Below are 72,089 nucleotides of genomic sequence, written 5' to 3' on the forward strand. Positions count from 1 at the left end.
GTCCGAGGTCACTCCGCGCTGTGATGTCGAGCTCAAGCTCGGCATAGCGGTATGGATAGTACACCTACTAATTCACAAATTACCCTAAACACAAACCAAAGACAACCTTATAACAAACTCACACTTGCTTTTATGACTGAGAGAAGATCCAAAGGACTTTGTTATTTCTGTGATGAACCATATAGCCCTACACATGCATTGACACATAAGAAACGTGAAATTCATGTTTTGGAAGTGAGTGATACTGAGGAGGAAATCATATATCAGCTTGATGACACTCAGAAAGATGGTAGTACTTCTTTGGACCCTCAAATATTAGTTAATGCACTGATTGGTATAAGAAATTGGGTTATCCTATAATACATACTTATTGACTATGGAAGTACCCATAATTTTTTTGATGAAGAGGTGGCTAAGAAATTGGGTTATCCTATAATAGATATTCTTACCTTAAGTATGGCACTAGCTGATGGAGCTTGAGTAAACATTACTGCTATTGCTAAGCAATTTCCTTGGACAATTCAAAACACAGGATTTACCTTAGATATGCTTCTTATACCATTGGGATGTTGTGATGTGGTGCTAGGAATTGAGTGGCTGGTTACTCTAGGGAACATTACCTGGAATTTTAATAGCTTGTCCATGCAATTTTATGTTTAAGGTAAGAAGCTGGTATTGAAAGGAGCAACAACTGAAAGGCTAAAGATTTCCAGAAAAAAACAATTACAAAAGACAATTACCTCTGGTGTGCATTTGTCTATGTTGCAATTGTGTGACAAGGATAATAGTTTCCTACTGCATTCACTAACTACACATGCAGACAATCAAGTTATTCTTGAATCTATAGATGAATTATTATTGCAATTTGAGGATATTTTCCAAGAACCTACCATACTGCCACCTAAGAGAAAAGGTCATGATCATAAAATTCTCTTGGTTGTAGGAGCTAATCCTATTAATAAGAGGCCTTATAGGTATGCTAAGCAACAAAAAGATGTTATTGACAAGTTGGTGCAAGATTCTCTTAAGTCTGGTATTATACAAAAAAGTAGCAGTCCTTTTGCAAGTCCTATTGTCCTAGTTGGCAAGAAAGATGGCTCTTGGAGATTCTGTGTTGATTACAGAGATCTTAATAAGCAAACAATTAAAGACATGTCCCCTATTCCTTTAATGGATGATCTTTTAGATGAGTTACACGGTTCTATGGTGTTTTCGAAAATTGATTTACGATCAAGTTATAACCAAGTGAGAATGGAGAACAGTGATATCCATAAGACTGTATTTAAGACACATAGAGGCCACTTTGAGTACTTGGTCATGCCATTTGGCCTAACTAATGCACCAACCACCTTCTAAGGTCTCATGAATGATGTCTTTAAAGAATATTTGAGATGGTTTCTTTTGGTGTTTTTGATGATATCTTAATATACAACAAGGATTTGCAACACCATCTCTCACATTTGCATTAGTATTGTTGACTATGAGAAGGAATTCTTTGTACGCTAAAAAATCTAAATGCTACTTTGGTGTAGAAATAGTTGAGTATTTAGGCCATTTTATACAAAGGATGGTGTATCGACTAACCCTACAAAAATCATGGCTGTCAAGAACTGGCCAATACCAACATCTTTGAAGCAGTTGAGGGGATTTTGGGACTTGCAGGGTACTATAGAAGGTTTGTTTGAGGGCATGGTGGTATTGCAAGGCCTTTAACTAACATGTTAAGAAAAATAATTTCCACTGGTCTAAAGAGGCAAAAGCCGCATTTTAGTCCCTCAAGGATAGTTTGATCCAATCACCAGTATTAGCATTACCTGACTTCTCTAAGGTGTTTGTGGTTGAGGTTGATGCTTCAGGTTATGGAATCAATGTTGTACTGATGCAAAGTCATCACCCAATTGCTTTTATTAGCAAGGTCCTTAATATGCAACAACAATCACTTTCCACATATGAAAAGGAATTGTTAGCAGTAGTCTTTGTAGTCCAAAAGTGGAGGCGTTATTTGTTGAATACTCACTTTATTATCAAAATAGACCACAAAAGCCTGCAATATATACTAAGTCAAAGATTGACTATAGTCTTTCAACAAAAATGGTTGGTGAAATTGATGGAATTTGATTTTACAATTGAATTCAAACAGGGAAGAGAAAATTTAGCGGTAGATGTTTTATCAAGATAGGAAGCAGTAGACTATTAGGCAATCACAACACTCATACTTGAAAGCAACATGTTGAATAGAATCATAGGCTCTTGGCAGGCTGATCTGGACATTCAAAAATTGATCCAAGATTTGCAAACAGGTGTTTCATCACATAAGCATCATACTTGGAATCATAATGAACTCAAAAGGAAGGGAAGATTGGTAGTTGGGAAAGATGTTACCTTACAGACTGATTTGTTACAATGGGTACATGCTGGTTCTACTAGTGGCCACTCGGGTAGAGAAGCTACATTGAAAAGGTTGAAATCAGTTGTGTATTGGAGAGGCATGACCAAGGATGTCAGAAGATTTGTGCTAACATGTGAAGTCTGCTAGAAATGTAAATATGACAAATTTGCGTATCCAAGTTTGCTACAACCCTTACCAATTCTAGAGAGGATATGACAACATATAACCATGGATTTTATTGAAGGACTGCCAAATTCCAAGGGAAAACTAGTGATCTATGTGGTAATGGATAGATTAAGAAAGACTGCCCACTCCATGTCCCTACACTGCTACTGAAGTTGCTCAATCTTTCTTGGACAATGTGTTCAAGTTACATGGTTTTCTAGACTCCATCCCCAAACTGATGGTCAATCCGAGGTTGTGAATAGATGTTTGGAGACATTCTTGAGTTGTATGTGTTTTTATGCTCCTCATGAGTGGTCTAAATGGCTTCCTCTAGTAGAATGGTGGTGCAATACCAACCATCATACTACCATACAGTGCTTTCCTTATGAGGTTATGTTTGGCCAACCTCCTCCAATTTACCTTCCTTATTTACCGAGGGAGTCAAAGGTGGAGGTAATTGATAAAAGTTTGCGGAAAAAAGAGGAGGCATTAAAGTTAGTAAAATTTCACAAGAAAAGGGCTCAAGAAAGAATGAAACAATTGGCAGATAAGAAGAGAAGTGATAGATCCTATGAAATTGGTGATTTTGTGTATGTCAAGCTCCATCCATACAAGCAGATTTCAGTAGCATTTAGACCTAATGCCAAACTAGCACCTAAATACTTTGAGCCATTTTTGATCAAAGATAAGATTGGAGTTGTAGCTTACAAGCTGAAGCTTCCACAGAATCCATGATGTTTTTCATGTTTCACATCTTAAAAGGCATGTTGGTGAGACACCGGTTTCAAGTTCCTTTCCTACATATTCAAATGATGTTATAGAAGACAAAGAACCTGAGAGAATTCTAGATAGAACAACTGTCAAGAGAGGCAACAAAGCTGTCACCAAGGTGTTAGTCAAGTGGAAGCACTAGTTAACAAAGGATGCGACTTGGGAGTTCTTCTTTAATTTAAAAAGTATCCAGATTTTCATCCTTGAGTATAAGAATTTTTGAAGGAAGAGGAATTGATGTAGGAAGTTAATAAGGAAGCCACGTGACTACCAATCAATTTAATTTTAATAATTCTTTTAGGATTTCCAATTTTTGTGTTTTTAATTGTTTTAGTTAGTTGGTGCAATACACCTCTATAAATAACTAACTCTAAATCAAGCTTGTCAAATTTTTGAAACTATATTCTTGTAATCATTTTCTCAATTCAATATACAATTCTTCATATTCATCTTTTGAAATTCTTAAATTCTGTAAGTTCTTTGAATAATTCCTAGTCCTAGAACTACCTTCATCATAAAAAAAACTAAATATTCTCTGTTTAATAGTATATTATTTTCTTAACATGTGTCGCGTTAAAAAAAAAAACCATAACCTTTGATTATTTTGTTCCTCGTTCCCACTTCCCACGCGACGATCACTCACGTGCTGAGAGTGTGATGTATGCTGTGGGTCGCCATTCGACATGTGGCACCTTTAGGATCATATGTTTCACGTTTAATTTTTTATTTATTTAATGTTTCATGTTTAATTAACTCTTCTAAAATAGAGAACTTACTTTAAAAATAAAGTCAAAAAGTTATATCAGTTATCAACTAAAATATTAAATTAAAATTTAAATTGTTACATAACTCATTACATAAAATAATAACTGCTATATATATATATATGATATTTATTTAATAATTATATTGTTCACTTTATTTTTCTTTAAAAGAAATAGCTTACTTTAAAGAAACAATATATCATTACCAAAGAAAATTCAATATGACACTGTATAATTTATATTTACTCTCTCTTATTTATTTATTTTTTTTACAGAAGTTTATATTTACTTTCCTATTCTTTATGCATTATCGAGTATTGTTTTTTAATTATTTTTGACAGGATTGAGTATTTTTTTATTTATAAAAACTAATATAAAATGTCACTTTTACTATTTATGAAAAAATATTTTTAATTAAATTATTTTTTTAATCTAATAAGTTAAGAATTTTATTAATATCAGGATAATTTTAATATATATATATATATATTAGATTAAGACGAATAAAATTATTTTAATATATTAAAATAATATATATATATATATTAAAATAATTTTATTCGTCTTAATCTTATTTATATATATATATATATATAATTAAGACAAGTTTTATCAATTAAATTAGCCAGTTTTCCTAATAATTTTGGTAATAAATTCTTATAAGAAAGACAGGAACAATAATTTCTATCTATATAAACATTTTATAAAATTTACTAATTAAAATTTATTTTACATATATTATTTAAATAATTATTATAAAAATCATCAACTCTATAATCTAATCTATCATTGGATATTACTATATTAGTGCAATTTATTTAATTTAACCCTTGTAATAAGTAATAACAATACATAAACTGCACGATTGGTGGATGAGTGGAGCAACACAACACAACGTTTCAACCATGGCCACGTTACAGTGCAATTCTCTTGCACTCAACAAGCCTTGTTACCCCATAAGAAGACCCTTCTCGCAACCCGTTTTCTCTTCCACCCCTTTTGTTCCAACCACTTCAATCTGCACAAGTTCCACTACCTCAAATTCAAGGTCAGTTTTTAATGATCAGTGTTCATGGTTTCGTTGTAGTTTAAGGTTTAAAATTGGAAGAATGGTCAATGAATGATGCAATTCATTTGCAGGCGGGGTTATGCTGTTTCTGCTGTCGTGTCCGAAGAGAACACAGTTGACTCCTCTTTCTCTGCAGCTGATGTCTTCAAACTCACCTATTTAGAGGTAACTTTTACCTGTTATGTAGAGATAACAGAAAAGGTAGAATAAGAAATGTTTGAAATTTTAATTAAGGAGAATATTTTGTGGTTATTTATGATAGCAAAGAATGAAAGCAGAAAACGTTTTCTCAAATTTAAACAAAATCTTGGCTTGTTTAAGTTTGGTTACTTTGCACTTTCCTTTGACAAGGTGAAGTGTTGGATTTAGGGAAACAGTTGGCTCTGGAATGTGGGTGGGACGAACATATTGGTTGATCCAATTTTGGTGGGAAACTTAGATTTTGGAATTCCTTGGCTATATGATGCTGCTAAGAAAGTGTTAAAGAAGTTCCAGGTATCTTTTCATGCATGCTAGCTACTTGTTGATTGTGATTACCTCTTTGTTATTGTTGTTTGTTGTCACGTTCTTTAACTTCACCTTGTGTAAATTCATGATCTTGCTATTACCTCTGTGCTTCTTCTATAGTGCAGCTCGATGATCTTCCAGAAATCAATTGTGTACTCATTACTCAAAGCCTTGATGATCACTGTCATTTGAAGACCTTAAGGCCCTTCTCTCAGAAATTCCCAAATATTAGAGTTATAGCAACTCCTAATGCCAAGGGCTTGTTGGATCCTCTTTTCAGAAATGTAAGTACACACACACACACACACACACACATATATATATATATATATATTCTACTACTCTCTTTTGGCTGGTGAAAACCAGTATATATATTTGAATTTGATCCTTTGGCTTAATTACTTCATCTTGATATATCTAATATAGTTTGATTGCACATAAATGTTGGTTTGAGGATTTTGAATGATTCAATTGTCTGCTGTGGATGAGTAAATTATCATATCATACTGAAGTGATTTAAATTGTTCTAAAGGGGAGCCACCTCTGCTATGTTCATCATTTGTTATGCTTTGAAGAAGCTGATATGAGAACTTCTGATACAGAAGCACTTGATTGGTTTTCATTGTTGGATACCAAGATAAAGTGATGAAACCTAAACCTTAGCTCATTTGAATGAAAATCTTACTGTTTCTGATCCTTAATTATTTCTTCATGACAAAGAAGGCATTCTTTGTTTGAATATTTAACAAACTTGGAAGGAAATGAGGCTCTTTTCACCCCCCCAACCTTCTGTCTCTTTTAATATCTCAAACTCACTAAAGAGCATGCTGCACTGAGATTCTTGATATGAGAAGAGCATGTAAAAAACTAATAGATCCAAAATGTTTTCAAAAGCATGTGAAAAATGAACTGAAAGACGAGAAATAATAATAATAAAAAAAAGCTCTTTATCATATTAAATATGAATGCAGGAGTACAAGTCTGATACTATATGGCTGGAAAACACTTTCCTCTGATTTAAAGTGGAGACACTTCTCTCTTATCAGTCTGGCTTTTAGGAGTGGCTCTGCTCTACATCCCATACAATAAGCATGTGGTTCTCTGATGTAGATCAGCAGTAGGAAACCAAGTAAATAATCTTAAGACTTAAATTTTTTATATCTAATAATCGATAATAAGCTTTTATCCCTATGCTATGATAGATAATATGCCATATATAGGTGACTCAATGCACCCTTAATCTAATAAGACAAGCAACACAAACTTAAGACCAAGTAATCCCAATTTAAAACAGGAAATAAAGTCATAATCCAACTAGGGATAAGATATTGCATGATCGTTATTCCAATTTGCAATTACATAATAAATGAATACTATTTCTTGTCCTAATTACTACAAATTAGATTTTTCTTTGATCCTAATTATAAGCAATAATCATTAGTTTTTAAAGTTACTCAAGGTTAAATATCTTGTATTCCCTTCATTTATTGTTAACTCTATTTTCTATGCATTCACTTATAACTAACATTAAATATAACAACCACTTAAAGTAAAGAGTGTATAAAATTAATTAAAAGTAATCATATTAATTACTTTTCTTAATCTTGATGATTTGTCATATGTTGCTTATAATTAGGACTAGAGGTAGTATAATACATAAAATTTATCTTCTTATCCAGCAATACTATGATAATTACATCATGTGCATGTTTTTGGAAGTAGTTTCTCATAGTTGTGGCCTTGTGAGTAGTTTCATATATATGTTTATACTATATAAGTGATATATTGACATCATTAAGTTGACAAATGTTAGCTCAAATGCCATTAAGTTTTTCAGTTCAAGTAGATATTCTCTAATTTATGAATGTTTTAGAGTTGAAGGAATAAAATAATAGATTTTGACAAAATTATCCAGCTGTCCTTGTTGATTCTTATAAGCACTATATAACTCTCAATTCAAAAATGAAAAGTCTACCTCCTGTATCCTTTCATTCCAATAACCTCCATCCACACATACCCATGTGACAAAGATAATAGTTTTTTGGGTGAATTTAGTGCTCCCTTGGAATGTTAGTTTCTCTAAAGAAGATGATTGATATGCTTGAATTGTATTGTGTTCTATTGATTCTTATACTGTGCACAACTACTTGTGTTTTTGTCCTCTTTCTCCACCATTTATATAATTATGCCTTCTTTTCCCCAATCCTTCATCTAGTTGTTGTTTACTTTCCAGTTGCCAGACCCCACTTTAAATCTGCGCATCATATCCTGTCTACATTTAGCATGGACCGAGTCATAATTGAATCTTTGGTTTTCCACTCAAGTTTTCACTTAGTCTCATTCATTTTCAGGTTACGTATTTAGAACCTGGACAGAGTTCTGATATTGAAACAAATTACGGTTCTAAGGTTAGTGTTAAGGCTACAGCAGGACCAGTTCTTGGACCTCCTTGGCAACGCCCTGAGAATGGGTAAATACTGTTGAAGCTTCTGTAGTATGCCTTTGTGTTTTAGGTTTTATATCCACCTTATTTGTTGATGAATTATCCTTTCATAGTTTCATTGAAATGCTATTTAACAGAATTTAATGGTTTTCTGCTGCATGTGTCATAGGTATCTTGTTAGATCCCCACAGGGCCAGTTGTCTCTCTACTACGAACCCCACTGTGTATATAATCAAAGTTTCGTTGAGAAGGAAAAGGCAGATATTGTGATAACACCAGTCATAAAGCAACTTTTGCCCAATTTTACCTTGGTTTCAGGACAAGAAGATGCAGTGAAACTTGCAAAGCTGCTTCAAGCCAAGTAAACTTTTGTATTTACGGGCAGCATCACAAAAAAAAAAAGAAAAGGAAAACGATGCTATTCAATTCAAATTTGTCATTCTAACAGACCCAAAACGATTCATTAATGGAAATGACTGAAATATGAAAATTTGTAACTTCTGATACTAGAACTAAAATTACTACATTTACTTAGAAATAAAAAACAAACAAGGTATTTGTATGAATAAGTTTTTGGGGCCCGAAGAAAGGAAATTTTATGTAAAAGGTATTTCCAATTTTGGGGCAATGAACCACTCAAGTAGTTGAATTCATCAATTAGTAGTTACTCCATCTGTTTCAAAACTTTAGTTCTTTTAGTTTTTTAGTTTTGTTTCAACACTTTGGTTCTTTTAGGATTCTAATATATCTTTATGTAATTTTTTTCAATTATACTTTTATATGTTGTTGAATAATTAAGAGTAGTTTAAGTGGAGCATTAATGTTACTTTTGAATGGAGAAGTAATAAATGAAGGTAATTTAGTCTAAATGTATATGATAAATGTTTCTTAATCTGTGTACAGAGCTACAAGAACCAAAGTTTTGAAACGGAGAGAGTACTCCTTAACTCCTCTTTGAATATCTTTTATTGGTTGAATGGTTGATTGTTCCTAATTTGGAAACAATTTCATGAAGTCTTTTTGGTGATTTTCCCAGTAATATTGGTTCCTTTGGAATAATACATTTGAACTTAAGCTCATTTTAGTGATTTTGACCTTTTTAAATTTCTTGTTTGAAGTGTAATTGTATTTAATGTTCTTAACATAGATGATGTTTCCTTGTTTGATAGGTTCATTGTGCCAATGAAAAATGGAGACCTAGATAGCAAAGGGCTTCTTGCAAGCTTAGTTAGGGGGGAAGGAACAGTTGAATCATTTAAGGTTAGATCCTTTTCAATTGTTGTTGATAAATTGCTATATATATCATTTCTGTTAAGTCCATTAAAAATGATAATTTTTTCACTCTAAGTAACAGTAACCTATTGGATCCTGGAAAGCAGAGGCATGTTGAGTGAATTATGATAGATAAATTGCTTGAACAGAGGGAATGTTCTGGCTTTGAGAACATAATGAATGTGTCACTTTCTTCGGTGCTTCCAGCATGAATCTGGGGTGGTTACTGCCAAAATTAGAAGCTTTATTGTGGGTAATGAATAATTATAGGTGGTTGTCCAATGTCTACAAGAGCCATTCGAAGAAAGCCTGTGACAATGAATTTGAGGACTCTTTCTCACATGATTTTTTAGCTTTCGTTCAATCTTCAACTTGTTTGATCAGCTTTACCTTCTTCCTTCCAGCTCACCTCCCCAAGTAGCAAGCTATTTTGTGGGTTATGTTTGGAGGTTGCTTGGTTCTCTCTTGAGTCCTCTGAAAGAAGCCCAAGGCAATGAATCTTATGATACTTTACACACTATGCTTTCTAGCTCTTATGTTCAATCTTCAAGTGGCGTATCAGTTTTAAGTTTTTTTTTTTTTTTTTTCAAGCTTGACCATTTCCCTAGAAACAGAAGCCTGAATGGTGGTAGCCATTGATAATCACCTGGTTCTATAGGAGTCTTTTGGAGAAACCTTGAGAAAACAAATAAGAGCATACTAATAAGGCCAAGCCTTGCACAGGGATATTCAAGATTACTACAACTTTAAAGTCGTCCATAACATAGAAAGCACATGCTTTCTTTTACTAATAATACAAGACAATGTATTTAGAGGTTAGGAATTTAAAGAGTAAAAGTGAACTTAGAGAATGAAACAACTTCTTATTCAGGAAAATGTAGTAATGTATAGGTTTTGCATATCATTCATATATATAATATATTAATAGGCATAGTGGAGACTATTTTCTAGGCTACTATTAATTAAGTGGAACTTCCTAGAAACTAGTACCCATGACCACTAAATATATAGAAACATGGATACATAAACATTATTTCCTAAGTACCTAAATATCATTATTTCCAACAGACAACAAGCCCATGCCCACCTTATAACTCATAACTATTTAATACCTCTGCAATAAGTCTTCTGCTTTCTATATATCAAGATAAGTGGTATCTGCTTTATAGTTACAACACTGAGACGTGGCAGAAACTTATGGGTCTGACAAACCACTTTCAATGATGCCAATAGTCCTAATGTTGATTGAGTCCTAATAGAACTGACATAGGATATATGAAGTAGTTTGAATGACTATTGGAGCATGACCATGTTTCTTGCCTTTATGGATGACTATGTTAAGTTGATTATTGTTTATTGGACCATACTCACCATAGTTTGGATGTTCCTTTTTTGAAACAAATAATATATGATGTTCTTTATAGTTGTTTTAGTGTACTTTTGGAGTTGTAATATTCAAGTACCATGTGGTAATATTTAAATACTTCCATATCAGTAGCAAATCATTTGAAATTGCCAGCGTGAATATTCAAATATTAAGATGTAGCACTCGAATTTTATGAAGTCAGTAGCCAGTCATTTTGTTCATGAGTATAATTTCATCAGAATTATAATTTGATATCATAGGCAGATATATACTGGGAAAGATATGTATTAAAAAAAAGAAAGTTTGCAGAGGCTCACCTAATAGATGAAAAATCGAAGGCAACATTGTAAGGCCTGATGTCTTAGTGTTAAATACTTGTGGTTGTCAAAGTATTTATTGAGCAAGAGATCTCAAAGAATGAGAGGAGGGTATTTTATTAAAGGCAGAGCTAATTGAACACTCCCAACGTACCTTACTGCATGTTACATGAATGCTTTTGTAAAGGGCTGAGATAAATTACAGTAATAAAGGATAGTGGAGACTAGTAGCTCCTAAGAAATTTGACAAAAAAATTCTTAATTTAAAAAAAAAAAGGAAATACAGGATGGAAATTAAAACAGAAACAAAATAACAATGAGGTCCTAGACACAAGGAACTCCCACTATCCAACCCTTTGACCTTTCCCTCTAGAGTCCAGACCACCCCTTAAAATCCATTTGATCTTTCTCTCTCCACACTAATTCTCAATCATTCCCTCTGATTCTTTCCATTTACAACCTCCCAGCATTCTTTTCGTATAACAGAATCTTCTTTTGTCAATCTAGAATCTCTAACACATGACTGAAGACATCTCTTGTTCGTAGGTTGTGGTGTACATTTGTCCTTTTTGAGACACTTGTGTGCTCCTTCTATTAATGAGTTTCATTTCTACATGTTAATGTAATCGTCTTTCTTTCTTTTACACCTTGTGTAAAGTGAGAAAGTAAAGATGTCTGTGTTGTTCAATTGAATTAAAGTGATTTGCAAACTTACTGAAATTACTAGTATGTGCACCCGTATTTTCTCAATTTACACACCTCACTCTAGAGGGGATTCAAATCCGTGGTGATTTTTATTCAGTTTTTTTTTTTTTTTTTTTTTTATCTTTTTAATCTTAACCTGCAAAAGATAGTGTTTCTCGTGTACAACTAACAATGAAATTATTATTACCGGAGGAAACACAGAAATTGACATAGGACATGTTGTGTAATCTTTTCCAAAATCGCTTTTAAGAGAAAAAAATAAAAAGGAAAAATGAAATAAACTTTTTTATAAACTAAAATTAGCTTATGCATAAAGCCATAAACTAATTTGTAAAAGTTCTTTTTATTATTTTCTCCAAAATCTTATTTTTAATTTATGTATAAGCTAGTTTTATCTTATAAAAAAGTTTATTTCAATTTTTCTTCCTATTTTTTTTTTCTTAAAAGTGTTTTTGAAGAAATTAATCTAAACATACTCTTAGTCTATTTAGAATGATTTGGTTGTGGCAGTGGGACGAAAACTAATATTTAAGTTTCTCTAAAGTTTTTACTTGCTTTCAAGTTGCATTATTTCTTATTGATGTATGCTAAATGGTTCCATCTTGAAACAATTATCAATGCAGGAACTTTTATCAAAAGAATTACCAGATGCAAAGGTTGTAGAACCTGCCCCAGGAGTACCAGTGGAAATTTCAGCAAATTAAGGCTGTAAATTTTAAAGATTGTAGAACAATAATTTATTCTTGTCCCCTTTGCCTACCCCTGTTTCCTTCATTTTCATTTTTCTTTGGGGGCCAAATGGGACAACAGTATCTTTCAGGGGAAGGATACATTATCTATGGTGAAAGACAGACACTTTTTGTAACATCCCAATGATTACTTCTTCCCCAATATATGTGTGCCTGTGCTGTGTGGTGGTTTATGTGCTATATGTGTGATAGTTTAGAGCTAAATTATCTTTAGCTGATTATGTAATATGTTGCAGATAGAGCTTCTTGATACAAGAAAGGTCAGCAAAACTCTCTTAACACTTATTTTTCAATTATTTCCTGTTATTGTTGACTGCTGTTTACAGAAAATTAAAATTTTTTGTACTTTTCATCGCTAAATCAGGAAAAATATTCATTAAATGAAAGTAAACATATTAAAATTTGTGATTTTTAATAAATTTCAGTCAATGATAAAAAAAATTGTTGTTAACATTTCTCTTGAAGGTATATCAAATTTCTCTGTTGGAATATTTGAACTGCTCCCTGTTAATATACCTTAGCAGTGGTATTATTATATGCATATAAAAAAATTAAAATGAAAAACAAAAGGAGAGACAATAATGCGTAGCAAAATCCACTGTCTAGGTTGGGTATGAAACATTGTTTGGCCATCACCAAAATCTTTTAAGTTATAATGAGAGAACAAATGAACACCAAAATTACTTTGGGAATCCAATAATAGATAAGGAATAAAATTGGGACAGCTTGAATGACTATTTAAGATATGTTTATACTACATCCTTTATTACCTTAACAAAGTGGTTAAGGATCAAGTACATATGAAACTCAAGAGGGGAGAAGGAAAAAAAAAGACTGCTAAATAGTAAAAAGGGAAAAGAGAAAGTTGTTGAGCTTAGGAAAGCTTGAAGCCTAAAGAAGTTTTGATGATCACAACACAAGTGTACAATAACAACTTACAACTTGGAAGCTCAAAAACAAAGTCAAAGAAAAGTCAAGAACATGCTATGTAATGGAGCAATGCAATAGAGTTTAGAAATTAAGTTGTTTTGAATGAGATTTTATATTGTGTGTGCTTAGTATGCTTTGTGCATAATCAAATCTATATCTAAACTAAGTAGAGAGTATATGATGATGAGTTAAAACATTGAAAAATTATTTTGAGACTTAAAATGAAGTTTTAAGTACTAACTCAAAATAATCGATTATTGTTAAATATAATCGATTATTCCAGCAATAGGCAAAATGGGATGCCTTGCTGCAATAATCGATTATTTGCCAAAATAATCGATTATCCCAGGAACAACTTTATGGAATAATCGATTATCCAGCAAAATAATCGATTATATTGTTCTTGGTTGGTTTCCAGAAAACTTGAAGAACAAAATAATCGATTATTCTTTAAAATAATCGATTATCTGCGTCTGAAACTTTTATAAATAGTTTGAACTTTGAGAAACTTCAGACAAGAGTTAGAACTGATAATCAATTTGTGAAAAACGTTTTGTGGAGTCTTTGTGACATCTTGGAGAGTTTTCTTTGTGAAATCCAAGAGTGAAAACGTTTGTGAAAAACATGTGAGAAGATAATCATCATCATATTCTTGAAAGGGGAAGATAAAGATTTGTTCAAGAATTCCAGGTGAATTCGTTCCTTTATTCTTTGTGAATCTTTGTAAAAAATCTTGAGAAGGGTTTCTCAAGTGGTAAGGTTTCTTGTAGTGGGTTCTTCAAGGGGTGCTTTCTTGAGGTCAAGAAAGTGGTTATCTTTTGTGTTGAAGTATATGCATGTGTGTGTGCTTGTAAACATTCTTGCTTAAGATAGTGGAACAAATCTTAATCAGGTGTTGATTAAGGACTGGATGTAGGTCACATGTGGAGTGGCTGAACCAGTATAAAAGACTTGTGCAATCTTCTTCTACCTTATCTTTTACTTTGAGTAATTGCTTGATTGAACATTAAAGAAGATAATTCTTGATTAACATGTGTATGTGAAAATTGTTGGTTTAAATCTGAATTAGAACATTGTATTTGAACCTCACAATTTTGTAATCAAGAAAGCATATTGCATTCATACTTTCATAACAAGTCTTTGAGAGAGCTTCATTTGAAAATTCAGTCTTAGAAAAGTTTAAAAGTGAAATAAAGATCCTACATACTCTGATAATTTTTAAAGAGTCATAGAATCCAATTCACCCCCCTCTTGGGTTGTGCCATTCTTTTCTATCAATTGGTATCTAGAACAAGGTTCTTGAGAGTTATTCAAGATTTCAAAAATGGCCAACAACAACTTACCCTATGGTGAGGGTGTGTCTATTCATAGACCTCCTGTTTTCAATGGTGAAAACTATGTCTATTAGAAAATTAGGATGAGAATTTTCATTGAAGCTATTGATATTGCTATATGGGATGCTATAGAAAATGGACCCTATATTCCTATGAAAAAAGATGATGATGGTGGGCTTAAGGAAAAACATTGGAGTGAATGGAGTGATGAGGAAAGGAAAAGAGCCCATCATGATAAGAGAGCTAAAAACATCATAACATCTGCATTGTCTATTGATGAATTTTTTAGAATTTCACAATGCATATCTGCTAAAGAAATGTGGGATACTTTGCAAGTCACTCATGAGGGAACAAGTGATGTAAAGAGATCAAGGAAGCATACTCTCATAAGAGAATATGAGCTGTTTAGAATGCAAAATGGTGAATCTATTTCTGATTTTCAAAAGAGATTTACACACTTGATAAATCACCTTGTTGACCTTGGCATGAAATTTGAGAAGGAAGAGCTGAATTTAAAAGTGATGCAATGCTTGGACAGAACATGGCAAGCAAAGGTGACAGCCATTGAAGAATCAAAGGATTTGACCTCCTTGACATTAGCCACTCTCTTTGGGAAGCTGAGAGAGCATGAGCAAAAGCTGCACATATTTGATGAACATGAGCAGCAAGATAAGAAAGGCAAAGGAGTGTCATTGAAAGCCTTGAAATCTGCCAAAGGTAAAGAGGTGTGTGAAGAAACAAGCTCCTAGATCATGGTATGACAGGTTGAGCAAATTTTTGATTGAGAATCACTATGAAAGAGGAAAGGTGGATAATACATTGTTTGTCAAGAAATTTAAAAATGATACAATGTATGTACAAATATATGTGGATGATATTGTGTTTGGATCCACAAATACCTCTCTTTGTAAAGAATTTGGTAAAACCATGCAAGGAGAATTTGAAATGTCAATGATGGGAGAGCTTACATTCTTTTTAGGATTGCAAATTAAACAAATGCATGATGGAATATTCATAAGTCAAAGCAAGTATTGCAATGAACTTCTGAAAAAGTTTGGTATGAAAGGGTGTAAGGAGGCTGCCACACCTATATCAAACAATTGCAATCTTGACTTAGATGAGAAAGGAATTGCTGTTGATAGTTCAAAGTATAGAGGCATTATTGGATCACTCTTGTACTTGACAGCAAGTAGGCCTGATATAATGTTTGCTGTGTGCCTATGTGCAAGATTCCAAGCTAATCCTAAAGAATCTCATATGAAGAGTGTGAAGAGAATCCTTAAGTATTTGAAAGGTACAACCAATGTGGGGTTGTGGTATCCAAAGGGAGTCTCACTAAGTCTGATAGGCTACTCAGATTCTGACTATGCTGGGTGTAGACTAGATAGAAAGAGAACAAGTGGAACTTGTCACTTACTATGGAGTGCACTTGTTTCATTGCATAGCAAAAAGCAAGCTTGTGTTGCTTTGAGTACAACTGAGGCTGAGTATATAGCTACTGGAAGTTGTTGTGCTCAAATTCTTTGGATGAAACAACAATTAAGAGATTATGGAGTTGAGTTGAATAAAATTCCTTTGAGGTGTGACAATACTAGTGTAATAAATCTGACCAAGAATCCAATTTTGCACTCTAGGACTAAACATATTGAGATAAGACATCACTTTTTGAGAGATCATGTTCAAAGGAATGATTGTGTTGTAGAGTTTGTGGAGACAAGTAAACAATTAGCTGATATTTTTACAAAACCTCTACCAAGGGAAAGATTCAACCATTTGAGAATTGAATTGGGAATAATCAATGAATCATGTTTGAATTGATTATGCTTTGAGAGTGATAGTTAGAGATGTTTGGAAGAGAATATTTAAGAGTGACAAATAAGACTTGGTGAAATTTGAGTAGTTAAAGTTTCTGAGAAGCAAAACTTCTCTGGAATAATCGATTATCTTGAGATATAATCGATTATCTTAAGTAAACCCATGGAAATAATCGATTATTTGTAGGGGTGGGTATATGGACTTGAGTCCGCGGACCGGTCCGTAAGTCCGCGGACTTCACGGATAACGGACCCATTTTTTTTTAATCCGTATAATCATACGGACTTTCTAGGCCCGACCCGTTTAGTCCGCGGATTTTGCGGATTTAATCCGCGAGGCCGCGGATTACCCGTTTAAATGTGGACTCAAATTTTATTATTGGAGATGGTTGATTATATTTGATAGATGTAATTGGACTTACAAATATTTTATGTTTGTTTTTAAGATATTAATTAAGACTTTATGTTTTAAGGTATTTAGACTTTGATGTACTGACTTTAATATTTGGTTAATAGTTGGTATGCTTGGACTTTAAATTTTAAAGGCATTGAGACTTAAATATTTCTATTAGAAATTTAGAATGTGTAAACTTTGTTATTTAAGACTTTGATTTATTATTTACAATGTTTGATGTTATTATTAGAAGTATATTTATATGATTTTATATTTTTTTTTCCTCATGTTTTCATAGGTTAAATAAAGGAAAAGAAATTCAAAATCTGAGTCAATATTCATTTAAACAATTTAGATTTAATTGAGCCCGCGGACTTATCCATTTATCCGCGGGCTTCACGGGCCGAATACGGACTTGAAGATTTAAGTCCATTTATTTCGCGGACCGGATTTATCAAAAATGCGAACTTCGCGGACCAGGCCTTAAACGGGCCGGACCGGTCCGCATACCCACCCCTAATTATTTGGGTAATAATCGATTATCTGGAACATGAAGAATTTCAAGAGTATCTGAAATAATCGATTATTTGGGTAATAATCGATTATTTGGTAAGAAGGAACTCAAGAGTCACTATAATAATCGATTATCTTGGGTAATAATCGATGAACTGAGTAGTGGAATCTGAAAGGCCACTGGAATAATCGATTATTCTGTAAATAATCGATTATCTGGGTTGTGTTAGGAGAAAATACCCTCTGTAATAATCGATTATCTTGAAAATAATCGATTATCCATATCAGATTTCATTTTTAAGAGATTTTACTGATGCAAATAATCGATTATTTGCATAAATAATTGATTATCTGGACTATTTTGAGAAGTTCCTGAAGCGTTTTTAAACAGTTATCTACGCGCCAACTCTTAAAACCACCCATTACTCTTATACCCAGAATGTGCTAGGGCATAAAACACTTCTCCCAACTTTTCTTCTCTCATTCTCTCATTTTCTCTCAAATCTCAAAACCCTAACTCCCTCAAATCCTCTCAAATCTCTCATTTCCTTCATCCTCTTCAATACCCACTCATGGCATCTTCTTCCAAAAGGCCAAAGAAGCTTGAAGTGAGGGGGCGCAAACGTCCTCTACCCTCTGGGAAACTTATTTCTAAATGGTTCCCTGATGAGAAGACTCAAGAGTACTATTTTGAGTGGTATGCTGGCCGGAGAATCATTCCTCCGAAGACTCTTAAACTGGAATGGTTTAAGAATGATGGCTTTAGTTTTCCAACCCTTTTGGAGCATCAAGGGCTGAAGAAATTTTTAGAGCTGGATGGTTCCTATTATCCTGAGTTGATTAGGCTTTTCCTCTGTTTTGCCACTAGCAACGATGGCATTATGCAATCGGTGGTAAAAGGGAAAATGATTCGGTTGGACAGACCGACATTGGCGGCTGCTGCGGGGCTGAGCGGCACTGGAGCAGAGAAACCCCAACCGTTCAACTTTGGGGATTTTGAAGAGCTAACAACATTCCGGGACTGTCAAAGGAACCCGGTGAACACAAATTATGAGAAATTCTTGGCGGGAGGTATGAAAAAGAACTCTTGTCTAATTTCATTTATTATTGCTTGGATGTTGAAACCCAGGTTGCACAACCATGCTCAGATGTCAAGAGATGACATTCTGTTGATGCATGTGATTAAGAAGAAAATAAAGATCGATTGGGTATCGGTCGTGAACGATTGTATGTGGAAGGCTAGAAGAAAGGAAGATGGTCCAATTCCTTATGCTCTTTTGTTGTCTAAGATTTTTGAAGGTGCCGGTATAGATTTATCTGGAGAAAGAAAAATAATTTTGCATGTTTCAAACATGATAGAAAAGTCTTCATTGCATCACATGGGGATGCTTAAGCAAGAAGACAAGTGGGTGTTTAAAGGCGATGTACCCCCAACTCCGGAGCAGGCAACCGATGAAGACGGTGTTCCGTCCCATGATGAAGATCAGCCACCACAGGTGGAAACTGAACCGAGCAGGGAGCCTGAAGCGGAACTGAAGCCGTTTTCACCCTTTGAGCAAATAATGATCAACAAGATGGATGCAGTGATGGAAATGTCGAGAAGACATGAGTCTTTGTTTTCCGGTATGCTTGACAGATTTGATGATCTGGACCATGAAGTGAGGCTGATCAAGGCTCAAATTGGGATACCGGAGGATAAAGATTGATCTTTGTTTTGTTTTGATTAGTTTTAATTAGGAGTTTAAATTCTGGTTTGGAACAATTAATTTCAATTTGGTTGTAAGGTTTTTAATTTCTGAACAATTTTAAGGTTTTGTTGTTGAACAATTTAAATTCTGATGAAATTGAAGTTTGGTTTACTGATGTGTTGACTTGATAGTGATTCCAAAGTCTGATTTGGAATGCTGGTGCTAAAATGCTCTGTTTTTGTGAGCATATGTGGTGATATTTTGGTTTTAATTTTGCTGGTTGATTTGCTCTAGTTTTGTCTATTTTGGCTTGACTTGGTCTGATTTGTGACTCATTGGTGCACAAATGACTTGAATTTGATGAATTTGGATTGCTGAACTTTTTATATTGTGATGCTCTGTACATGGCTTATAATTGTCAATCTTGGCTTACTTTGTTTTTGATAATGTCAAAGGGGGAGAAATGGTATGGTAGTGCGTGTATAGTTGCTATTTTTGTAGGTATTGTGCTTGTGTGTGTGTATAGTTGTTGTTTTTGCAGGTATTGTGCTTGTGTGTGTGTAGTGTGCAGGTTTTATATGTTGGAGTTAAAGGCACAATATGAAGATTGAAGCACAATAGCATTGGGTTGATAATCATGGGTTGTCATCATCAAAAAGGGGGAGATTGTTGAGCTTAGGAGAGCTTGAAGCCTAAAGAAGTTTTGATGATCACAACACAAGTGTACAACAACAACTTACAACTTGGAAGCTCAAAAACAAAGTCAAAGAAAAGTCAAGAACATGCTATGTAATGGAGCAATGTAATAGAGTTTAGAAATTAAGTTGTTTTGAATGAGATTTTATATTGTGTGTGCTTAGTATGCTTTGTGCATAATCAAATCTATATCTAAACTAAGTAGAGAGTATATGATGATGAGTTAAAACATTGAAAAATTATTTTGAGACTTAAAATGAAGTTTTAAGTACTAACTCAAAATAATCGATTATTGTTAAATATAATCGATTATTCCAGCAATAGGCAAAATGGGATGCCTTGCTGCAATAATCGATTATTTGCCAAAATAATCGATTATCCCAGGAACAACTTTATGGAATAATCGATTATCCAGCAAAATAATCGATTATATTGTTCTTGGTTGGTTTCCAGAAAACCTGAAGAACAAAATAATCGATTATTCTTTAAAATAATCAATTATCTGCGTCTGAAACTTTTATAAATAGTTTGAACTTTGAGAAACTTCAGACAAGAGTTAGAACTGATAATCAATTTGTGAAAAACGTTTTGTGGAGTCTTTGTGACATCTTGGAGAGTTTTCTTTGTGAAATCCAAGAGTGAAAACGTTTTTGAAAAGCTTGTGAGAAGATAATCATCATCATATTCTTGAAAGGGGAAGATAAAGATTTGTTCAAGAATTCCAGGTGAATTCGTTCCTTTATTCTTTGTGAATCTTTGTAAAAAATCTTGAGAAGGGTTTCTTAAGTGGTAAGGTTTCTTGTAGTGGGTTCTACAAGGGGTGCTTTCTTGGGGTCAAGAAAGTGGTTATCTTTTGTGTTGAAGTATATGCATGTGTGTGTGTTTGTAAACCTTCTTGCTTAAGATAGTGGAACAAATCTTAATCAGGTGTTGATTAAGGACTGGATGTAGGTCACATGTGGAGTGGCTGAACCAGTATAAAAGACTTGTGCAATCTTCTTCTACCTTATCTTTTACTTTGAGTAATTGCTTGATTGAACATTAAAGAAGATAATTCTTGATTAACATGTGTATGTGAAAATTGTTGGTTTAAATCTGAATTAGAACATTGTATTTGAACATCACAATTTTGTAATCAAGAAAGCATATTGCATTCATACTTTCATAACAAGTCTTTGAGAGAGCTTCATTTGAAAATTCAGTCTTAGAAAAGTTTAAAAGTGAAATAAAGATCTTACATACTCTGATAATTTTTAAAGAGTCATAGAATCCAATTCACCCCCCCTCCCTCTTGGGTTGTGCCATTCTTTTCGTGCAAGGAATTGTTTCTGGGTATGACCACTTCTTGGCCACTTTTGTTTTCTCTTTTTAGGATTAGGATTAGTTTAGTTATCTTTTCTTCTTTTAATCAAGTAGTCATATAACTTTATAATTGTAACTCATTAAGGTGATGTGAACATGATTTGTATTGCAAATATATGTATTGTTCATTCTGTTCATCTGAGTATTTATGTGCATGAAAATTATTACTTGTTAATTATTGATGAATATTTAGAAACAAGTAATTATTAATCTCTCTACTCCATGTTTTCTTATTCCTCAAAATTCAAAACGTAATATACCTAAATTGAAACGTTTGTCGTGCTAGTTCGAATAAAAAGAATCCATAAACAAATTCCACCGTAAACAAATTGGCACACCCGGTGGGACGCGTTTAATTGCAAACATAATTGATGCAAACATAATTGAACTATTTTTAGGTATGCATGTTGTATGAGACTCAGGAGTGGAAGAACCATGTCTACGTGTAATAGTAGGAGAGAAATGAACAATGATAATCAAGTGGATGTAGAACAAGGAAATCCCAACCTCGATAATGTGACTAATGTGACAAGGGGGGCAACATCTCCCCCTGTTGTACTCGAAAATGGGGCTAGGCAACCCAATGTGTCCCAAGAATTCGCGAATGCTACCAACGCCACTAGAGAATATCCGTGGGGTATGCCACAAAATTGGCGAAATACCCAACCAGTACATGTTGAGATGCCAATACCCTATTTAGGACCAAATTCACAAATGCATGTATCCCCACAGGGATATAATCCTGGCCCAAATGGTCTGGGTTTTGTTATGCAAGACCCATATCAACATGTAGGGACAAGTCACGAAGGGTCTATGGTTCGACAGAGTAGTTATATCCCCACAGGTATCAGTAATCAAGCCATGATGGCCCTTCGACAACAAATGGACCATAGTAATCATGACATGGTTAATCTGTTGTCAACTCAAATGCACAACATAATTACTCCCTTATATGAATTGATCAATAAAATAGGAGATAAATTGGGTGATGTTCCACCTTCGAGAGCCATGAGTGCAAATTTGAACGATATGGAAAATTTAGGTGGGAATGTAGTTTTTCCTCAAAACGTAGGTCGACCTCATAGGAACCCCGATGAAAATTTTGATCAAATTGTAGAAAGGGTATTAAACAGGCATGGTTTCGAGGTAGGTCGAAACGAGCGTCCCTATTTTGTATCAGCTTTTCCCGATTATATAACTCAGGTAGAACTGCCTAGGGGGGCGAAAGTCCCAAAATTTTCAAAATTTGCGGGAGAGTTAAATGAGTCTACAGTCGAACATTTAGCTAGATATTTAGTCGAATATGGGGATTTAACGAACAATGAATATTTAAAAATGAAGTATTTTTCGAGTTCACTGACTAAGCATGCTTTTACATGGTTCACAACATTGCCTCCTAATTTGATAAACACTTGGGCTCAATTAGAGGGTAACTTTCATGAACATTTCTTTCGAGGAGAAACAAAAGTCAGTATAGTTGATTTAATGAATGTTAAAAGAAAAAATCATGAAACATTAGACGACTATTTGAATAGGTTCAGGCAATTAAAATCTCGATGTTATACTAATATTCCTGAACATGAATTAGTTAAGATTGCTGCAACAGGATTAGACTTCTCGATTCGTAAGAAATTAGTCAATGAACAATTAAGAGATATGGCCCAATTGGCAGAAAAAGTAAGGAGGATTGAACAAATTAAGTTGGAAAAGGAAAGGTTGAAGAAATTTGATAGATTTGTTCGAAAAGAAAAAGTGGCTTATTTAGAGAACATAGAGATAGGTGAGGATGCTAATTGTGAGATCTCGAGTGAAGATTTTGAGGTTAACATAGCAGAATTACGTCCTGGTCCTACTTATCAATGTCAAATGCTAAAACCTGGAGATAATATGGAAGAGAGTTCGACTAGGAAATATAGTTTCGATGTGACTAAAGCAGATAAGATATTTGATATTTTATTAAAAGATAAGCAGATTGCACTCCTAGAAAACCATAAAATTCCATCATTCAAACAGAGAAAAGGGAAGAAATTTTGTAAATATCATAATATGTATGGTCATTGGACTATTAATTGTGTGCGTTTCAGGGATATGATCGAGAAAACGGTCACTGATGGTCGCTTGGCTTTCGAGGAAAAGGATATGAAAGTGGACACTGACCCATTTACAGCTCACACTGGATATGTAGAGCCAGTCTCGATGGGAATCAATATGGTCGAAGTTAGCGTCGAGGATGATGAAAATATTGAGCCTATTTCTGACGAAAAACTCGAGGAGTTGATGGATGACTTTGCTAAGGAAGAAGAACCTATCTATCCAAAAGAGGGAGATAGTCTGGTCGAGTTTTTGTCCAAGAAAAAGGAGACTGATAGAGAGGTTATGTTGTGTCCTTGATGCAGTGCTGTATTCGACAGAATTGTTGCTAAGGATTTCGAGGAGTCGGAGATTATGAAAAACTACAGAGCTGAAAAACTTTGAGAGAAGGTTAAACCTAACACTGGGTCAAACACTGGATTAACAATGAGGCAGGTACATATGTCTCAGTATAATGCCCCTATGGGTAAGATGGAGATGCACAACTCGTCGAAATTCGGCAATACCTTTGTGCCGAATGCTAACGTCCCAGTGGGAAAATGGAATGCCCCACCAAGACAAATGGTTAGAATGGGTCGAGGAAAACAAGTTATGAATTATGCTGGGCCTACATTCCAAGGAATTCCTGGAAAGTTTTCGAATGTATCTACAGGACCTGGAAAATTCTCAACTGGAAGTTATGGGCGTGGTTTTCGACAGCCCTTTAACAACTTGACCAAAACCCAGTGGAGAAGGCAACAAAGAATGAGGAAAGCTACCTTTGAAGGTTTTAGAGGAAATCTCTTTTCGATCCCGGTACCACAAAAGGGTGAGTCATCTCGAAAATTTATGGAGGATGATGAAGATCTGATTACTGACTGTTTCGAGAGTGGTTTCGATGACTCTCTAGAGGATATTTGTGGGATAGTGTCAATTTTGCCTTTTGAGTATGCTGGGGCCATGGAATCTGTTAATGAGCATGAGGATATCCATCGAGAGGATTTTTTTAATGATCCCAACTATGAGTCCAAGATTGTGTGGGTCAACCAAATTTCGAGGGTTATTCCCAAATTTAACTCAGTTGTGTTTGATTCTCCCATTGAAGAGATAAAGGGTCACCTTAAGCCTTTGTTGTTAACCTTGATGATCGAAGGGCATGAGGTAAATAAGGTTTTGGTTGATGGAGGAGCAACTATCAACATACTTCCAAGGACTATGCTGAAAAGGTTTGGAAAGTCCATGGTTGATTTAAAACCCCATAACATACTTATCTCAGATTATGCAGGAAATTCATCATACCCTGAGGGCATAATTTTGCTCGATGTTCAGATCGGAAGCGTGAAAAGAACTACTATGTTCATAGTAACTCCATCGAAGGCAAATTTCAATGTCTTGTTGGGGCGTGAATGGATTCATGGGGTAGGAGCCGTCCCTTCAACTGTTCACCAAAAGATTTTCTTTTGGAATGATGATGAAGGTTTGGAAGTGCCGATGCGGATCAGAAAGAATATGAGGTAGGTATGTACTTCGCAGATCAACAACTGACTGCATTTGCAAAAACAAGGCCTTTCGATGCCCACAATGCTGGTGTTATGGATGAAGAAGAAGGCGTTAAGAAAATGTTTTGCTGGGATGTAAAAAGAGGGTTTGTCATTCGAGCCGAGAAAGATTCGGCTCCAGTCGAAGAATGAAGGATCAGGATCCTTATTCGAGCTTTTTAGCTCGAATGACCGCCTACATGGTCGATCGAACGGCCGACATGGCTGAAGAATGTCAAGATAAGGAAGGGATGTCAAACAAATCGGGAAATGATGAAAGTAGTTCGGCCACATGGGCCGAAGAAAAAGAAAAACAAAAAATAGAGAAAGATCGAATGGACCGAGAGGTCAGAAAAGAAAAAGAAAAACAAAAAATAGAGAAAGATCGAATGGACCGAGAGGTCAGAAAAGAAAAAGAAAAACAAAAAAGTGAGAAATATCGAATGGACCAAGAAGTCGAGATTTCGAAAAATGACAAAAAGCAAGAGTCGGAACTAAAGTTAGATTGTATTTTTGACGATTCACCATTGGGATTCGAAAGGGCGGCCAATGAAGAACACAAGTTAGAATCTCAGGACCCACTCGAAGAAATCAATTTGGGGACTGTCAAAAATAAGAAGGTTACTTATATTAGTAAACTCTTGCAAGGAAAGCTGAGGGATGAATTAATTTGAGTATTGCATGAATATAAAGACTGCTTTGCATGAGATTACGATGAAATGTCGAGATTGGATCGAGGATTGATAGAGCATAGGTTACCCATGATTCCTGGAAAGAAACCTGTTAAGCAAAGCCCTCGAAGATTCACTCCTGAAGTAATCGAAAGGATAAAAGAAGAAATTGAGAGGTTATTGAAAGTAAAGTTCATTAGAACCTCGAGATATGCCGAATGGATATCGAACATTGTGCATGTTATCAAAAAGAATGGAAAACTCAGGGTATGCATTGATTTTCGAGATCTCAACACAGCTACCCCCAAGGATGAGTATCATATGCCTATTGCCGAGACTATGATAGATGCGGCTTCAGGTAATGAAATTATGAGTTTACTCGATGGTTATTCTGGATATAACCAAATTTATATTCCATGATTTAATTGGTAAGTTTGTACAAGTGTATATTGACGATATAATTGTTGGGTCAAAACAAAAAGAGGAACACTTATTCCATTTAAAATTATCTTTCGAGAGAATGAGGAAACATGGTCTAAAGATGAATCCACTAAAATGTGCTTTTGGTGTTACAGCAGGGGAGTTTCTGGGATTTGTCATTCACCAAAAAGGAATCGAAGTGGATAAAAACAAGACGAAAGCTATCATGGAAACTAGACCTCCTTCAAACAAGAAAGAACTTCAATCTCTCCTAGGTAAAGTAAACTTTTTAAGAAGATTCATATCGAATTTATCTGGCAAAACTAAAGTGTTTTCTCCTCTATTGCGTCTGAAAAAGGAGGAGGAATTTCGATGGGATCAAGAGCACTAGAAAGCGTTCGATGAAATCAAAGCCTATTTGGCTCATCCTCCAGTGCTTGCACCACCCTCTAAAGGAAAACAACTGAAGTTGTACATTTCGACTAGCGATTCGACTGTTGCGGGCATACTGATGCAAGATGATGATGATGGCATCGAAAGAGTCATTTATTACTTAAGTTGAATGTTAGTAGGAGTTGAGAATAGATATACTCCTTTAGAGGAATTATGTTTAAGTCTTTATATTGCTTGTACAAAGTTGAAGTATTATCTTAGGCCCTGTGATGTTGTAGTATTTTGTCGAAGTAATGTTATTAAGTATATGTTGTGTAAACCTGTCTTACATTCTCGAATTGGCAAATGGGCACTTGCGTTAACTGAATATTCATTAACTTTCGAGCCTTTAAAATCCACGAAGGGACAAGTAATTGCTGACTTTCTCGCAGATCACTCAAAAATAACTAAAGAAATCAATTATTTGACCAATAAACCTTGGGAATTATTTTTCGATGGCTCGAAACATGAACTAGGCACTGAAATAGGTTTGTTAATCATTTCCCTTGAAGGAATTCCAACTAAATTGTCATTGAAAACGGACAAAGGATACTCGAATAATGAAACTGAATATCAAGCACTCATCACTGGACTCGAGATCCTTAGAGAGTTAGGTGCTAGGAATGTGGTAATTCGAGGAGACTCACAACTCGTCATTAAACAATTGACTCAAGAGTACAAGTGTTTGAATGAAAAACTAATCGAACTCAAGACTCGAGCTACTCAACTACTAAATGCATTTGATGAGGTTGAATTACAACATGTTTCTCGACACGCAAAAACAATTGCGAATGAATTGGCTCAGGTGGCATCAGGGTATAAAATGAGTAAGGGATGTCTCGAATCTATGATTCATACAGAGAATGAATTGATATGTCATCTAGAAAGTCTAAGTGTCAGTTCATCGAGTCAGCAAGATTGGAGAAAAGAATTGGTCGAATATCTACAAAATCCAAATTTGAAAGTTGAAAGAAAAATCAAACTCCAATCCCTCAATTATGTTATGCTAAACGAGTTATACAAAAAGGGTTTCGATGGGATTTTGTTCAAATGCCTCGGAAATCATGAAAGTTACATAGTTATGGGAGAAGTACATGAAGGTATCTGTGGAGCACATCAAGCAGGTGAAAAGATGAAGTGGACCTTGTCGAGAAAAGGTTTTTATTGGCCAACCATGATTAAAGATTGCATCGAATTCACAAAGAGCTGCGAGGAATGTCAAAGACATGGACCAATACAAAGGGTACCAGCAAGCGAGTTACATTCGATTATTAAACCTTGGCAATTTCGAGGTTGGAAAATTGATATAATAGGGCAAATTCATCCAGCCTCCTCGAAAAATCATAAATATATTTTAGTTGCCATAGACTACTTCACGAAATGGGTTGAGGCAATTCCTTTGAGGGAAGTCGAGCAAAAAGATGTAATTGATTTTGTTGAAGATCACATTATAACAAGGTTTGGAATCCCTCAAACAATTACTACTGATCAGGGCACAATGTTTACGGGTCGAAAAGTTGCTCAATATGCCCAATCGAGAGGAATTAAGTTGGTGACTTCGACACCATACTATGCACAAGCAAATGGACAAGTAGAGGCCGCTAATAAACTCATTATCAGTTTAATTAAGAAGCATATCTCGGGTAAGCCTCGGAGATGGCACGAAACACTTGTTCAAATTTTATGGGCTTATAGAAATTCACCATGAGATGCCACAAGAACTACCCCATATAAACTAGTGTATGGGCACGAGGCTATTCTTCCTATAGATATCAATTTACAATCGATTCACATACAGAAACAGAATGATTTACCTGTTGAAGATTATTGGAATCTGATGTATGATGAGTTAGTATTTTTAGAAGAAGAAAGGTTGATAGCGTTGCAAAATATTATTCAACAAAAAGAAAGGATCGAGAAAACATACAATAAAAGAGTCAAAATGCGCAGTTTCCGAGTTGGAGATTTAGTGTTAAAAATAATTCTTCCTATGAATCAAAAATCTCGACACTAGGGAAAGTGGTCTTATAATTGGGAAGGTCCCTTTATAATCGATCAAGTCTACTCTAAAAATTCATACGTCATCAAGGAAATAAAATCGAAGGGAAGCAAAGTAATTAATGGCAAATACTTGAAATATTTCTATGACAGATCAGAGTTTTGAAACAAATATCCAGAAGAACATGAAATTTAAAAAGGGATGTTCAGAAATTTAATTATTACAAAACTTGGATTTAAAATCCCTATAAGCTTGATAAGCTTCGTCCAAACTCTGTTTTCGAGTAGCACACTGAGTCTCCAGGTGTTTCTTCTGCTCGAGGGTCTTTGCAAGCCTAGAAGAAATCATCTTGCCTTCTTCTTTGAGGTTCTTTTGGCGCTGAATAACCTCTTGGCTTTGAGCCTTTAGAGTAGTTTGTTTCGAACGGTGGTTATTCAACTCGTGTTGTAAGGCCTCGATTGACGTTGTGCAGTCTACCTCCTCTTGTTGTAATTTCTTTAGGGCAGGAATCATCTCCTCAGTAGATCTTTTGATGGAAATCAGTTCCTGCCGAAGATTCTCGAGTTTGGCACGGTCTCCCTCACTGTCGACTTCAACTTGAGCTACTTCTTGAAATGAAGTAGACCATTTAGCTCGAAGATCCCAAGCAAGGCTGAATGGCTTGATAAATTCTTGAAGCTCAAGGTGAATGTCAGGAGGAAGGTCGGAGTAAGCCAGCAAATCCTCCACCATCTGCTCGACTTCAATTTTAAATTCTGGGATGAGGAAGCCTGATCAAGGTCATCTACATAGGCCTTCGACCTGAAGGATTTGAGCAAAGGTTGGAAAGCTGGAGTTGTCTCAGAAACTTGTTCAACAATTTTTTCTTTTTCCGAGCCAGAAGGGCCACTTGTCCAATTGTCAAGAACATCGAAAATATTGTTGATTTCTTCATCCTCCTCATTGAAAAAACTGATTAAGTCTAAATCAGTTGAATGGATTGAAGAAAGTGTTGGTACTGAAGATTCGACACCACCTTGAGTCGAAGGAGAAGGAGTTGGAGTAAAAGGTTTGGGAGACTCAGTTGAATCTATAAAAAAAAGGAGGGTAAGAAATATAGTCCTTTTTGAATAATGATAGAAGTTCGAAGAAGAGACATACCTTTATTTGGACTAAAAGGGGGCTTAAGCTCGAAAGAAGGAGCTTCATCTTGCGAGGACTGGTGCGGAGGTTCCGTGTTCGCCAGAGGCTCTGTCAAAGGAATCTTCCCCTCATCAACTTGAGGAGGGATCTCTATTGAGGCTACTATTGAGGCTATCTCATCAACATTTAGTTGAGGAGTAGCCAACTACAAAAAGCGATAAGATTAGAAGAAGGAATTAAGGAAAGATATAGAAAAGTGAAAAGACGAGTAGAAGTCGAACCTATTGAGATCCCCCGATAACAGAAACGTCCCTAGACATTTCTCGAGAAGAATCGAGTTGGATTATCTCGACGTCCTATAACAGAGAAGTTTCTTAGAAAGATCGAAGGCACATAGAAAGCACATGAAAACTGGAAATCAAGTTTAAACTAAATTACCTTAGGGATAGACTTCATAGCATCTTTGAGAAGCTTCTCGATAGGAGGCTTTTGAGTCTTCTTGGGAAGAGGAATCACAAGTTTCCCCTTCCCTTTATCCAGCTTTTTCGTGGTCGAAACCTGAAAATAGAAGAACAATCCTTATGGTCGAGACTCGAAATAGAGAGTAAGAAAATATATTAAGGCAAAACGGTTTACTCACAGTCTTGGTGCTGGCTGAGTCCATTTTTTGTTTTTTCGAGGTTTCAAGGCTCTAAAAATAGAAGAATCAGAGAAGGTAATGTGAAGTAAATCCAGAAATTCGACTGAAAGGTTAGATCGAAAAGAGTTGTACCTTGGAGCGTAGGGAAACCTTGTCAGAAGCAGTCTTTCTTTTTCGACCCTTCAGTGATGACCCCTTACCATCATCCTCATCACTTTCCCAATTGGAAGTCTCCTCAACATGTTGAGGAACACATTGAGGAATAGCAGCTGTATAATGCATAACATAGAAAGAGGATGAGATAAGTACAAAATGGAATTCGAGAAACTTTCTTAGTTAGAGTCATTTTCCAGGAGGAGGATTGGTATTATCGACCCAACATAATGGCCACCATCTTCTTCGAGGAAAATCGTACACGAAACATCTCGCATAGGTAACTCGATCCTTTACGGGAACCTCTTTGCGATCAAGGTAAAATGGGTCGAGTGTTTTCACCCAAGGAGGGCGAGATAAATGTTTAACTAAACCAAAAAGAGCATTTGGAAGAAAAGGTATATTTTTAGGACAAAATTTTTCGAAATCAGTTTTTCCTCGAGGATTAATCACCTTTTTTGCGTGGATGTTCCTTTGTACCATTTTTGATAAAGAGACAGACACATCAAAGATGGTTCAACCAATGTTGTCAGGTCAATAACAAACTTTAAAAAATTGCTCGAATTGATAAATAATAATTTGGTTCTTGTAAGTACCAGATTGTTTCGGGCCCTGCGAAGAAAGGGGAGAATTAATCAGCTTCCTCAAAAAATCATCAAAGTCGAGAATTTTGTCAACATAGTACTCACACCACCAACGAAGAAAACATTTAGAAACTAAGAAAGAAGGAGAAAAAGAGCAAGGTGTGAGGTTGAGTTGTTTATCAGGACGCAAAATAAAATCCAAGACTTCTTCGTAATTTCCTTTCTCAACACAAATATCAGCATCTATGCTTTCTTTGCGTCGAAGGGGAAGAAGAGGTTTCATCTGACAAAGTCCAAATTGACGGGCAAAAAGTTGAGGCTGGTAGGGGTAAATCCTAACATCTTTTTGTCGCATGCCTGATATGATTACATCCTAGGATAAGAACCCAAACCACATCTCGAGGGAATCTGGTGTTATATTCCCAACTTGATTATTTTGTCGAAGCCAAGGAGGACCTATCAAGGAAGTACGTATGAAAGGGGCCAAGTCTTCATTGAACTGACCAAAACTAAGAATCGCGTCGATGTATTTCGCAAAGTTGTTGATTGAACGCTTTCGAGGAGTAAGCGTGGTTAGACGGGCTCCCTCGAGTTCACACACTGGAACAAAGGACGAAGTAAGTGAAAGCTTCTTTTCCAAAATGGCGTTGAGCCATAACTGTAATAGCCATAACGGTCCAGAGAGGTTTCGACGACCAGATTCTCGAAAAAGGCTTTCTGAAGCTTCATCGAGACAAGTGTATAGAGAAGCTAATAGAAGTTTACTCAAGTAAATTTTCTTTTTTAAGTGCAAGGCTTGAGCCAGAATGTAATAATATTTCAGAACCTGAAGAGAGGGAGTATAGAAGACGCAAGCAGATAACTAGTACATTAAAAATGCAATATGCTCGGAAGTCAAAACGGGGGTACCAGGTTTTCCTATATAAGAATTAATAAAAGCGAGATAAGTCTTCTTGTCCCAAGAGATGAAAGTTTCCTTGATCGAAATCTCCTCTTCGAAGGCGTCAGGGTAAAACCTATCTCCTATAGGAGCCAGGCCAGTAATCGTTGCGATATCCAACAGAGTGGGACATATGAAACCACAGGGGAACTCGAAAGCGCGGGTCTCTCTATTCCAGAAAAAAATGGCAGATAAGAGCATTTGGGGGTCGAAGAGATGTAGATCACATTTTGCGAGTTGGACAAAATCGAATATACCAGTTTCTACCCACGAAGAGCTCATGGTATTTTCTACGCGTGTCAACCATTGCAGATGCCTATCTTTAGTGGGGGAAAAGCCCTAAAAATCTTAGTGGTATCTCCGAATAAAGACAGGTCTATTTGTGAGGAATGAATGAAGGGTAATGTAGACGAGTCCTCAGGTAATAATGTATTCCCAAATTTTTTCTTATTCTGACCCATAAACGGGCCTAAAAAAGCATGAGTAGTACCGTCTGCAAGGGTGAAAGGAAGAAGTACCTGAGATTGAAAAATCTTAAGGCTTGCCTCCTCCATGCCTGGGATAGGGACAAAAGTGTCATCACCATCCTTCACGGTGCAGACCGTAGCATTGGTGGTAAGCAGAGGAAGAGCTTGCGTTGACGATGTAGTGGCCATTGTAGGAGATGATGCAGAGGCCATGGTGGGGGAAACTACTGATGCTACGGTAGCAGAGGTTGATGCAGCAGAGGAGGCCATGACAAACAGAGGCAAAGAGCTCGTGAATGAAGGAATGGAGGAATGCAAGATTGCCGGAGAAGAGAACCAAGAAATAGAGCAAGAAGATAAGGTAAGGAGACTTAGGCGCGAAGGAAGAAAGTGGTGAAAGTGATTTTCACCTTAGGGTAAAAAGGGTTTTTGACGGGCCTGAGGTGAAATGGGCCCATAAATTAAATTTAAACTTCAAGTCAAATGATAAAAACGGCCGCCAAAACGTCTTGAACAGGTAAGATTTGTGGGGAAACGCAAGCACGCGCCGTTAGAGCCATCAATGTCACATCAAAATGGTCATCACATTAAATAGGGGTCTGAAGTAGGTTTTGATTGAAGAAATCGAAGAAATATAAGTGAGCAAGCCGAATTCGAGAAAGAATCGAGAGAAATTCTCGATAGGAATTCAGTTTTTTTTCACTGGTGTGTTTGTCAAAACTGAATTCCTAGGGGGGCATTTGTTAGGGCTACTCGAAAACCATATGAGTCGGAGGCCACATTTACGAAGCTGCTCGAAAGAAAGATAAAAATCAACACCTATTGAGAACTTATCACGAGTCTTATTTGTTTGAGCTTGGTATATAGTCGAATAGAAATCGGTCGAATAGAGCTCGAAAAAACGGAAAAAGAAGTTACTGGAGGTTCCTAAAAGTTAAGGCGCACTAAGATGGTTATTAAGGGTCGAATCGAGAAAGTTGAAATGTGGGATGAACGGTTATGAAAAGTTACGATTTAAAGCCACATACTAAGCATAGTTGATAGCGATTATCCTATAATGGCTTACACGTACGAAACTAACCGCTCTTGATTAGCTCTATAAATACAAGAGTTATGTATCTTCACAAAGGTTAGAAAAATCATACTTGAACTCTCAAGCACTCACCGCCTGCGCATATGACTTTCGTGCAAGGAATTGTTTCTGGGTATGAATACTTCTCGGCCACTTTTCTTTTCTCTTTTTAGGATTAGGATTAGTTTAGTTATCTTTTCTTCGTTTAATCAAGTAGTCATATAACTTTATAATTGTAACTCTTTAAGGTGATGTGAACATGATTTGTATTGCAAATATATGTATTGTTTATTCTGTTCATCTGAGTATTTATGTGTATGAAAATTATTACTTATTAATTATTGATGAATATTTAGAAACAAGTAATTATTAATCTCTCTACTCCATGTTTTCTTGTTCGTCAAATTTCAAAATGTAATATACCTAAATTGAAACGTTTGTCGTGCTAGTTCGAATAAAAAGAATCCATAAATGAATTCCACCGTAAACACATGTATAAATAAATAAAATAAAATAAAAATAATAATGGGTCTATACATATCAATAGTATTGGGGTATAAGCTAAGTATACGAACGAACTAATAAATTAATTACACATTTATCCGGGTGATTAGGAAAACCGCAACTTCAATGGCTCATAAGGAAAGAAAGGTTCAGAAAGAGACGAGAGTTTGCATGATTCTCTTAAACCTGATGCTTAAAGTAGCACGTTTACGTGTCTTTTAACTCAGGGAAAAGCAAAGTTAAGGTTAGAAGAATATACCTTATCATTGCATTATGCTCCCATTATCATCGAGTGAAGCTTAATATAATCAGAAAGAATATATCCATCAAATAAACCTGAAGAAGATTTTCCTATCTATGCACCAATATTGTTTTGTCTGATTTATTGTAAATCAACGTTACAGATCTCATCGAAAGTACGAACTGACTAGATTACATCCATGTTTTTGACTTTACGGTTCATAGTGAACCCATAATTTTTATTTAATTAATTATTTTAATTTTATATTTTTAAAATTCATATAATAATATTGTTTATAATTTCCTTTTAAGGGCAGACTATAAATGTATTTTATATATCTAATCTAACTCTAAATGAGGGGTTGATAAACTACTATAAAGTGATCCATATTGGAAAATTACTAGTTGATACTAAGGACATGTTAGCTGAATCTTGTGATCTTTGAATCGTTATACATGTCCTAAATAATAAAAACAACTCGTCAGATGATCTACAAGAATTTGAAGAAAAAAAAAGAACTTTTTTGGTAAGCAAAAATTAATAACCCAATTAATGTAATAAAATATATGATTATTTATCCTATCTTTAAGGAATCATAAAGGTCATCACCTGACCCTATATTCACTCAAGGGACAGATTTAGCATGACTTTTTCTCCAATTCAATCCCAAAATGAGAATCCCTTAGGACAAGTCCATGTTCAAAGGATCCAAGTAATGTCCTTTATTATAAATACCACCATGAGTTTCTGTAGCCACAACATGCATGTGACTCAATTAATTATTAAAATAATATCATTCACTCTCTTGAAATGATTGAGAACAGAAGCATATGATCTATATAACTATATGTAGTCAAAACCAGACAAGATTTTGTTGTACCAACCATTTTAACACACATTCATATATATATATATATATATATATATATATATATATATATATATATATATATATATATATATATATATATATATATATATGTGGTGAGAAAACACTTTTATCAAATGGAATGAACAAAATAAATTAGTACAGCATAAATTATCAAGTCATTAAAATGTTTTCGCTTCATCATTTGTTTTTTTCTCCACAACATGTTTATAATATTTAATTTTTAATTTTGATCCTTAATTTATAAATTTATAATTTTAACTCATCAATTTTTGTAAAATTCACAATTTTAATCTAGTTGTTAAATATTTATTAGATAATCATTAAAATTATAATAATATTTTTAAGAATGAGAATAAGTCAAGATTTAAATAGGAACTTATGACCTAATATATTTAAAATTTGGTCTGATTTGATTTATTCAATAAAAAAAATCAAGTTTAGACTTTAAAAAAACTTATTTTTTTTAAAAGGATTGGAATTAAATTTATTAAAAAAAATGTATTAGACTTAATAAGTCAAGCTATTTAATTATATAATTATATAATAAAAATTGTTAAATCGAAAGACGATCTTAACTCTCTCAAATGTTTGAATTTTAACGTTAACAAACAAAAAAATTTATTAGACAAAATATCTTAAAAAATATCTGTGAAAATACTTATTAGACAAAGTGTAAGAAGCAAATCATTTGTAAAACGATGTGAATCATACGAAACATATAATCTGTCTCATATTCATTATTTTTTTAGACTAACAATGTACAAAAATCAATATCTTCAAAAATGTCTTAAAAAATATCTATAAAAATACTTATTAGACAAAGTGTAAAAAGTAAATCATTTGTAAAACGATGTGAATCAGACGAATCATACAATCTGTCTTATATTCATTATTTTTTTAGACTAACAACGTATAAAAATCATTTTGAATGTCTTATTCATTAACAAATCAAACTAGAAAATCATCGTAAAACTCACAAATTCGTTAAAGAGAATAAGATCATGCTTTATATCAGGACTAACGACAAAGATTCCTATAATCACGGAGAAAAGCAGATAAAGTCATTTTTGTTATTACATTGTGCTATCGTTTCTACAAGCTTCGTTTGGTATGAAAAGATGATAAATAGCTTCCTTAATCAGATAAAAGGTATCATTTGGTGAAATGCATTTAATGTTTGCATTAAATGAGTCAATGGTTATCTTCCATCTCAAGAAAAGAATCTAAAGAGAGACAAAATAAATTTGTGAGTTAGACTCAAAAGTATTGCAACTATCATCTTCTTCAAGCTACTATATAAAAAAAAATTCAAAGCTCAAGAAAGAAGACAAAACACATAAATACACTTGTACCAAAACATATACTCTCTATAAATTATACTTGTGTAAAATTTTCATTCTTTCTTGTAAAAAGCTTGTTGCTTTATACTAGTAGTATAACATTTAAGTGAGACGAAAACAACATTTTTATAATCTTTATAACCATTTTTATAAGATTGAGTCTAGATAAACTTATTTGTAAAAGTTGAAAAGAATACTTGATTGTTAAGCTTAATGAAACTTGTTGTTAAAAGATTACTTGGATAGATGCTTAAAGAGACAAGTAAAAGGATATTTAGTGTTGAGCTAGAAATGGTTTGTTGAAAGAATACTTTGTTGAAAGATAGTAGAACTCAATCTGGTTGGATTGAGAATTAGACGAAATCTTAGTAGTGAGACGAACAAATATAAAAATACCTAGTGTTTCGCCTGACTTCTCTTTACATTCCATCCGACTAACGTTACTACCTTACTATGTAAAAAGTGATCCTCTCTTTCATTACAATTTGTGCGTGAGTATACATGGTATGTATGAGTTGACTATTTTATATTATTATTTTTATTTTTTAAATCAATTTTAATAATAAAAAGTAAGTTGTTTTTATTACACAAACTAAAAAAAATACTTGCACATATATTTAAAAATAAATTTGTTGACATGTTTAAAATTAATTTTATTGGTTTGTTAATAAAAACATACTTTTAAACAGACTTATAAGTCAAGTCAAACTTTTTAAATGTTAAGTTAAACTTATAAAAAAAGTCTTTGATAGATAATAATTCAAACTTAAAATTTAATTTTATACAATAAATATGACCTATATATTCAAAGTTTCATCTATTTTGATCTATTCTCATCTCTAATCATACTTAACATTAATCATAACTCACATGAAATTATTCACACAAAAAAATAACTAACATGAAATTAACATTTAACAATATTTATTATAAAATACACTTTTAGTCTATATTCTAACTCATTTTTATCTATTTTAGTATTTTTTTTATAAGATTTCTTATAAAACAAAAAATGCAATTTACCCTTAATAATGTTAAATGTTAATTGATTTGTCATTTACTTGATGTTAAATCATAGACTCATCATAGCTAACACTATAATTTTAACAGTCAACATATAAATATTTAATAATTTAGTAAAATTACATATTTTCCAAAATTGAAGAGTTTTAGTTATGGATTTAAAAATTTGGAGACCCAAATTATGAACTCTATTTTTTTTTATAGAACAAATTATAAACTTGATCAAAATGTATAACTTAGGGTAACATTTATTGGGTTTATTTGTTTTAACTTTTTTCTTTTAAAAGTGTTTTTTTTAATAAAAATAAGTACTTTTTAATTTTTTATTATGTGTTTGTCTATTTTTTTTAAATAAGTATTCTTTTTCTTATTTTGAAGAAATAGCTCCTACCTACTTCTTAAGAATTATTTTTTAAAAAACACTTGTTTAAAAACACTTATTTTTAAATTTAAACAAACATACCCATTATATTTTTTTCAACCATTTTTTTCTTGTTAATACATACATATTACAATGTTAAAATCATTTTTTTCCTTCATAACAAATATCTTTTCGGAAGATCCGTCCATATGCCCATTACAACTTTAAGATCATCACATTTTAGTTATTTTCTAAATCATGAACAATGTACATATTAAAAAAAATGGAATTTGCATTTGGAATATCCTTTACTTGATCAACACCCATCATATTCATGTGGTTGCTAGCTAATTGCTAGGTCCCACTATCGCATGCACCAAAATTGTATCCCTCTTAAAGTCTAACCAAGTTACGATATGGAATATTGAAGGAAGGTTAGGTCGGAGAAATAGGATCAAATAGTTTTGGTTATTGTAGGTCCTTACCCACAACAAGATAATATAAACAAAAGAGAATATTCTACTATAGTCATTAGATTAATATATATACTCATGAAATTAGAAAACAACGTGGCCCTTTGTTATCGAATATTCATATGTGGATCACAGCACATTGGTGGGTTAGATATATGGCTATGTTCATGTTGCTTCGTTTTCCTCTCAAGATAACACTATCAATAAATTATACACAGAAGCCTCCAACTACAGATTTTGTCTTCTGTTTTTTATTCTTTTATTTAAAAAAAAATATAGTAAATAAATTTCTTTAGGTTCATTACTAGATGGAGCAGGTGAATAATTAATGTATTTGAGCCTGTTTGTTGGATTCCAAACTTTGATTCTTCTTTTTTTTCAAAAACATTAATCATAGTACACTATTATTATTTTATTCTTTTATTTAAAAAAAATATAGTAAATAAATTTCTTTAGGTTCATTACTAGATGGAGCAGGTGAATAATTAATGTATTTGAGCCTGTTTGTTGGATTCCAAACTTTGATTCTTCTTTTTTTTCAAAAACATTAATCATAGTACACTATTATTATTTTATTCTTTTATTTAAAAAAAATATAGTAAATAAATTTCTTTAGGTTCATTACTAGATGGAGCAGGTGAATAATTAATGTATTTGAGCCTGTTTGTTGGATTCCAAACTTTGATTCTTCTTTTTTTCAAAAACATTAATCATAGTACACTATTATTAGTTCCCCTATGTATAACTATGTGAAGAATTACTTCAAAATAGCATTGGATCCCATAACTCAATTGATCCTTAATTAAAGTGCATATCAATTATATTTAGATAAAAAAAATGGAGGAACGTTTGGTATAAGTAAAAGAAATTGTAAGAGTATTTTTTTATGTATAAAAAATGTTAAATAAAATATGATACTCTATAATTATTAGGTATGGAATTAAGACATGATGGGATCCTTGAGTGAGTATATATTCACTAAAGTAGAATTTTAATGATTAACGAAGGTGTTAAACTCACGTCATGGAAAGAGAAGAGTCAAATATATTTTTTTATTTTTCTCTATTTAATTATGTTTTAAAAATTATTTTTAAAAATAATTTTACACTACTGAATAATTTATCAAAAAAAATCTCCTCTAATAATATTTATTAAATTTAATAATTATTTTGAAAATAAGTATTCTAAAAACTAAGACAAAATATTTATAAATATTTCCCTCAACTTACACTTTATGTCAAGCACCCACCTTCCACTCACTAAGTTCATATATATTTTAAAAACTGAAAAAACAAATTGAAAACAGAAATCCATCACACCCTTAAAATTAAATATCTTGTTGGTACTTTACTATCTGGAAGTGATAGAGATGAAGGAAAATTATTGAGCTGAGGTATTAGATGCAAATGAAAAATGTGAATAATGTACCATCTTTTATGGTGATCGTGATATATGCCTTGGCACTACCAAAGCAATGATAGGGTTACTCCTTAAATGCCACACAATTTTTAGTTGGGTTTGATGCTCTTTTGTCCATTGTTTTCGAAATAATAATTCTTGATACTGCAACAACATAGCCAAAATCGATTTTTTTTTAAATAAAAAAAAAAAAACAAGTTCATTATTACATGGATTCATTGTTTTTAAAAAAAAAAAAAAACTTGGATTTATATATTTTTATTTTGTTACACTTGGATACATATTTATATGTATGATTTAGGGTAAATTACATCATAAAATTTAGCAAACTTGCAAATAAATTCTGGTTTTTTTTATCCTAGATTTAGTCCCTTTAATTGCTAGAAAAACATGACAATAATACTCTTTACATTTTACAGTAATTTTTAATTGTTTGAAAAATATTATATTGAGTTTCTCTTTAGAGATGTTGTTGTCCTCCTGAAATTCTTTTTTTGTAAACTTTCAAAAATATAATATTTTTTATGTAATCTCACAAAATATTGCAAGGTATTAATATAATTTATTTACTGTTTATATTATTCTGTAAAAAGTTGAAGTTTTGTTTTAATAATTTACGTAATAAATTTATTGGCTACCACCATATCCTGACACATCAGTTGCTTCTTCTTCTTTTTTTTTTTTTTTTATCATTGCAACCATAATTTAAAACCATGCATGAATCCAACGATTGTACTGTTATTTTTTGACACTACCCAGCTAAAAAGTCTATCTTTTAGACAAAACCAGTTATGAACACAGTATATATAAATAGTTAAAGACAGAATTCAAAATAATATAATGAAATATTTGGCTATTCACGCCTTACAAAATCAAAATTCAACTTGACGTGCACTTAATTAGACAATAGAGTTTTGTTTAGGCTGAGAAGGATTAATAATTATACTCATTTCAGTGCTTAATTTGTTTGGCTTCCTAGTAGCTATTTATTACCAACTCATATCTGAATCTACTCAGCATAACATATTAACAGGTAAATTTGTCAAAGTTAAATCAATTAATTAAGGAACTCCTCGAAGCCAAAAGGGTCAACAACAAAAAAAAAAAATTCAACATTAACACTTATTGGCATTGTAAAATTAATTAGACAGTTTAATTTTCAATCCAAGTATTAAGTATTACATCTTTCATTAAAGAAAATATTATTATATAGTGAGACATCCTTTATAATAATATAATATTTATTATTAAAAATTACTTTTATCTATATCATATATACAATATATAATGATATATTGTTAAAAAAAATATAAATGTATGTTATAATGACTATATTATATATATAATATATAATGATATATTGTTAAAAAAAAGTATAGATATATATTCTAATGATATATAGAATATATTATTGAATCTCATTAAAAAACATTATTAAAATTAAAATTGATATACATATATATCAAATAAATTTATATTAATACATATTATATTTATAGTGACATTTTTTTCTAATTCTATTTAACATTTTTGATAATGTCTATTGCGTGCAAACACTAGCTATTTATTATCTCTAGCTTGAAAATTGTCTTCCATTATTGACACAGCACAACCCCTAGTAAGAGTTGAAGTTCACTCTATGAAAAAGGCTTATGTGTAAAGGGGTTTATCTCAAGTACTATGAATAAGAATATATTGTTTGTAAATTGAAATTGGGGGACAAGATGCTCCATACTTTGGAGAAGAATGTGATAATTGGAAAACTCTAAGGATCACGTTTTGTTGTAAACAATCTTTGATCAATATCAGAAATTGACATTAACGAATCAAATGGAGAATATTTGGGTTTATCCATGTGATAAGAGGGAATATTATTATTTGAGTGTCAACATAATATATATTACAGGTGCGTGGATCGAGTAATTCATGTGGGATGCATGGGACTTTAATTAACATGGAATATCCATCAAGTAACCATACCTAACACGCAATATATTTAGAGATATAGATCTATTGAAAGTTTTGACTGATTGTGTGGTTGATTTAATTTGTGCAAGAACATGAATAGTTCATTTATTATGCTTTTTAAGGTCATTTAATTTGGCATAAAGTTGTGTGATTGCAGAGCCAGTACAAAGGGTGCTGAGATTGAAAAGGACAATTTAAAAGAGGGTGGAAATTAAAGAGAGTAAAAGAGAAATACAAGGCAACCATGTATACTATTCTAGTGATAAATGATTATATGACTCTACTTAATAAATTTCAAAGAAATTATTTGATTTTGTGATTTTTTAATCGTATTATTAGCATGAAGTCAGTAGCACAGCAAGAATTTTCGATTAGGGGAGGCCACTATATATATAAATAAATAAAAAAAAATTACACCAATTCTTAAAAAAAATAAAAATAAAATTAACGTATACAACATGCATAAAATTTTTGACATATAATTAATATTTTTTATAAACAAAATAAATAAATAATTATATTGAGCATAAGATTGAAAAAATGGAAGAAGTCAAAAAATCATATTTACATAAAGTATTTTAACAGAATTAAAAATGTAGGGGTGGTCATGGCCACTACTGGCCCCCTCCACTCCCTTTGGCCAGTGTGTGAAGTATTAAATTATTTTATTTATGATTAATTTTTATGGAAAAATCCGTCTCATAATTTTAATGAGATTTTTCTTTTCAATTACATGAAACTCAAAATTGAGATTTTTCTCAAGAAATTGAATTTAGTTTTATCTGAAGTAATAACTTGTTAGTTAATGATAAGATTTTACTCATTATTTGTTTTGAAACAAAATATATAAATTTGATTTATTAATTCAAAATTTTTAATTTTATGATTAGATCATTAAAACAATGAGTTAGTTCACTCAATAACTTAATATACAATAAATTTTAATGATTTAATATTAAGTTAAAATTTTTTATTGAATAATAAATTAAGTATATAATGTTGTTGTTAAATTTAAAAATTATTTAATTTTTCATTAAATAAATTAAAAGTAATATATATTCATAATATTCTTTGACCAAGTCAAATAATAAAACATAAGAGACCAAGTCAAAGAATAAACAGTGAAGTTGGTTAGAGACACAATTAAGTTAAAGTACTCGTTATTGAACTTGAAAAAACCTTTTTAATTAGGAAAATACATATAAAATTATTGTGATAGAGAAAATCTTAATGGAATAAAAAGGACTAATTAAACTTAATCTTATTTAAGACAAACTAACATAAAAATTTCATGGGATGATCTTCTACTTTATCTCTTTCATCGCTTCATGTTTATTAACTAACTAAAATGAAGTTTTTTAAGCTTTTCATATAAGATAAGCAACCTGATTCTTATATTTTTCAACCATATCCTATTTTACTAAAATTATGTCCTGGTTTGCAAAATGACTATTTAAGGCACAATTTAACACTCTTTCTTGTATTTTATCACTTACAAATAATATTAACTAGTGCATTTAAGTCTTACAAAAAAAACCTAGTGTATTTATGTATTAATTAAGAAAATAAAATAAAAGCAATTCATAAAACATATATATAACGATGTTTATTTTTAATAGATAAACTATTTCATTGGTAACTTTTAAAAAATATGCCAAACTCTTCCGACTTATTTTATTTTTGTTATGGACACAGACAACAGGGGCTAAAGAAAAGGATCTTATAATAAATATATTATTCTATACTGACATGTGTCCAAATAAAGACAAAGTTAGTGGTTTAAAGGGAAATCATGTTCTTTAGATTCCATGAAGAATCTACCATTTCATAAAAACTTAAAAAAAAAAAAAAAAAAAAACATGTTCCAACTTGTTAATTCCTCTATGTGAGATGCTCTTGTTTAACTTGCAAGATTAATAAATAAGTAGTGTCAATGTCTCATCATCATCAAAAAATTAAACAAAGGGGCAAAATTATTGACCTTGCGAATAATAACCAATATTAGGCATTTAAGTTTTATTATAATATTTATATTTAAATATGTTTTTATTCATGTAATTAAGATGACTGTATTTTAATTTTATTCTCTATAATTTTTTAATCTTTTAAAATTGAACATAATTATATGATGAATAAAATATTTGAGTGACTTTACATTACACTTATTAGCGTTCCTAATATTTACATTTAAAAAAAATAAAGATTTCAAAGTTCAAACTAGATGATATTTATATATCTTAAAATAAATATTTGAGAACCAAAATCAATGATTACAGATTTTCAAAAGATGAGATCAAGTAAAAATATTTTATAAATATCAAAATAATTTTTTATTTTAAAAATAAAAAATAAATTTTACCAAAATTAATTTCAAAACTTCTTTTAATTTTATAGGAACTAAATATATATATATATATATATATATATATATATATATATATATATATTTGAGTCTTGAATTTATTTTTGAATTTAAGGATAATAACAATAAAGTTGTTCCTTCATAAATTTGTATAATATTAATTATTATTCGTTATCTTTTTTCTAACCAACATCTAGAATAAGAAACAATAAACTATACAATTAGTACGAAAAATAACCAAGAAGGAGAGGGATTCTAACAATGATTATTATTATTATTATTATATATATAAATAATAAATAAAAACAACTCGTGATGGCTCATAATTTTTTTTAAAATAATGGCTCATAAATCCTAAATTCTATACTCTATACAAACAAAAAATTTGAATTTCTTTTTTCTTGTAGGATGTAAACATGCTATAGTCTAACATAAAAGAAATATAATATTTAATTTAAAAAAATAAATCAACAATTTACATATGATTAAACAATATACAAAATCATAATAAATCAAAATATAAAATATAGTTTTTATAATTTATCATAATAAGAAAAAAATCAAATGAACAATCAAAATAAAAATTAAAATATAAGTAAACTAAAAAATAATAATAAAATCATATATATCATTATTTTAATAAAATAACTTGATAAAATATTTAGAAACTAAAAATTGTAATATGAAATTAGTAATGCAGTTTTATGATTTATAAATTTTAAATATTTTATAAAATATCATATCTTATGAAAATTCTATAATTATTTAATTTTTATTATTAAATAGTAATTCCTACCAAATAACAATAAGATATTTTGTAATAAAAATATAATAAAATAATTTATTAAAGTTTATACATGTTGCACTGATTTTTTTTTCTTAAAATATAATATAATTAAAAGTGATAAAAAAATATTATGTCTAATAAACTATTTAATAATTTATATTTTAATTAGTTGATAAAACTAATGTATTTTTGTGTTTTTTTTTAAGTGATAATGAATGAAAAAATTAATTAATTTTTTGTTTTAAAAATAATATTATAATATTTTTATATACATAAAACTTTTATTCTTATTTGAAAAAGTTGAATTTCCACCTCTTCATGAAAATGTTTTCATGGGAAAAAGAAATAAAAATGACTCTTAGAAAAGTATATTTTCTAAATGAAATTTTTATAAAAAAAAATAGCTACCAAATATAGAAATTTAAAATTTTCCACAACAAAAAAAATGGCCTACCAAACACTCCTAAAATAAATTGAAGTATTAATAGGAATGGGAAAAAAATCTACTATTGTAAAATATATTAAATGCTTCTAACCTTATTGAAGTATATACCTGAAGTTTTTTTCTTTTTTGTGAAAGGTATATACCTAAGCATACTTTAGTTGTTAGCACTATACGGATCTTCTTTTTTGTTTGACACTCTCTAATAGTAGTTACCTATAGAGCCTTTCACAATGAACAAACCCTACAATTTTTTTCTTCTACTTTTAATGTTTTGCTGGATACAAACCCTAATCTTTGTTTCAACCTTCAATAAGATATTGTTAACTATTTGGTAGCATCATATTAATATTCTAATATTATTCTTCAGAGAGTCTTCTATGGCTTGGTGGCCAGCAATTAATATAGTAATTGACGGCATAGCTGAAGTTATTTCCACAATTGTTAATATCTGCATCTTCTTTGTCTTGTGCATACAATGTTGTCAAGCATGAAATTGGATTTTGGACATTGTGTTTGCATATTCTGTGGGATATTCTCAGATTCTCTCCTTTAGAATCATCAAGCTGAATCCTGTTAACCCCATCATGCTCACTACTCACTACCAACCAAAATAACAACGACAAATTTTTGGACCACCACTCCCAAATTACAAGCACAGACATTATAAATGTGCTCAATTATTATATACTTCTATGATTTTTTTTTCAAACTGGTTTATTAATAAAATCATTTTTTTTAACTTGGTACACAGTAACTATTGCTTAATCTTTGTTTGGGATCATGAAAGCACACAAGATGGATATTCTTCTCTAAACATGATCTATTTCATACTCAAGGCCAAGATTCAAACTCTAGATATCTTTGTTAAAGGATATAAGTAGTTACCTTGTACCAACTAATATTGGTATAGATTAAATTTGATTCGAAATGAGTTTTATTTCAAAGTTCAATTTAAAAGTAATCTTTAATTTAAAACACATTATTTTAAAGAGAAAAGATTTGTTTTTAACCATATTATTGATACGAAACATCTTTCATAAAAAAATAATGATTAATTTTCTAACGTAAATTACGTAAAATTTAACATTTTTTCAAACACAATATTATTAATCAATAGTGTAAAATTTGTTTTAGCCGTTGGATGCATAAAAGATAAATTATTTTCTTTATTTTATAATAAAACTTGTTGTAAAACAATTTTAAATGGATTATTAATTTTTAAATTTTCATTCAAAAGAAATTTAAAATTAATTTTAAATATATCCAACGAATTGTTAACCAAACTTCTTTTTTGCAGAAATGAACTGATTTAATTAAAAATATATTTTTATTATTTAATTTTGTAATTATATAATAATTATTTAATGTAATTTAACTCTCTTTTTTCATGGTCATAAGCAAAATGGCACAAAATATATTAAAAAAGAACTCAAGTCTCATATCAATTAAAAATAAATTAAACAAAAAATTGTATCAATAAGAGACAATTCTCACCTTAAAAATTGATTTTAATAATTGAATTACATTGATAACACATTATTCTAAGGTAAAAAATTTATATAATTTGTCGATTAAAATTCCATTAAAATATTAATTTTACATAAACAATTACATTTTATTCCCACTAGAAGAGATTAATTCCGAAGTCAATTAATTGAGTTAAAGCAATGTTAACTAACTTTTGCAACAATTAAAAAATTATACCATGAGACAAGTTATTAGTATGCTGAAATAATTAAACATAAATTACTTCATAATTAATTTTCAAACACTCACATTAACACGCATGAGCTATGTTTGGATACACATTCTAAATGTATATTTCCACCTCAAATTAAAGAATAACGGTAAGCTACAATTGGCAGCTTCTTCATTGAAGTAAGAGGCTGGCCCCGAATGTGATTTTATTAAGCTAACAATTATACTTTAACAAAGGTGAATTCTTAATTCACAACATGTTTCCAAACGTGTTAGTAGTTTTTCCTGTTTATGCACTTCCTCCACAAAACCAAACACACCTTACCATCACAAACGTGGGACCAAAACATGCCCATAGACAAAGCCAACGTTGAACGCGTTTCCAAATTAAAACAAAAAAATAGTGGATTGAAGATAGATATTCAATCTCTAACTTAAATATAAAATTACAATAAGAAATATCATTTTATTTTTTATAAGAATCATATGATAAAAAAGAATTATACATCATTAAATATGTAAACTATTTCTTTGTATTGTCACCTCTATCAGCCGGCGCACATCTTTATTTCCGAACACTTGATTTTGACAAAACCATCACTACTTTTAAGCTTGGCAATTTTCTTAACAAATTAATCTAAACATGCACTACAAGTTGGGGATCAGAGAAAAACAAGAGTGAGAGAATAACAATATGACATGTATAGACTTTGTACTAGAACATGGTTACAAAATTTTTTTACAGCATGTGAAAAATCAAGGAGCAGGTGAAGTTGTTGTTGTGATGGTGTGTGTGGAGGATGATGAGGCAGGTGAGTTTGAATGAAAACTGTGATTAGCCCTTTCTTCAGAGTGTAACTGTGAATGCTGAGACACATCTAATTGCTTCATGATTGGTGGAGGGTGTGTAGCCACAGGAGCATATATTCCAGTTGGAGGAGTAACTGTGGTCAATTCCCCTCCAGATGCTGTTGAGGTGCCATATTCTGGTGGCTGCACAAAAATGTTCCCAACAAGAAACAATGGAGCTCCATGTGAACTACCATTGTTGTGTATAGGGCTTCTTCTCGTGTGCAAACGAAATTTCTGTCCAAAACAAAGGAACAGAATATCTCAAAACCATGATTCATAACATATAGCTCAAGAAAATTGAAAATAAAAAAAAATAAAAAAAATAAAAAAAAAGTTAGACAAGTCTTTGATCAAAATTATTCTTAATTAATCTTTTATATTTTAAAGATATGATTTGGGTCTTTATATTTTTTTCATAACTAGTAAATTTCATTCCTCACCCTAAGTATCCTAAATTTTACAAAAAGGGGTGAAATTTATCAATTATAAGAAATACTATGAAAAAAAAATCATTTTCAAAACAATTTTTTGTCCTACCTCGGATATTTCTAATTTATTGGGTCAAAAGACTAATTTTACTTATGGTGTTGTGATTATTGTTGATCAGAAGAGTTTTCACATATGGTCCTGAATGAACACAAGATTCCTCGTCAACATGTGAATGCATACCACTACGTCAATCCATCAGATTATTTTTAAAATAAGATTAACAATGAACTAAAGGACTTAAAAAATATTTAAGTCAAATAGATAGGAAACCCCAATTATGCCTTAGTAGCCAATTTTGAGACTCCGTTTTGGCAATTATGCAAGAACACAGAAATGGGGGAAGAAATTAAGATGGCCAAAAAGGTGAGAAACTAACCTGCAAATGGCTTTTGACCTCATCATTGGTGAGGCCATCAACCTTCATTTGCTCCCTGATCTGTTTTGGCGTGGCAGCTGCAACAAGCACCAAACATGAATCAAACATTTGACACAAAGTTAATTACACACAATTGCATAATTTGCATTTAGAGCACAAGCACATGCATAAGAATTTGTGGTAAGGTAACTAAGATACTCACAATCTGCACCACCAAGTTGCTGAAGGGCATGCAAGAATCGCTTGTGCAATTCCTGTGACCAGCACCTGCGTGGCTTCCTCTGAGTCTGTGATTTCTCCTCTCTTTTGCTCTCTACTCTCACTGGTCCTGTAGAACTTGTGGCAGGCACTGGTGGTGAAGAGGGTGCTTTACCATTTGTTGATGCATTAGCCTTTGCAACACCACTTTTTTCCTCTCTATGAAAAGGTTGAAAAGCTCCACAGTTTCTCTTCACTTCCACAACATTTGTTTTCCTAGGCACATCCTGAAGAAAAAACAAAACCCAAAAACATTTTTTAAGTTTTCTGAATAAAAACTAAATAAATAAATACTTTTTTGGAATTTTAATTTTACCTCTTTGGTAGGAGGGGGATTGGGATTCCACAACTGAACGGATCTGAGCCAATCTGATTTCTTTCTATCAGTGTTCTTGGGGCTATGAGAATGTTGTTCATCATCTTCATCTTCATCTTCATCTTCATCATGATCTTCATCTTCTTGTTCAACAGAATCTTGAGATACCCTTTTCTTTAAAGGAATGAACTCCTCAAAAACAGGTCCTTCACCCATTGATGTCTGCTCCGAACACTCCGATTGCCCATTCAAATTGTACTCCGCAACCGTTCCTGACAATTGCTGCCTACACGCTTCAATGGCTGCATCAAATCCACCCACATAAATAATTAATAAAAAAAAAATTGAACATGCCCAGAAACAAAAGGAACAAACTTTAACTTGACATCACAAAAGGGTATCCCTTAATGCATTCTTTTGGAGGATTACCTTGCGTTACAAGCTCCAACGACAGAGGAAGCTCCTTGGTGAAAACTTGGATTTTTCTCCTTTCTTCCTCCAATGCTTCGATGTACTCACGTAACCCCATTTTCTGGTTGAATTGCATTGAAACAAGTTTCTGTGAGGGGTTTTTTTTTTATTTTTTTTATTTGTTTTTTGATTTTGTGTTGGAGAGTTTTGAGTTTAGGGGGTGTGAGAGGGAAAACAGTTCGAGGGGGAATATATAGAGAATGGCGTTTTGATTTGTGACAATGAAAAATTATGGGATCTAATCTGAGAGCAGAATCAAAATTCGGAATAAACTTTGTAGAGAGAGAGAGCGATCGGAGGGTGGAGAAGAACCGAGGTGAACATCGAGGTCGGGGCGTCGCGTACAGAAACGAATCTTTGATGCGTTTTATATTCTTGCATTCCACTGTCTTGTTTTTTTCCTTTTTTTACTATGTCTCACTCTCTCTCTCTCTTCTGTGTCTCCGGTTTCGTCATTTATTTATATGATTTTTTTTATATTTTTTAAATTGATTGGTCTATGAAAAAAAGTGTGAACTGTACTTTGAATTTTAGAAAATAGTTCATTTTTAATCTTTTAAATTCATAATCGTGAAAGATTTCAATTCTTTTATATAGCTGAATTAATGTTTAATGATTTTACGGGAATTGAATTAACATGTGATTATCGTTTAAAAATTGTGTTCAAAATTAAAATTAAAGTCAGAATTTTAAAAAAATTAAAAAATCAAGGAATTGTATTAGAATGAGATCTTATCAAACTATTTCATACAATGAGATTTTCCTATCTCGTAGATCTAATATTCAGTCACCTTCAGATCTATACCTTCCTTAAATTGAAGAGGGTGTCATTTCTTAAATTTAACTAAGTCCCTACTCTCTTGTGACTCAAATGATCTAATTGTCTTAATTGTAATCATGTTCACTTCCATATGAGCAAAATGAGCATTTTGTTGTTGCATAATCATGGTCATCATCTCCATGACCTGAGCTATCTAATCATGTTGGGGTCAAACTTTCTTATACTGAGATTAATAAATCCATAAAGTAACACACAACAAACAATAGCAACATATATAGAAGTACAATAGGTCCACCCTACAAAGTGTCCCTAAAGAGACTCGACTATCTTTGATACCATAAAAGTGTAATGATCCCTGCAAGTCACTATACTTAGTATAACGCAGTTCTATACAACAAAACTACTAAAATACATTCAACTATCCTAGGATTTTTATGTAATAGTTACCTGATCATTCATGTAATATATACATGTATAGGGTAGTAAGCATAATACTAAAAACATAAATTCCTTTATGGGTTTACATATACACCATGTATACATATATAATATACATGAACTACCTAATTGTACACAAAAGATTCTTAATCATTGGTCAAGTTTCTATACAACCACCATGTCACGTTAGAGTGACATCACCAAAAATGGGTCATCAACCACGTGACCCTTTACCAATTGAATAAGTTATCCTGCTAATTTTTTCTACTCTCACACCTTATGATCATTATACTTTCAACCACGGGGAAAAATAGGGTAAGCTTTGAAAGAACCAACATAGCTTTCACAACAATAGCCTGCAAAAATACAACATAGACAATTTAATCAACATTTAATGCAACTCAACTTAGAAAATTTCAACTTGTTAACAACATTGTCATACAAACATCGCAACAACTTACAACACAAACAATTATGTCATCATAAACACCTTTAAACAATTAATGCATTGTCACACATATCAACTATGAAGGTCTCCTACAACAAGAGCATTCTAAGTAGTTAAACCCTATCGAATTACAACGTTTGATCTATCATAACTAGGTCAAGTATAGACAACATTAGACATTTTAGAGTGTCAAATATACAACTTAAATTGATTTCTCAAGTTTCGCCACTTAAATTAGGAAGTCTAGAATTATTGTCATGGTAGAATAGCTTGGGTATGAACCTACCATGACATTTGCTTGCATCACTAAACTTTCTATGGGATTAGCCCACTAACTACCCTTTAAATACTACACCTTTCTAGTGCTTATTTAGAACTAAGCCCCCAACCTTGTACCTTACTCGGTTGGTCACTTCAACTATAATATGGATCAACCACACCTACATATTGTCCCACATAAATCCTATAAGGGACAACTTAAAATAACATAACACTCCTCTAGCTTTTATGTATCTCAACTAAGACATGTATTTTCATCACATGCCTAACATCTTAACAATTTATTCAACTATAACATTATACAACTTCACAACTTAATCATATATCAACTTACATCTTGGCAACATAAACATCACTATACATTATATCAACTTAATGTATGTACTATTCGTACCGCTATGCCGAGCTCGAGCTTGGCATCTCAGCACGGCGTGACCTCGGACACGCGCTAGGCCACGTCAGCTCGACATCCAAATAGGTCATAAACTGATCTTAGGCCCAAGGCCCAATGAAACCCTAATTCACACAAAGGTACATGCATTACTTATACGAGACTTATACACCCACAAATACTAACTTTAGCATCGGAGTCTCTTTTGCAGGTACCACCCCCATCTTGGAGCATCAAACGTACCGGTGAAGGAGCCTCATCGATCTTACCCAGCGAATCATCTCTACGTCGGATCCCCGGTAAGAATATTTGGCGCCCACCGTGGGGCCGATCAAGACAGCTCTTATCGGCCATGGTTATGGTTTTCACCCGAAGTCATAGTAGACGATAAAAAAATGACATAGATCGCACGACAAGCATGGACAACGAAGCAGCATTGAGAAGACTGATCAAATAGGTTGAGCAGATGCGGCAGCAACACACTGCTGATCTGCAAAACATCCGTGCCAAGCACGAAACTGACCTAGCAGCACTGCGTACCGCGAATGAGGCTGACCTAGCGACACTGCGCGCCGAGAACGAGCGTATTCGTGCCCAGCTTCCTCAGCGCCCTTCTGATCAGCCCCCTCAACCGAGTAGTCAACACGAAGAGGAGGGACACTCGGTCTCTCAACCCCCAACCGTGCCTAGGGCACCGACTCCCCGACCTGCCACACATTAGTCTCACGCATCGACGAACAGGTCGGCTCTTGAAGTCAGCAATGCTCCTGCCCAGGCCCTTGGAAATCGGGCGAGCATTCGTCGCCACCCCTTTGTGGATGGCATCATGGAGACACCTCTGCCCTTCGGCTGGAAGCCCCTCCACATCGACCGCTACGACGACACAACGGATCCAGACGAGCACATCGAGTTATACGTCACGCAGGTAAACCTATACACTAACGACGATGTTGTTCTGTGTAGGGTTTTTCCGACCTCGCTCAAGGGGGCAGCGCTCAACTGGTACACTCAACTGTCGGTGGAGTCGATAGACAACTTCGACACTCTGGTAAGGCGATTCACGGTGCAGTATTCCACGAGTCGACCTCACCATGTCACATTAGCCGCCTTGGCCAGTCTCAGACAGGGCGACGACGAATCACTAAGGGCGTTCATGGAACGCTTTGCCAGTATCTCGGTCAAGATTCGAAACTTGAACCCCGAGGTTTCCCTACACGCCATGTTCATGGCGCTCAAGCCTGGACCTTTCATGGACAGCCTGTGTCGACGATCTCCTCTTGATATGGATGAACTCCGTGCCTGAGTTGCAGGGTACATTCAGATGGAAGAGCACTCTGCTTTTCATGACCAGATTCGCGACAAACCACAAGGAAAGCAAGACCAAGGTCAGGCCACAAACATTTAAAGTTAGCGACCTTGTTTGGTGGGGTGAGAGAGGCAAGAATAGACCCCTCCGAAGGGAAATTCGGAACTTGGAATGTCACCCACCTCAAATTTTATTTCTCTTAACTTGTAAATTCAGGTGATGTACTCTTTTTCCTCCTCATCCTTTTTTCCAACTAAAGAAAAAGGTTTTTGGCCAAGGAAGGTTTTAACGAGGCACACCTCAGAAATAATCAACAAAGCAACTTCATTCACATACATTTTCGGTATTGGCACATTAACCATGACGACTTGCCAAGGTCGAGTTCGAACCTTGATGTTAAGGTCGAGTTCGAACCTTCAAGTACAAATTACGTTGCCAAGGTCGAATTCGAACCTTGATGCCATGGTCAAGTTCGAACCTTGTTATGCCAAGGTCGAGTTCGAACCTTGTTATGCCAAGGTCGAGTCCGAACCTTGAGACTATATTTTCTTAACCAAGGTCGAGTTCGAACCTTGTTATGCCAAGGTCGAGTCCAAACCTTGAGACTACATTTTCTTAACCAAGGTCGAGTTTGAACCTTGATATACCAAGGTCGAGCTCGACCCTTAAAGATCACATCTACTTAACAAGGTCGAATTTGAACCTTCAAACAACAAATTTGGGAGCTCCTCAGAAGCCCCTTCGCTCTTACATCACTCGGTGCTTGGGGGGCAAGTGTACTGGTCAGCCGAGTTGTCGACTTGTCCCTCACCAATCTATTGACTCGGTCAAGGGTTTACCAGCCTGACCAAGCAGTAAACTCATTATTGCCGAGTTCCTCAACTCGGCCATGAAACATGGATATCGGAATACCACATCGCCCCAAAGAGGCCACGTCATCAAACAGATAAAAATACAATTTTGTCACCGCGCCACAATCACAAGGTAAAATCCTAACAATGCCAATGTGCCGGTAGACAGTAAAAACCCTAATATTACCAAGGTACGTCTACATAACCATCACCTCCCATTAACACGCCGCCCGCGCGTTTTGGGGAGCGAGGTGACACTTATGACACATGGCATCACGAGAGAGAAGCGTACGCCAAGAGTCACGACCCTTTACCAAGCTCGGTATCAACTCCTCAACCCACGGTCTTCGGAGCTCGGGGGGCTAGTATACTATCCGTACCGCTATGCCGAGCTCGAGCTCGACATCTCAGTGCGGCGTGACCTCGGACACGCGCTAGGCCACGTCAGCTCGACATCCAAATAGGTCATAAACTGATCTTAGGCCCAAGGCCCAATGAAACCCTAATTCACACAAAGGTACATGCATTACTTATACGAGACTTATACACCCACAAACACTAACTTTAGCATCGGAGTCTCTTTTGCAGGTACCACCCCCATCTTGGAGCATCAAACGTACCAGTGAAGGAGACTCACCGATCTTACCCAGCGGATCATCTCCACGTCGGATCCCCGGTAAAAACATTTAATGTTCCTACCGTAAGTCCTCTGTCATCGTTAGGGTCACCGCATCCGAGGTATTGTCCGCTTTGGCGCTCGTTGGGCCGTCACGATTTTGTCCTTGAAAAGGCGCCTCGGTGGGTTAAGGAGGAAGAGTGTTTATAAACTACCCTTAGCATCGACTCCTAAGCGATGTGGGACTTTTAGGCATACCGAAACAAGCCCCCCAGTCGATGCCAAGGGGCAAGAGTGGCTTGGGCCCTCCTTTTAGCGCCAATGTTCCTACCGTAAGTCCGCTGTCATTGTTAGGGTCACCGCATCCGAGGTATTGTCCGCTTTGGCCCTTGTTGGGCCGTCACGGTTTTGTCCTTGAAAAGGAGCCTCGGTGGGTTAAGGAGGAAGAGTGTTTATAAACTACCCTTAGCATCGACTCCTAAGCGATGTGGGACTTTTAGGCATACCGGAACAAGCCCCCTAGTCGATGCTAAGGGGCAAGAGTGGCTTGGGCCCTCTTTCTAGCGCCAATGTTCCTACCGTAAGTCCGCTGTCATCGTTAGGGTCAGAGGTGACACTTATGACACATGGCATCACGAGAGAGAAGCGTACGCCAAGAGTCACGACCCTTTACCAAGCTCGGTATCAACTCCTCAACCCACGGTCTTCGAGGTTGTCGTACGTCTTCCACCAAACTCAAATTCTGAGCTCCAGAAGCTTTGAATCCTTAACTCAATCACCTTGGGTTAGTTGTAGGGAAGGATTGAAGGAGGATTCTTAGTAGAAAAAAGGGAGAAGAATGTTCGAGCACCAAAGAACTTCTCTCTAACTTCTTTCTAGTTTTCCTTAAAACATGAACTTATGGAGTTTGCGTCTTAAGAAAAACTTTATGTATCATTTCTTAACTCAGTTTGAAACTACTTTAGAGGTAACTTAATTCTCAGGATCTCTTGACCTCTGGAGTCTTAAAACAACACTAACAAAAAATAACAATTAATCATATAAATAAAAAAATACAATATTACACTTATAACAATTAATATGCATTTATTATAAAACATAAATAAAAGAGAGTATATTATAAAATATTAAAATCATTTTATGTAAAATAAGAAAATTTATTTTATTTTGTAGATTATGTAAAACAATCTTAAATGCCGATGATAAAGGAGTGAATGTAGTAAGAATTAATAGATAGTATCAAGTAATATCTCATATGAAAAGTCTTCATATTCGGTCCAATCATGAAAGTGGAAGAGTTATCCATTTTATTCGAGAATGTTACCATTCCTTTGAAGAGTTTGCACTTCAAAAATATTCGATTAAAAAACCAATCAAATCTTAGTCTTGAGTTTCTTGACTCTCTATTTTTTTAGTGTTTAATAAAAATACATATTTTAATATAAATTTATAATAATTTAAAATTAATTCAAGTTATATTATATTAATTAAAATAAAGAAACTTTTGATTAGATATAAATTTCTTTTTAACCAAATCATATCCATAGATATTTTTTAATTTATTTTTTAGTAGATTTTATACTGATATATTAAATAAAATAACTATAAAAACTAATTATTTTTAGGCATATTACAACTAATGATTAGATAATGATACACTATTTTCTCTAAACTTATATATAAGGAAAAAATTTCACACGAAATAAAAAAGATAATTAAATATTGTTATGTTTTTATATAAAATAAATACTACATTTATTAAAATATCTCTGATTGCATTTATTGTAAATAATGTTTTCATTTATTATCTTAGGATAATTTTGAATAAAGAGCATTAATAAATGAATTTGAGTTGGTTAAAATTTGATTATATTTAAATCTAAAAAATGTAAGAATTTTTTCACATAGTTATAAATGCAAAGGGTGTATCATTTATATTATTAGTATATTCAATATAATTTTTTTTTTTATAAATTTAATGATTATGTATCGAGAGTTTAAAGAATTTTGTTAATGTCAACCAATTATAACTCACTAGTAATGTCATGATATTTTTATTTATGACTTTTTAACCATGATTTGTCTTGTATCGAATATCCCTCAACTCATTTGATTAAAGATTAACTTGCTAGCAGTGTTGTGACTATAGGCTGACCTAAAGGGTTTTTGCATTCAATGGAAATCAAATACACAATTTTACGCTAACTAAATTATAATCACAATATGTGAGTATAAAAGAGTCAGTATCACTTGAAATCAAGTGTAAATCCTAAAAATTTACACTAAATTTTATATTTTTAATAATTTAATATATAATATAAATTTAATTGATCTAACTATTAATTGTGTGAATGGTACTCAAAATCATATATACTAAACTTTACATCATTTAAACTTTTTTAGATGTATTATTCAAAAAAAGATAATCATACATATTTTAAATATCTTATTGTATGTTAAAATAAAATAATGTAGTGAACTTAGTGTGTTTGAATGAAAAAACTAAATGGATTAATTTATTTATTTGAAAATTTTTAAATTCTTTGAGGTGAAATACCTTTTTGGATGGAGAATTTATAAAGAATTTGAAATTCAAACATTTGTGAATTTTCTTGAAATAGTAAAATTTTAAATTCTTCTAAAAAAAGTAAGAATTTAAAATTTCTCATATTTTTGTTCTTATTTCACTTATATATTTTATCTTACCTCTTCATGTTTTTAATTATTAAATATTTAAAAGTATCTTTAAAATTATTAAATATTATCTAATATTAATTTTTAAAATTATAAAATATTTAAAAATTAGTTAATATTTATTTTCATAAATTTAATTTAAAAATCTCAACTTATAAATATATTTTTAAAATCAATTTTATCATGGCAGAATCAAATTATCATATCCAACCTAACAATTTAAGATTTAATAAATTTGAATTGACTTATCCAAATAAAATATTTTAAGAATGATAAAAATTGAAATTAAAATAATTCAAATACCAAACATTTAAAATTTCTTAAATTTATAAAAAAAATTTATTTAAACACATCATCAAATAATTTTGGAATCATATAAAATTTGATATACATTATCTTAAGTATAATATAACATATTCAACAATTAAATCAGTTAGATTTTCATTATTAAAAATTATAAGACTTAGTGTAAAATTTTAAACTTACATTTGATCAACACATACAACTCAATATAAAAGCATATAATTATTTTCTATTTTTTATATAAATACTATAACAAATTAGATAGCAAGTCAAAAAGTTTTTCACCTTCATAAATTAATCACCATGAAGATTGAGAAAAGTGGTTGTGAGATATTGAAAATGTGAGTGTGGTTTGGCCATTAGAGCCTCGAAAGGCCAACTTTATCTTTATGACATACGAACGTAACGAATCACAAACGCACTCCTTCAAGATTCCTTTTACTTTGGAACAACGAGGTATATTCTCTGGATATTTCACACATCACAATAAATTTAAATTAAAAACTCCAATCAATTCTCCACCCACTTTTATTAATTAATACTACTTTGGATTTTACCCAAAATACAATAATGACCATACGAGCTGCCTCAAAATTCGATAAGTATAAACTAGTATCAAGTGTTGGGGAGTATTAAAAAATAATGTTCATATTAATTGAAAATAAACCCACTAATATAGACTTAATAATAACTAGTAATATAAAAAGACACTCTCTATGACTTCATGAAAAAATTAAATATTTTCTTTAAAAAAAAGTAAGTATTTTTTTTTTAAAAAAGAAGTTATTATTTTGTATATACATTTTTCTATTTTATTCTTAGATATATATTGGTAAAAAAAATTGAATACAAATATAAGAGTATAATTGTCTTTTGAAAAATTAATTAAAAACAATATAAAAAAATATAATTAATGGATTCAATTGTATTTTTATGATTTATTAATGATTTTATTTTGATATTTTTGTGTATGATATTATCATAAAATATTTTTTTCTATATCATAATTTAATTAAAAAAAAACTGATTTTAATTAATATTATTAAAATACTCGTTGTAAGACTTTAAAATATTTCAAATTTTGATTGTTTGAGATGAATAATTGAATAAGAATGAAAAAATAAAGTACATAGAGTGAGAAAAGAAAAAAAAAACACTTTGTAGTATTTAGTTGGCAAAAAATTGATCATGTAGAATATGTTTTTTACAAGATCGTGTAGAATTTATTACAAATTAAATACAATGCATCTCTTCTTTATAATAGATTTTACTCATAATTTTATAATTTTAACAAATATAAACCGACAATAAAAAAATAACTTAAGAAACATGTTAAAATATATAGTTAACACTAATGGAAAGAAAATAGTTTAGAAGCCTTGGACAGCAGTCACATATCCACGGATCTTGTCCAAGAATAGCATGACTTCCTCAAAATTCATGAATTTTTTTTTGTTTTATTAATATCCGAATAAAATCCCCCAAATCTAAAAGGAAAAAGACTGAAAACGAAAGAGATTAAATCAAAAGGGTTGAATGCATTTAACAAGAGAACTTGGATATCAAATATTTTGATTACGCAGACTTTTAATTAATATATAATATAAGTTGGTATGGCCTTATCCTTTGTTAAACTCCAAAAACACGTTTTCCTTGATAATTTATTTTATTTTTAAAAAATAAAATATAATAAGATTAGTATATGCTTGTATTGATTTAGTTTAAAAATAAGTAGATTCTTTTAGGGTTTCATAAGTAGTTTTACTAAAGCACACACTTTGTTAGATTTTTATTTATATTATAGTTATATTTTATTATTAATTTTATATTATATATAATTATATAATATATAGTTACATATAAAGAGAATACCCTTATTTTGTAACACAATATTTTAGACATATACTTTTTTTATTATAGTTTAATTTAGTTTTCCAATTATGTATGTAATACTAATCATCCACTAATTGTTCACTTATATATATATATATATATATATATATATATATATATATATATATAAAGAGGGTTCAAACGACACCGGTGTAACTTTTACTAAGTGTTACACCGCTTAATAACTTTATATTAAATATGAATTTTGAAAATCCAACCGTTAGATTAAAAGTTCATATCTCTTAGATCATATATATCAAATTTTATATTAATCTAAGATGAGTTGATACTTCATTCTCATAAAACAAAATTGACGTAATATATACATTTCAAAATATACTAAAATATGAACACTTTGATTATCTTCAAGTTGTTGTTCAATTTTAACAAAATTTGACATATATAATCTAAGAGATATGAACTTTCAATCTAACGGTTGGATTTTCAAAATTTACATATAAAGTTATTGAGCGGTGTAACATTTAGTAAAAGTTACACCAGTGTCGTTTGAACCCTCCTCTATATATATAATTTAACACATCAATATATCTGAACTTTATTAGAAAATTTTAATTTGATCGTTAAACTAAAAAATCATGATTAAATCCCTAAAATTAGTCTATGATAACATGAAATCGTCACCAATGATGCAGTTAGAATTTTGGGTTTAGGGGCCTAATCAATTTTTCAAGAACTTTAATAGGTAAGTACGTATTTATCACAAAGCTAACAGAAAATATTTAGGCAGAAATGCAACTATCTCTGGATTTGCCAGCAAAATAATAGAACGTTGCAATTAATGGTGATGATCAAGATCAAGCACATAACTCTAACAATTTGAATATGAGGAAAGTAACAATGGTTGTGTGTGCTTGTGCCCCTAAAAGCTATAAACGATGCGCACACAAGCGTGCATAGACATAAAAATGAGCATGAAACAGCAACAGATTAATTGGTAAAGTAAAACAATCATCCCTATATATACAACAAACCTCTGAACTGTGGCAACAAGTGCACAATTCAGATGGGGTGATCAACATGTTAGTAATCAACCATTGCATGAGCTGTGAGGACATCACCTCTTCTCTACAAAGAATCCATCCCTACACCCTTTCTTTTTTGTTTTTCCAAAACAATGACCCTTCAACACAAGGGCAAGCACAAAATGGCATCTTCATGCCATTCATGCATCAAACCATAAACGCACCAGCAACAAAAAATATTGTTAATCAAGTATCATCGTCCACGGCACCAACATATGTGAGGTCTGTCCGTCGCACCCTTACAGCACCTTTAAGCCAGCTGGCGGCTCGAATATTAACATGGTCACCACTTCCTATGCTAGCAGTATTACCTGCCGAAGGGTATGATCCAGCACCATCTTCTAGGAGCGTCCAAGGATCGATTTCCAAGTCATTGTCCTGTTGTTTTGACTTCCCTGATGCATTCCTTGATAGAACTGGGTTCCTCTGAGGAACAGTTGAACTACTGGAGTTAAACCCAGGATTTGTAATGCTGGGTTGAAGGGAAACAAGAGCAGAATTTGAAACAGCTGGCTGCTGGCAGGATAAAGAGCACCGTGTAGAGGGGATCAGTAACGGCATTGCAGCTTGGATATGCCACCGAATAGTGTCTGGTAGTTGCATACGATCCAAGTCATTCTGCGTCAGACAACAGAACATTAGACAAGTGCAACTAGGAAGATTGAAATGACATTTCTAGATAACCAAATATGTAATAACACAGACATTGCCAAATTGTAGAGCTTTAGCAGACATTTACGAAGCTTGGATATGGCTAACAATATCTGATGAGTATGAACCAGGTATGGCATGATACACCATAACATACACATAAGTATATTATAGATCTCATCATAAATAATGGTCGGTTCATTCATGATTGAGGGATGAAAGTGAAGAAAATGAGTTTTTAGCTCCAAGATTATTCGTTGGAGACTATACAAGTCAAATTTATCAAAATCTGATTATATTCCATTTTGTTGGCAAAGAACTCAAAAATATATATACTACATAATGGAAGCTAACAATTTTCGATGATGTAGAAAGAGCATACCATAGCATTTGACAAAAGTTTTGTTTCTAACACTGGCAAAATATAGAAATTTTAAAGTATCGGTCCTTACTAGGAAGTAGCGAGCAGAAGATCTTGTCACACAATAATTTCATTATTTTCAGTCTTGAGGAAACATTTCTGGCATTACCATGATGCCGTCTTATCCAATTAGCAAAATTAACATACATATAGCATCTAGAAACCCGTTAACAGAATTGAGACACAAATCAGCTATAGATCAACACATACAAACATTTTAATTAAAGCCTAGGACCTCCCCAACACATCAAAATAATATTATGAGTTATTTCATCTGCTCCAACCAGTTTTTCAAAGTAAGTTAGAATTAGATTGTGTTAAATTGGCTAAAAAGCTGCCTGAGGGCCAACTGACTGGAACCAAAATCATAGACATTCATAGGCTAAAAGATCAAACCTGCAAAGTCTCCAACAATTCTCGGTCAATTCCAGAAAAGTCCCTTGTAGATTCATTGATTGTCTTTGAAACAGGCTTTGTCCTAAGCCAACTTGGAGGATAACTACTTAACAACCCATGCAAAACCAACAACAAACGATCAAACAGATTCCCAGAAGAAGAATCCACTAAAGTAGCAAAAGCAACTTCAGAAGATGACTCTGCCTCCTTCCTCGGCAGAGATGGCACAGCATTCACTGAAAAGTCTGCATCCTCGTGCACAACCCGGCTACCAAGGAGACGAAAAACTACAGTGGCAAGAAATTGTCTTGTGCTCCGCACAGATGGCTCCCTGCAAAATTGAACAAAAGGAACTCAAGAATTGCTTCTAACATTTCAGGATGTAATAGTTCCATAACACATGCACACAAAGTTAAAACAATGCCTTCATCGCACAAATATCCATATTTTCTCTTCTAAAGAAGCCATAATTAACTCATTTAATTGATTTTAACGCTCAATTTAAAGGTCAAACCCATTTTGTTGCAAGGAAAAATTATCACTCAGTGCCAGCCGCTGGGAACCATGATAATACATCACATAATAGATAACTGTATTTCTGAAACTGAATAATCATATTGCCATTAGCTCCATTTGAAGAAAAGAGAAAAGGACCACATATTTTTTCTCACTTGACAGGTAACTCTACTATCTAGGTAGTAACAAGACAGTCTTTATACTATTCATCCAGTCAGAAAAGATAACTCAAGTGCAGCAAGAATCATGCAATGAGAAATGTAATTACACATAACGATATCCAGTTTTAATTACCTGTCAGTGCAAAGAATAGGAAGAAATCTCAGGAGCAACTGCAAACGTAATGACATAGAAGCTCGCAGGGCTGCAGGAGATGGAGGAGAGGAATCTACTGCCACTGTTGGTCGTCTAGCTAATGCCGCATTTACATTTCTCATATTTTTGCGGTTATTTACTTTACTTGGCTGACCTTCAACTCCAGGAGGAGCACTTCCCACTGTTTTACTTCCACCCGTAACAGCAGTTATTTGTTGCTCAATATAATTTAACTGCTTCACCAAATCATTTGCAAAGGAATTGCGGGATTCATCAGAGCTTTGATCTATGCAAGGAAGAAGCAACTCGATAAGAGCCCTCTCAGTCAGTTGCTGCTGGTTACTGCTTGCGCTTTCAGAATCAGGCACTTGAGATAACCCTCTAACACACCTTTTCAAATCCATTCCCTCTTCAACAACTTCTCCTTCTTCAAGAGATATGCTATCAATCTTCTTTTTATCCCCTTTGATAGTCAATGGATCAGCAGACGGACTACACCAACCCCATGGCTCCCAAAATTGAGTCTTAACAGAAAGTCCTTTATTCTCAGCAATGTTATGTAGCCTTTGTCTAATGGTCTTCCGACCAAAGAGGACATCCTGGCCTCCAAGGAACCATTTAGCTTGCAACAACATAGAATCCTCTAGTGACCTGCCAAAGAGATGAATCAACTCCGAAAATAAGGGTGCAGCATCAGGTCTAACCAGTAACCTTGTGAGAAGTATTTGAATAAAATTGTTCTCATTCTCAGAAGCAGCAGCAGCCTTCTCTGGACTAGGTGACGACAACTGTATAGCATCAGCTAAGGACACATCATGATTCTCGAGTTTTTCAATGAGGGCTTGTTCATTTAAAAGCAACCTGAGTGCAACCCACTGCCAGTGAAATTTAGCAGGTTGCAAGGTATCCAAAACATGCACAAGCATATCCTGAAGCTTAGACTCACTATCTGTGAACTTAATTTTAGACTCACCAGCTCCAGAAATAGATTGTGGCATCTTACAATCAATCATGGCATTTAGAAAAAGCCTAGAGCGTAGAGGAACAAATGCTGTGGACTTTAAATGCATATCAGACCCATTGAACTCCAGCAAGGTTGCAAATTCAGAATCACTGGCATCTGCAGCCATCAGATCATAAAGACCCTGACAGTCTCTAAAACATACATCTCGAAATGGCAAATGTTTTATTGCATCAGTTATGGCCATTGTAAGAGACTGATAAATTTGATTCATGTCTTCGCGAACGGTAGCATTCTGGATGAAAGGTCGCCACTTAACAAAGGCAAATATTGAATAGGCAGGTGGAAAGACCAAATTTAGAGGGAGCATACGTTGCATCCTTGAAAGAGCCATAATAGATGGTTCACCCAAGAGTTCCACCACTAACCCTTCACAGACCGTTCTGCAGTTCCCAACAAGCAATCTAAACCAATGGGTATGAACTTCAATTGAACTATCCACCTTATAAGCCATAACTGAACGAGCATTTCCATTTGAATTGGATCTAGTGCTTCTTACAAATTGTACTGCATCCAACCCCTCCTTTAATCTGAGAACTGTTACCATTCTTTCCAGGCTGGTAACACCATATATAATTGCACCAACAAGAAGTGCAGAAACAGCGGCAGCAATTTTTGTTGTTTTTGCAACCACAACTTTATTAGAGTTGCTTCCTGTATCATTTGAAACAGTGCTACTAGTATCATGGCCTTCAGGAGACATTTGAAACTGAGCACGAGATGCTTTAGTAGGAGTAAAAACACCAGCAAGAGCAGTAGAAGTTTCTGTAGCAAGAGCAATATCAAATACACGGCTTTGGCGCTCTCCCAGGGCTTCCTTAAGCAGGCATAAACAGGTTATGTGCATTCGCAGAATGCACCTGGCATAGTTCAATGAATTTGTAGCCAATATTGTATTTGAATGATTATTGCCAGATGAAAAATCAGGCATTTTTGCTAAGGTTGGACCTACACTGCCAACAATTGCAGAAACAGCAGAAGAGACCAAAGAGGGATCTCCTTCTTGAGCGGCACCACCAGTCTGTCTTATGCAATCAATCAGACCCACAACTATTTGTTGAGCAATTTGATATCCATTATCCCATTTTTCTAAAGAAGGACCTTTTGGTGTACCAGCAGCAAAGTGCTTTCTATCTTTTCCAAAAAGATAGTGCAACGCTTCTTCTACATTACGCTGAACTATGTCCCTCATGCCTACAGCTACTCTGGATGGTAACCGACTGCCACTTATCTTCTGACGGAAAAAATCATCATGGTCCTCTACTCCAGCTGGAACTCCTAGAGGCAACCCTGACTCCCCATCAACTGACCTACCAGACTCAAGTTCAGAGGAAAGTCTTGCATCACATGTAGTTTTAAAATTTCTCTCCCACTCAATGACACTAGCCACATTGCTGTATTTTTTCAACAAATACCGAGTAAAAGCCATAGCCCCTGACCCTGAAACCCTTCCATTAGATGAAATTACAGTAGCAGCACGTTGCATTGCAGATGACAAAGCTTCGGGAATAAGATCTGCTGCAACAAGAATGTTCTCATACCTACACCAAATACATTGCAGAAGACAATTTTGATATAATCTCATTCCAAAAATTTATAAAGAAACTGTCCAGTCCAACACAAGCAAAAAGAACAGAAGGAAAACACTACTGGTGAAGCAGTGATTGAATGATAAAAACAATAATATTCCCCAGGGGGCAATGGCCCATAAAAGGTGTAGAAACCTCACTGAAGGTTCAGCAAACTAGTACCATAATATTATGTTAAAACTTGCGACTGGACCCCTTATAACAAGAACAATTATTTATGTTGTTAATTTGCAAGTATATGAATTTATTTAGGAAGTTTTGAGTAAATGAGAGCAATGCAGATTTCATCAATACTGACCTGATTAAATATGACAAGAAATGGGTGCATATAAGAAGAAACAAATATAAAAAGCTTTACCAGGTACTTTAGTATTTATACATCACACATATTAAAGGTGCTAAGCAATTGAAAACATCACATTAGTTAACAGGTATGAGAGAGAGAGTTGAGAGAGAGAGTTGAGAGAAAATCAATATACTGTATTATGATTGGAAAATAGGATAGTGATATCTGTGGGATATCACTTACATATATAGACCTAACAATCTAGCCAACTTGATGAGTTGGTAACAGTAAACAGAAAAACAGAAAAGATACAGAAAAGATATAGAAAAGATATGCAATATTAAAACAGAACTAATAAAGATATTTAGTAATATAATCTCTTCTCTAATACACCCCCCACAAGCTCAAGGAGGATGAGACAGATCTGATGGATCAGCAACATTGAGCTTGGAACGCAGCGACAGAAAACGCTTGGGAGACAGTGCCTTGGTTAAAAGATCTGCATATTGATGCTGAGCAGGAATATGTGAGACAACCAGAGCTTTACTGATGACTTTTTCTCGAACAAAGAAGATGTCAAGTTCCATATGCTTAGATCTTGCGTGTAGAACAGGATTGTGAGACAGTGCTACTGTGCTTTGATTATCACAGAGCACTGTAGGAGTGTTTAGATGAACTTTGAGTTCCTTTAGAAGGGATTGGATCCACAAAACCTCAGTGACGGCTTGAGCTAAAGCACGATATTCAGCTTCAGTGCTTGACCTTGCAACAAGCAGTTGTTTCTTAGACCACCAAGACACCAGATTAGGGCCAAGATAAATGCAGGCACCGAGGTAGATCTCCTGTCATTAGGATCAGATGCCCAATCAGCATCAGTGAAAGCAGTAAGATTGAAGAAGGAGGATGACCGAGCAGGAGTAAGAACAAGACCATATTTAAGAGTCCCTTTGAGATACCTAAGGATTCTTTTGACCACTTTCCAATGCTCCTCCATTGGAGAGCATATGAACTGACTTACCTTATTGACACTAAAGGCAATTTCAGGTCGTGTAATTGTTGCATATTGCAATGCACCAACTACAGATCTATACAAGGTAGGATCATCAAACGAGATTCCTGTTTTAGCAAGTTGCTGACCACCAATCATAGGAGTGGAGATTCCCTTAGAGTCTTCCATTTTAACTCTGGTAAGAAGATCTGAAATGTATTTGTGTTGAGATAGTAGTAATTGCCCAGTAGAGAGTGTTTTAACTTCAATACCCAAGAAGTAGTCTAGACTACCAAGATCTTTTAGAGAGAAAGTTTCATTGAGATGATCAATGAACTTTTGCAACAAGGAGGGGGAATTGCCAGTGAGGATAATGTCATCCACGTAAACAAGCATGTAAATAGTGGCAGATGGAGTAGAAAAAATGAACAAGCTAGGATCACACTTACTCTTGTGAAAACCAAGCTTTAGCAAGACAGAAGTTAATCTGTCAAACCAGGCACGGGGGGCCTGTTTGAGACCATAGAGAGACTTTTGTAGTTTGCAAACAAGATGCTTACTACTGGGTTCAATGAAGCCGGGAGGCTGAGACATGTAAATGTCTTCTTCAAGCATTCCATTGAGGAATGCATTATTAATATCAAGTTGTCGAAGTGGCCATTGAAAGGTTACAGCAAGGGAGAGAACAATCCGGATGGTGACAGGCTTAACCACAGGAGAGAAGGTTTCAGAAAAATCAACACCAGGTTGCTGATGAAAGCCCTTGGCCACAAGTCTGGCCTTGTACTTGTTAATGGAACCATCAGGATTCTCTTTAATACGAAAGACCCATCTGCAGCCTATGGGTTTTCGGCCAGGAGGTAACTCAACTAAGGTCCATGTACGGTTGGCATGCAGAGCAGTGATTTCAGCTTGCATGGCAGCAAGCCAATTGGGATCAGTAAGAGCAGTTTTGACAGTTTTTGGTGCAACATTGGACAGCAAAAGTGTAGGGTTAATTCTGGGTTGAACAATCCCATTTTTTGAGCGAGTAGTCATAGGGTGAACATTAAGAGTTGTGGCTGGAGGTGAATTTGAAGAGGATGAAACAGTAAGGGAAGTAGTGCTGTCAGGTGTAGAAGAGGGAAAGGAATTAGACTCAGAGGAACCAAAACTGGCAGAGATGGCAGGTGATATCACAGGAGAGGAAGGTGGGTTGTGTGAACAAACAAGAGAGGAAAGAATAGAGACAGAGGTAGCAGGGGTAGAGGTTTGATTTTTTGAAATAAAGAGATCAGTATAGGGAAATCTGTCTTCATTGAAGATCACATCTTTGCTGATATAGATTCGGCCAGATCTGCTTAGACACTTGTAACCTTTATGACTAGGTGAGTATCCTAAGAATAGACACTCTTCGGACCAGGGTTGAATTTTGTGTTGATTATAGGGTCTGAGTAATGGAAAACAGGAACAACCAAAAACCTTGAGAAACTTATAGTCTGGATCCTTGTTATGAATCAATTTATAGGGTGATTGAAATTCAATAGAGGAGGAAGGTAATCTGTTGATTAAGTAGGTAGCAGTTAAAAAGGCATGATCCCAAAATTTTAGTGGCAAGGCCGAATGATGAAGCATTGCCAATCCAAGTTCAACGACATGTCTGTGTCTTCGTTCAACAGTGCCGTTTTGATGATGAGCATAGGGACAAGTGAGTCTGTGAATAATGCCTTCTTGTTGAAGAAATGGAATTAGAGTGCGAAATTCACCTCCACCATCCGTTTGAACAGATTTGAGAGGTGTTTGGAATTGTTTCTCAGCCAGGGCCTTAAAATTTTGAAAATTGGAGTACACATCTGATTTTCTACGAAGGAGATAAATCCACATGTATTTGGTGCAGGCGTCTACACACGTTAGAAAATACAAATAACCACAACTAGATTCTAATGATGCAGGTCCCCAAACATCTAGAAAAACAAGTTCAAGTGGATTGGAATAAACAGTAGTAGATAGTTGAGAAGGAAGTCTATGAGACTTGGCAATACAGCATGAGTCACAAAAGTCAGAAATTTTATTAATAGTTGGAAGATGAATATTACAAGTTTGTAAAGCTTTAGTTAGGGAATCATGATGAGGATGTCCTAACCGTAAGTGCCACTGTTTATAGGTATTTGAAACACCATGATTACATTTTGCAGAAAGAAAAATACAAGGATCAGATTTTGGAAAGGCTGAGTTCTGCTCAATGTCAACAGTGAAGGATTTCTTCTTTGCTAGATGCGGGTGAAAATGATAGAGACCATCTTCACCAAGTTTCCCTTCAAGAAGAGTCTCGTTCAAATCCTGTGATTTGACAAAACAGGAATGAGGATAGAAAACGAAGTAGACATTGTTGTCTTTAGCAAATTTTGAAACACTTATTAGATTTTTGGTTAAACTGGGAACAAGTAAAAGGTCTTTGAGGGACAAAATTTTGGAGGGATGCATAGGGGACTGAAACATATTAGAACCTATTGAGGCAATAGATGTACCTTGGCCATTGGCCATAGCAATGTGTTCTGCACCAGTGAATTGAGCGCTCTGTAGAAGGTATTGAGGGTCTGGGGTTGCATGGTGAGAAGCACCAGAATCTGGGATCCATGCGGTGGCAGTGTTAAGAGTTGGAGGAGCATGAACATGTTGGGCAGGAGGAGCAGTGCGTGAATGGCTAGACTGATTGGAGGTTACTGCAGGAAAGGTGAATCCAGGAGGTGGAATACCAGGACCAGAAAAGGAGCCACCCAAAGGATAAGAGGGCCATGGGACAGGACCAGACTGTCCAAGCATATTAACAGTTCCATAGTATGGAGCAGCACTAGGACCAGGGTGCTGAGGCACATACGCAGATTGAGAATTGGGACCATAGGTGGGGTAAGGAGTAAACAAAGAATGAAAAGGCAATCGAAAACCACCCATGGATAGACTATGGGAAAGCTGATAGCACGTGGAGGCTTCATGTCCACGTTTGTGACAAATTTGGCATTGAACAGTGGACCCACGATTTCGTCCTCCACGAGATCCACGACCACGTCCTCCATGATTATTGAAGCCAGCTTGGGGCTGAGGTGAAAAATTCTGAACAGTATTAGGTGAAGGGTTTGACATCTGGGGTTGCTGGAAAGCCAAATTGACGTTAGGCACACCAGTTGGGACAGGAGTGGCTTGAGCAAGATTGATGGATAAGGGTTCTTGGACGACAGTAGCTTTTGCTTGTTCAAGTCTTGCTTCCTGAGCAAGAATCATGTTTTCAATTTCAGTAGGAGAAAGGATGTCATCACGGCTGATGAACGCAGTGACAGTTGAAATCAGAGAGTCATATTCAGGTGGGAGACCACCAAGAATGCACTCAGCATGTTCTCTAGGTGAAACGGGACTGCCAATTGAAGCAAGAGTCTCAACAATAGTACTAATGCGAAGGAGATAATCTGAACACGATCTTGTGCCTTTCTTAATGGTGCGAAGCTCTAAACGTAACTGTTTGGCTTTGATTTTGGTGAGTGACTGAAAATGCTGAAACACCATGTCCCAAATCTGATATGAATGACGACATGAGACAACACGAGCCTGAATTGGTTCGGAGAGTGTTGTGAGGAGCCAGGAAAACAGCAGAGAATCCTTGCGATCCCAGACAGTGTATTCCGGATTGATGGCATTGGCATCACGATCCTCAGCAGTAAGAAACTTCAGCGGGATTTTGGGATTGACAACAAATCGTTCCAGATCGTGTGCGCGAATTACCGCGTTAACCTGTTGCTGCCAAGTTAAAAAATTCCTGTCATCCAGTTTGCATGTGACAGATTGCGAGAAGGTGTGCGAGACAGAGTTGTTGGAGGTTGCGGAAGCGGAGGCCATTGGAGCAAATCAGAGAGAAAGATCACAAGAAGACGCGCAAGACCAGTGCGAGCAGAAATCAAACGAAGCAGCGCTGCGAAGTCGAACAGAGAGGACGCGAGCAAACAGGGAATCGCGCGATCAGAACGCGCGAAGGAGGCGCGAGATACAGAGGCAGCGCGCAAGGAGGGCGCGAAAGGCAAAGCCACACAAACTGGGAGGGAAGAAGCCCGGATCTCACCGTGCTCACGATGATACCATATGAGAGAGAGAGTTGAGAGAGAGAGTTGAGAGAAAATCAATATACTGTATTATGATTGGAAAATAGGATAGTGATATCTGTGGGATATCACTTACATATATAGACCTAACAATCTAGCCAACTTGATGAGTTGGTAACAGTAAACAGAAAAACAGAAAAGATACAGAAAAGATATAGAAAAGATATGCAATATTAAAACAGAACTAATAAAGATATTTAGTAATATAATCTCTTCTCTAATAACAGGCAATGCTGGATGGGGGAAGAGCAAAATAAAAATATTTTCCAAGAGACTGCAAACAAAAACTATATAAATATAATTGATTGTAGAGCTGCATACCTCCTGAGTGACGATAGCAGAAAAGCCTCTCCCACATCACAAACATGGTTTTCCACATTCCTTGGTAGCATCAGCACATTCCTCCCAGAATGAATGGTAGAATTGGGGCTATTAAGAACCTTTGGCAGCAACCAAAGGAGGAATTTGACAGCTGAAACCAAATCATCAGAAATGTCCATCAAATAAAGTATCACAGAAAGTTCGTCCTCACCAAGTTTCCACCGTATTGTGCTTTTATCATCCACAACAGCAAAAGGCCTGCCAAACTGACCAACTTTACCAACATTTTTTTCCATCTCTTGAATTGCCTGCCTAACAACAGTCAACAGCCAAACTGCTATTGCCCTTTTCTCAACAAAGCGTAACTGCTTTAATGCTTTTCCAATGGAAACTATATCCCCAAAATGACTTGTCCGGATGCTATCCACAGACCTCTGCCCATCTCCATCCACAGAAGTTCTATGGTGGGGGCAGCTTACCTTGTTACCACACACATGACTAGTTGACGCCCCTTGGCTACCCTCAATTCTAGAAGCTGCCAGTTGAGCAAGACTGTGAGTTTTACGCACATTCTTCTGCCGACTCTTGGTGACCTGCTTGGTTGACTTTTGTGGCTGATCAACTTTGGTAGGCTCTAGGGATTTCATTCCCTTTTTCATCCACCATGTATCGTCATCATCAGATTGAACTGGAGAATGCCCTTGAACAAATGAGCTTCTTTCCTCACTTAACTTTTGTCTCTTTGCTCTGCTACATTCTTCACACCCAGGTGTACCCTCCACTG

General features: G+C 33.8%; 4 protein-coding genes across 8 annotated transcripts in view; 2 read left to right on the plus strand and 2 right to left on the minus strand.

The window, feature by feature from the left end:
• Positions 1-4,947: 4,947 nt before the first annotated feature.
• Positions 4,948-12,697, plus strand: LOC109807538 (Metallo-hydrolase/oxidoreductase superfamily protein). The gene is made up of 8 exons (XM_083066225.1): positions 4,948-5,137; positions 5,230-5,323; positions 5,528-5,653; positions 5,791-5,949; positions 8,017-8,135; positions 8,278-8,469; positions 9,278-9,368; positions 12,392-12,697. The coding sequence occupies exons 1-8, from the start codon at positions 4,962-4,964 to the stop codon at positions 12,470-12,472; spliced, it is 1,038 nt and encodes a 345-aa protein (XP_082922351.1). The 5' UTR covers positions 4,948-4,961; the 3' UTR covers positions 12,473-12,697.
• Positions 12,698-25,575: 12,878 nt separating this feature from the next.
• LOC145953429 (uncharacterized) lies at positions 25,576-28,087 on the plus strand. The gene is made up of 2 exons (XM_083067384.1): positions 25,576-25,885; positions 26,892-28,087. Exons 1-2 carry the CDS (start codon positions 25,576-25,578, stop codon positions 28,085-28,087), a joined length of 1,506 nt encoding a protein of 501 aa, XP_082923510.1.
• Positions 28,088-47,548: 19,461 nt separating this feature from the next.
• On the minus strand, positions 47,549-50,031 carry LOC109808773 (transcription factor HHO2). Its single transcript, XM_020371909.3, has 5 exons — positions 49,590-50,031; positions 49,161-49,462; positions 48,789-49,071; positions 48,587-48,663; positions 47,549-47,955 (listed from the first exon to the last, which is right to left on the minus strand). The coding sequence occupies exons 1-5, from the start codon at positions 49,705-49,707 to the stop codon at positions 47,626-47,628; spliced, it is 1,110 nt and encodes a 369-aa protein (XP_020227498.1). The 5' UTR covers positions 49,708-50,031; the 3' UTR covers positions 47,549-47,625.
• Positions 50,032-60,398: 10,367 nt separating this feature from the next.
• LOC109807622 (mediator of RNA polymerase II transcription subunit 12) overlaps positions 60,399-72,089 on the minus strand; it is a 21,530-nt gene continuing 9,839 nt past the window's right edge. For all 5 annotated transcript variants that reach the window (XM_020370179.3, XM_083066551.1, XM_020370181.3 and 2 more), the window contains 4 exons: positions 71,306-72,089; positions 62,953-65,535; positions 62,143-62,473; positions 60,399-61,292 (listed from right to left, as the gene is read on the minus strand). The exon at positions 71,306-72,089 is cut by the window's right edge and continues 1,576 nt beyond it. In XM_020370179.3, the coding sequence (XP_020225768.1) occupies positions 60,861-61,292; positions 62,143-62,473; positions 62,953-65,535; positions 71,306-72,089 (4,130 nt within the window). In that variant the 3' untranslated portion in view covers positions 60,399-60,860. The remainder of the gene's footprint in view (positions 61,293-62,142; positions 62,474-62,952; positions 65,536-71,305) is intronic.

The sequence above is a fragment of the Cajanus cajan genome, chromosome 11 (assembly GCF_000230855.2).
Source record: "Cajanus cajan strain Asha chromosome 11, NIPB_CcT2T_4, whole genome shotgun sequence".
Lineage (NCBI taxonomy): Eukaryota > Viridiplantae > Streptophyta > Magnoliopsida > Fabales > Fabaceae > Cajanus > Cajanus cajan.

Bases quoted from the DNA above. Each gene is read 5' to 3' on its own strand.
- LOC109807538 (XM_083066225.1), top strand. From the start codon at position 4,962: ATGAGTGGAGCAACACAACACAACGTTTCAACCATGGCCACGTTACAG. The intron at 5,138-5,229 runs GTCAGTTTTTAA...ATTCATTTGCAG, and splicing joins TCCACTACCTCAAATTCAAG to GCGGGGTTATGCTGTTTCTG. The intron at 8,470-9,277 runs GTAAACTTTTGT...CTTGTTTGATAG, and splicing joins GCAAAGCTGCTTCAAGCCAA to GTTCATTGTGCCAATGAAAA.
- LOC145953429 (XM_083067384.1), top strand. From the start codon at position 25,576: ATGTCGAGATTGGATCGAGGATTGATAGAGCATAGGTTACCCATGATT. The intron at 25,886-26,891 runs GTAATGAAATTA...TTTCCCTTGAAG, and splicing joins TATGATAGATGCGGCTTCAG to GAATTCCAACTAAATTGTCA.
- LOC109808773 (XM_020371909.3), bottom strand. From the start codon at position 49,707: ATGCAATTCAACCAGAAAATGGGGTTACGTGAGTACATCGAAGCATTG. The intron at 49,072-49,160 runs GTAAAATTAAAA...TTTTTTCTTCAG, and splicing joins ATCCCCCTCCTACCAAAGAG to GATGTGCCTAGGAAAACAAA. The intron at 47,956-48,586 runs GTTAGTTTCTCA...TGTTTTGGACAG, and splicing joins AGGTCAAAAGCCATTTGCAG to AAATTTCGTTTGCACACGAG.